The sequence below is a fragment of the Lygodium microphyllum genome, chromosome 16 (genome assembly GCF_053477565.2).
Source record: "Lygodium microphyllum isolate KBCC chromosome 16, Lygodium_microphyllum_v1.1.10, whole genome shotgun sequence".
NCBI lineage: Eukaryota > Viridiplantae > Streptophyta > Polypodiopsida > Schizaeales > Lygodiaceae > Lygodium > Lygodium microphyllum.
In genome coordinates, this window is record NC_141150.1 from 111,560,915 (window position 1) to 111,633,003 (window position 72,089).

Consider the following 72,089-nt stretch of genomic DNA (forward strand, 5'->3'; position numbering starts at 1 on the left):
CATTTGGCACTAAGTACATCTACTCTCTCCTAGGCTTCTTTGAGCTAGACTCCCCATGGTCAGAGCTATTATTAATCATAGGGAGCGCCACATTTTGCCCTAGTAGTTCCTGCCTAATGACATTGGGATCTTCAACACCAGCAACCATGCCATGGGCGACCATGAAAAAAAATGGCCCAAACCTAGTACTAGAGAATAAGTAGAGGAGCTTCGAACGTCGAAGCAACACTACTTTCTCCAAGCTAGAGTTTGTTGGGATGGTCTTAAAGGGCTCCGTTAGTGCCCTCAACTTCAAGAAGTTTTCAACAAAAGTCAAAGAGCATATCTTATGGAATACAATAATATCGCTTACAAGCTGGTCGATATACTTCTTTAATACCGAGTCTTGCACTCTTCCTTGGCTACTAGATCGGCCACCTTGTCTAGATGAAAATTCATCTATATAGACAATGTCATGCATCACAAGTTTAGTGTCAAACTCACTATGCATGGAGTATGCTAAAGATATATACATCGGATTCATGTAAAAATTTACCAGTAAGGCCTCTAAGGCATCAGGAGTGTGCACATAAAATTTTATCGAGATTGAGCCTTCAGAGCTGCCCTGGCCCGAGACTCACGTTTGGGGGTCTGAATTCCAGATCTACCTTGGCCGGAGGCTCGTGTCTGGAAGCTTGTACTGGTAAATTTTTACGCGAATCCGATAACATTACCTTCTTTGCATCATCTATCTCCTGCTATAATGGAGCACCTAGGTCTGTTCCTACAACTAGGCCACCCTCGTCTCTCTCTTGGAAAGGTAATGCATAGTCGGCGGGTCGAGGTCCAAAAATGTTTTTTTGCAACCGCTCGAACTCCTCATCTGAGATCTCATACTGTGGTGCCGCATTCTCAATCTGCTCTTGGATACTCACAATGGTAGAGATGTTATCGACACTCATACCATCATATTGAGCCATCTCATCAACATGTGTTAGTGCATCTTGTATATCAAAATCTATAAAATCATCAGGTGCATCACGCACCATGATACAAAATAGCTCTTCTTCCCATAGCTCCAAAACTTCTAGTACATCTTGCATAAGTAAATATTCCACCTCCTCAATGATGATAGCATGGAGAGAAGTGAGGAGTGGCTCATCGCTTGTTGGTGTCTCAATAGGGCAAGGAGGTGGACGCACAATGGCTAAGCTTTGTGATGCATCTACTCTTCGATCGAGTGTGATCTCCTTAGGCTCCCTCTCAAAATAATATGGCCTGATTCAGCACGTAAACTAAATAAGAAATCTAAGGAGACCCATCTGAGAGCAAAGTCCGAAATAGAGCAGGTGAGAAGGTTGGCCGCATCACAAAACGATGCTAATACACTAGAGCTAAGGTCTACGATGGAAAGCACCTCTCTAGACTTAAGGTCACGCAAAATCTAAGGTATATCTGGTCTCCTATGTGTGCGTAGCGTGTGGAGCTAATCCATGCAGCACATGCGAGAGTGATAGCCATGGCACACAAAGAGAGAAGAAAGAAGAGCACAAGTGTAGGAAAGTAGAGAATGAAAGTAAAAATGAGTTTGGAGTTATAGCTTTTATGTATCTAGGGTTTTAAATTTAAAAAAAATTTAAACCTTAAAGTTTCAAATTAAAACTCTTACCTTAGTTTTTTTATTTCAATACTTTAAAGTAACCGTTAAAATTACTCATACAGACAAATGCTTTTTTTTACATTATTATATCCTCGAATATACTTGGATCATTGAGTATATTCAAGTCCAACTATAGAAAATATAGACATTTTTTAAGAAAATAAATCTGAAAGACCTTCAAAATCCCTTAGATTCAATTTAATATTTAATGTTAAAAAATAAGTAGAAGAGATGAGCTACAATATATCATTATGCAAAGATAATATTACATAGATTATAGAACTCCAACCTGTAATTTAATTATGATTTTAACCAACATGATTGACTAATTACAGTATGTATTATCGCATGATTGGATCATAGTAAACTAAGATGATCTAAATTGAAAGTACTCAAAAGTTTTTAAAAAAATTATATTCATTTTTTATTTAAAAAATTTACAAGGATTCCACTATCTCAAGAATATGTGGAGAATCACATTGTTTACATGTCATGGATTGCTCACTACAAATCTTGACTTTTTTATTACCTAACTTGAAATAGAACTTGTAGAGGTGCTCATTGGGCATTAATTGGATTCCTTGTCTCAGAAAAGAAATGGGCCAATAGCTCTATGCGCTGACTACAAAAGGATTATGACCATTCCACAAGATAATCACATCTATGAGAGCTATGTCTCGTCTCGGGTATCTTGATCCAAGTTGATCCATTCCATTCGCAAAAGTCGTCATATTCTATATTGAAAGTGAATGCACAGAGTTTGTCTAGTGATGAAATACATATAATAAAAATAAAAATAATGATAAGTAAATGTGAATAATACAATAATTCATCTAAGCAAGACTTATGTCAATTAAATCAAGGCATTCAAAGTGGTAAAAAAGATTTACCTGAATGTGATATCAGATTGGTTGACCCTGCACTCAATCGTCTCATTAAAATGTGTTCTTTTGACTTGTCAAGACTCACCCAATAGTTGACTCATCCATTCCTCAGATGAATACTTACATTGATAAATAATCGTTGTTTTCTTCAGAATATCACATGAACCAAATAAATATACAAACAATAAGAATAAAATAATCCACCTAAGATGCACATCTTTGGCGTCTCTGGTGGATTTCATAGTATTATTGATGTCACATTTTATCTTGGACTAACATTCTCTTAACAACTCCAAGCTACCAATCAACGATTCACCACTAGATATTGGCGGCAATGGAACATGCTCCAATCTCTGACTTTCTACTACGTACAATGAATGATAAAAAAAGATATTTTGAGTTGCAAGTTGACTTGCAGAGTTCATATCATAGATCAAAGAAACTATGTCTTCATACTAAACACGTATCTTGCCGCTCAAACATTCCACATTCTGTCATTCGTATAAAGTTAATGGATATAGAGCTATCAGTAAAATAAGATTGAATTAGAACACTGTAAATATTTTTAAAATAACTATAATGCAAAAGAATAAACAATGATAAAATTTAAAAACTTACTATTTTGTTTATAATTTGCAATGTAGTTTTTGTCATGTACAAAGATTTGTTTGTGTGTATAAACATGTTGGATCAACACTTCTATTACTGTATTTGTTCCATTAAACACTTTTTTGAACTCTAAAATTCTACATTTTCAATGTTTGCTAGGATTTGCAATATCCTTACGCCTGACCTTGAAACTCCCTCGAGTACTTGGGTGCATCAAAATTCAATCCAACTTATAGTACTTATCACAAATCCAATTATCACCATTATCTTTCCTACTGAAGACCTCCACTGCAAGTATGCTGCTGATATTTTTTCTTCATGAAGACATCTATGATAACCAAATAGAAAAGTTACCTATCATCATGTGTATAATTTACAAATATTCTCTCTAAATGAAATGAAATTTAAATGAAGCAGTTTTAAAAAAACATTGTACATGTAATTCTTTTCACAAAGAAGCCCAAAGTTGTTGAACAAGAATTTGACTTATAACAAGACCGTTGTTCCTCTTTGACTAAAGGTTGAAGAAGGAAGCTTTCTTTTGGGATGCACTTGTTGATAGTATATTCAACCAATTAAAGGAATTACTTACCTTTGCTTCTATTCTAGTATGGCTGGATTTCTCCAGAGAGTTTCTCATGCAGTGTAGTACCAATGGTTGTGGCATAAGGGATGTTTTGTTACAAGAGCATGGAGTTTTTGCCTTTGAAATCCCGAAGCTTACAAATAAAGAGATGGCTATGAATTTTTATGACCAAGAGATGTTGGCTATTCTACACACGATAAAGAAATGGCACCATCATTTGTATGGCAGTTGATTTAGAGTTCAAAGTGATTATAGGGTCCTAAAGTACTTCATTGCTCAGTCAAATCTTACCCCTAATAAGCAGTATAGGTGGATAGCTACCTTGCAAAACTATGATTTTGATATCACTTATACAAGGGGCAAAGACAAAGTAGTAGCTAATTCTCTCTCTAAAATGTGGGCATGTTGGGTTTTAGCTATGACTGAGTTATATGGTGGATAGCTACCTTGCAAAACTATGATTTTGCAAAACTACTCAATCAAATCTTATCCCTTAGCAATATAGGTAGATAGCTACCTTACAAAAATATGATCTTGATATCACTTATACAAGGGGTAAAGACAAAGGAGAACCTAATTCTCTCTCTAGAATGTGGGCATGTTGGGTTTCAGCTATGACTAAGTTATATGGTGACTGGATTGATGAATTACAGTAAGCCAATCTTTTGGATGATGAGCTTAGCAATGCACTTTAGAAATTACGACAAGGTCTTATGGAGGAAAACTCACATTATCAGCTTAAAAATGGCCTCATTTGGTCGAATGACAAGATTGTTATTCCCTCTACTTCTTTCAAGTTGAAAATTATTAAGGAGTTACGTTTTTCCCCCGTAGTTGGACACTTTGGAGTGTTTAAGACCTATGATAAAATCAATAAGAGCTTTCACTAGAAAGGATTGTGGAAAGGTGTTAAGGATTATGTTATGAAATGCATGCCTTGTCAACAGAATAAGGATAGTACTTATAAGTCATGTGATTTGTTGAAGCCACTAGAAGGCAAGTGGACACACATTACCATGGATTTCATTATTGGTCTACCTATTACCAAAAAGGGTTGGAATAACATTTATGTGGTAGTGGACAGACTCACTAAGACAACCCATTTCATTCCTACTAAGACTCAATTCATTGCTTCACAAGTGGCTAGTCAATTCATGAAGTAGATCTTTAAATTACATGGATTATCATATGTGATTGTGCATGATAGAGATACCAAGTTCATAAGAGTCCATTTCATTCCTACTAATACTCAGTTCACTGCTTCATAAGTGGCTAGTCAGTTCATGGAGCATATCTTTAGATTACATGGATTACCATATATAATTGTGTATGATAGAGATACCAAGTTCATGAGTAACTTCTATTAGGCGACATTCAGCTCCATGGGACTTGAATTGGCTCCTTCTACAATCTATTATCCACAGACAGATGGTCAAACAGAGAGAGTAAATAAGTAGTTGCAGACTTACCTTTGCCATTTTTGTCATGATATATAGCATGGATGGGATTCGTGGCTACATTTGACTGAGTTTGCCTATAATAACTCCACTCATGCTAGCATTGGAGTTTCACCCTTTGAGGCTATGTATGGCTACAAGGTACCCTTACCCACATTTATTTTCAATGAGAAAATTAACCCTCATGGAAAGGGGGAATCGGAAAGAATGCATGGTATTCTTCAACAATGTAAGATAAATATTAGAAAAGCTCAGGATCAAATGAAGGTGTATACTGATGAGAAGAGGTGACCTTTGGAGTTTCACGAAGGAGAGTTGGTTATCTTGAAAGTACCCAAGTCTCGATATTCTACTTTAAAGGATGGCTCTAGCAACAAACTTGCTCACATGTTTTATGGGCCCCTACAAGATCTTGAAGCATATTGGAGACTTGGCATATTGATTGGAACTTCCCTCTTTCACTAAGATTTATAATGTATTCCATGTTAGTTAGCTCAAACCCTTTTATGGTACTCAAGTGGAAATAGTTAATGAGTTGCCTCTTATGGATGAAGAAGAACTTATTCAATACATTCTTAAGGAGGTCATCGATCAACATGAAAAGAAGCTTTGCTCACTCCATCATCGAGTATTTGATTAAGTGGAAGGGTTTACCACTTGAGGAAGCTTCTCGAAGGCCATATTCAATCTTAGATAAGTTTCCCTATCTATGGGATGAATTGGTGCGATGAGATATAGTCATATGGGAGCCAATTGCACTCTAAACAAGGTCTTAATAGCAATCTATTTTAGAAAAAAATTTACTCTGCTTAATTTTTAGAATTCAAGCACCTACATAAAATCAAAGTACTCTTCAATATCTACGCTTTCATATGTGGCACACCCTACTTGGATACTTCTATAAGAAGTTATGGAAGTTTTCTTCAAATACAAGCTGTCTACTCTTTACAATAGTTATTTTTGAAGATTTAAAGATTCCAATTCTTTTGGAAGAAATCCAAATTATATATATGGCAAAGGCTTTCCCTAATGTCTTTACTTCACCAACTGACTCTTCACTATTTGATTTCCATCACATCTTTTCTATGTTTAAAATCAAAGCAGTACTCTATTTCATCCGTCCTTTGCCATTCTACCTTTGTTTTTATGAGGAAAAACATTTAAGCAAGGATGGATTGTAAGAAATTGGGAATATATGTGTTAGTAAGAGAGAGTTATGAATAATACCCTCTCACACTTATATAGGGATAAAAGGTGTGACATGTAATTTTTTCCATCTTTTATCATATTATAATTATTGTCTCTCATCTTACCTACTTATTTCAATCTTTTGTGACATCTCTTTTCTTTTCTATCTTTCTAGTCTCTCTCTCTTCTTGTCACTCTTTCTCTCTCCTCTTTTCTCTCTCTTCAGCTCTTTTTTCTCACCTCTCACCCCTCTCCTTAACAATTGTATAGTCTGTGCTATGTTTTTTGTTATACTCTCTCTCTGTTTCTCTTCTTTCCCTTATCTTCTCATCCTATTCTCTCCCAATGGCATCTCCACACTACTTTATTGATGATAAACTTCATGGCCCTCATTATCTCACATGGAATTTTGTAATGAAAGCATGGTTTGTGCATAAGCAATTATGGTACATGGTTTCTGGAGCTTTTGAGCAGCCTTAGCCTTCCATTTATCTTCAAGATGGTTGTGACCCTATTAACCATGAGAAAGTTTTGCTTACTTAAGAAAATGATGATGCTCATGCATGTTCTACTCTTCTTTGATGTATCTCTAAAGAGATTCTACTAGTAATCACCTTCAAGCAAAGAGTTTCAGCTGTATGGACAAAGCTTCAGATATTGTATGAGACTCCATCAACTATGCATGTAGTGACACTCTATGGCTAGCTCTAGCAAATGAAGTTTGAGCCGAAGGATACTATCTAGGCTTTCTTACTTTATGTTACATATGTCAATGCTTTGCAAACCCAATCATCATCGATACCAGCAAGCTTTACACATATATTCTCAATGCTACTTGGGCATGAACCATCCTTGAAGTTGCAATGGAGACTTCCATCTCAGTATGGAGACCATGATGAGGCATTTGCAGCATGAGAGAGGTAATATGAAGAAGAGATCAATGAGCTAGCATTATCATTATGTTAGGAAGGGACATTTTCGCAAGGACTATAAGAAGTTAGCAGCTTGGAGGACAGGAAGAAGCTAATAGGAGCAAAAGCAAAAGCAGTAGCAACATCAGCAACAATAGCAGGAGCAGGAGCAGGAGCAGGAGCAGGAGCAAGAGCAGGAGCAGGAGCAGGAGCAGGAGTAGGAGGAGGAGGAGGAGGATACACACTCCTCTGATGAGTCATTCTCATCCTCTGACTCCAACTCCAATCCTCTGAACAAAGTAAGGCCAAGGTGCTATAGGGGTCATCTTCTTCAAAGAAGGGATAGGGCTAGCTGCCCTCCTACTAATTTCTAGCAATAGCTAAGCAATAGCAATACTAGGAGGAGGAGGAGAAGGACTCCTCCGATGAGTCATTCTCATCCTCCTCTGACTCCAACTTTGATCCTCCAAACAAGGTGAAGACCAAGGTGTTGAAGGGGTCATCTTCTTCAGAGAAGGGGAGAGGGCTAGTTGCCCTCCTACTACTTTCTAGTACAGGTGATGCACTCAATCCCTTAGAACTCTTTAGTACTAAAGGGAGTATGAGAGGGTTGTGAGAGGTGGAACAAGTGTGCCTCATCCATACAACTTGTATAGGATTGACAAAGAAACTTCCTTGATGCATCCAACTAAAGTTTGACAGTTTTGAAATCTTGCTAAGGTTGACATCAAGGTTCAAAATGATTGTTTTTTCAATAGAGCATGGGATTAGCTCCTAGTCCGAGCTCCCTAGCCAAAGTTTGAAAATCCATGCTCATGTATGTTACAAAACATGGTTGAGTAAGAATATAAAATGAGCTATGGGAGAAAAAAGAAAAACAAGTAGAGAAACACGATCTTACCAAATAGTCCGAATTGATTTTAGTTGAACCAAGTATATTCTTTTACTTGAATATAAGATGAGCTATGGGGGAAAGAAGAAAAACAAGTAGAGAAGCATGATGCCACCAAATAGTTTGAATTTATTTTAGTTGAACCACGTGTATTCTTTTATACCTTTTTCAACTTCAGATCCTTACTTCTCTTTGCTTATGGGATCCATTGCATTCATTGGTGTGTGACCTCTTTGGCTACTACCTCATCCATCCTTCTCCGTCCACTCTCATAAACATCATTCACACATGTACACATCAAATATGCTAACAAACCTCGGTTGGTCATTATCGATTACCACTGCCATCAAGGATATGATTACAAAATAAAATTACCCCTCTGCATCCCTTACCATACTCATGAGTATGTGGTATGACCAAAACGGGATGTAAGAAAATGACATTGGATTGAATAGGAGGTTTATCCCTTGGGCTATATCAAGCAATAGGGGCTGGAAAACAAAGTATTCTGTAGCAAATTGTTGTAACCCAAGTTGAAAATTTGTCACAGTAGACACAAATGATCATCCATAATAATTGGCAAACCTACAATAGCAAAAAATAGCACACAAAGACCTAACATGAACATATGTTACCATATCAAAAGTAGGTGCAATGATGAAGCGTAGATAACTACTATAATAGACTACACAACACAAGAGAAAAGAGCAAACCACCGGCCATGTGGGCATTGGCACTAGCTTCCTCTCTCCAAGAAAACCTACATTGGAAGTTTGCAAGTGAATGATGATGACTAAGGAGAAGAAAGCATAAATAAATAGGCATAAAATAATGCCAATAATGAATCAAGTTGGCTAACATAATGATGGCCTAGAAACATAATTATCCAACCAATAAATGCCAATAACCAAAATAACAAGCACAAGAAAAATGCCTAAAATAAACTGCTATGCCTAGCTCTCAAATGCACATGCGAAAATTTGCTCATGAGGTTTGCAAACATGTTCATTGTTCATTCAAGTAAGCCAATTCATTTGCATGCTATCTCATTCGTCATCAAATGTCTCTAAAACATGATTGCAATAAGATCATAATAAATTTTATCATGTTGTGTAACAAAGCATGTATTTATGAAAATTTATAATAACAAGTCTAAATGTGCATGTGATACTTGATACATATCAATGGCAACAATTTACATTTGCAATATATAGATAATAAATGGTTATTACCACAATGGATGGGAATATGGTATATGGATTTGCACATGGGATAGTGACCAATAGTGTTTGGACAAGTTTTCCAAGTTTGGTAACTCTATGCAAGAACTAGGATAGCTTATATGCAAGGCACAAATTGTGTGCCTATATTTTATGCAATCATTTTACAAAGCCTTTTTATGGTTGCCTAAAATTGGTCACACACACACTTTAATATATGTAGTAGCGTGATAAGATGTTGGGGTTAGTAAATGGCTAACACAACATCTACCATGACTTATAAGTTATTAACAATGAACTAATGTGGTAATAGTGTTTGATAGTGGTTGTAATAAAGGGGATGAGGCACAAACAATGAATTGCTATTTTAAAACTATTTAATGAGCTATTTACAAATTATGTAACAATATATTATCTTGTGTGTCCTTAATGATATGATGCAGTATACAAATTATGTGTAAATACATAATACAACTTACTCATGACATTTTGCATGCAAAGTACATGCAGTGTATGACATTAGTGCATGCAATTTGAAACTTATGCACTATGATAATTGGTTGGTTTGGAATTTATATACTATGTGGTTTGTTAGATACACAAACATGATGCATACAATGTACATGGATTAAGTAAACTTAGCTTTCTAATAATGTGTGTGATGGAAATTGTAAAATCAACACACATTTTGTTGTTGGCAAACTAAAATAGTTTAGTGACATAGTTTAACCGAGTTGCTAATTATGGACTATAATCAATAGAATACACACAGTTTAATTTATTTTTTAATTCTAGTTAAAAGTAGGTTGAAATGTCCATGTGCATATAAGTGTTCTAAATTTTTTTTCCCCACCATCAATTCAAGTATAGTGTGGCACTATACATGTAGGTAAAAACCTGATATGCTAGACAACCTTAATTTACCACACAATGAGTTGATTTGACCAGTTTTTTGTTTGAATTTAATGTTGAATTGAGCCTAAAGTCTATCACTATTTTTTATGGATGCGAACTTGACTTGTTCCCTTGTAACATGATTTGATTGGCTCCTCGAGGACCAAAGCTATCCAGCCAAAACCTTATTAGATTCACATTTTTTTTGGTTTCGTCTAGGACTGCAACATTCCATCTAGAAAGGATAACTATTGGGCCATGACAATAAATAAGAGAATCGAGGAGTATAAGTTTATCCATAACAACTTTGATAATGACATTTTCAACTTGATGGAGTTGTTTGGCCATGAAAGGATCGTCAATCCCGTGGCCTTTGTCTTGGGCACAAGCAATGGTATGTAAATGTATAGAATGATCCTTTTTATACATGTTACAAATTCTATTTATTGATGATATTTGGTGCATGTCTTGTTGCAAGATCTACAACCACCACCACTAGTCAGTAGAGCCACCAACTCTAGGGTGGAGAGGAGGCTTGCAAGTGCACCCACACATACTACATGGGGTTGAATGAAATGAAGAAGGATTTGATACAAGCCATGAAGCTTGCAAAGACATCATCGAAGGAGCACCACAATACCACAAGGAGATGATGGACTTGGAGCACAAGAAGTTAGATATCTCTCTAAGGTCTACTAATGGCATCTAGGATATGTTGTAGCATGGAAAATGAGAGCAAAGAGACTGTAGAAATCAAGCATTTATGTAATGATGCAAGAGGAGGATTGAAGGAAGTTCTAATTAGTAATGTGGTGACCATCCAATATGGCTCTAGGAAAGGTTCTCATCAACCATGGGAGAAGCAAGATTTCTCCATCACCCACTAAGTACTCTATAATGATAAGTTCCAAGTAGTCAATAGACTTCCCAAAGAGGCATTAATGCCCTTGATAGAGGCAACATAAATCATGGTTTTGAATGACACGCTCGTCATTCGTGGAGCCCAGTCATCTCATGGTGACATTCAAGAACTTCGTGCATAAATCACATATGACTTGGATGATCATATTGTAGTTTGAGTATTGATCAAAGCAAGGTATGCTATTCTAATTTGAGGGGGAAATCCTGCTGATATGGGTACAATCACTGGCTCCCCAATAATTAGGGAAGCCACGAAAGGACATGAATCCTTCTTTCACCTCAGCAAGCTTGTGCTCCATGGAATGCCAATGAATGAATTGGTAACTTGCTACATAATAGCATCCATAAACTGCTGCAAAAATTCTATGATTGCGAAGTGAGTGAAGAAATATCCTAATGCAGACACATAAATGAAAGCGTATGACAATGCACAAACTCAAAAGAATATAGTTAGGGCTAAGGTAACTTAAAGACAATGAGGATGGTGGATATCTGAATCAATGACTAAATGTTGAATACACAATGCTCACGCAGAAAACAACTTGTGCAAGAATGAAAATTGTACACTGACCTCTTATGTCTCATGGACCGAGGCAGAGGTGCTAAGTGGGAGAGTGTGTAATACTCCTAATGGATCCCGAAATGTAGCAAGGCAACCTCCATATGTCGAATAGTAACAAATGCAGCGATGTGTGGTGCTAACGAATAGGCAAAGGCGAGAGAGAACTACAAACTCATAAAGTTGATGATGATGTGGCAAGTTGATGATAGCAAAATGCAACTATGATGATATGGCAAGCTAACGACAGTAAAAACATAGGTATGATGATGTGGCAATCCATGCAATAGCCGCAAATCATGAGCATAACACTTCACCAATTGCAGATCGATGATCACCAAATGCTATAGAAATCAATACAGGCTATGCGATGGAGGCTGAAAACATATGCCAGATGGATGGAGACAATGTCATGCAGCCTCAACTAAGATGTCCTTTGCAAACAAGGTGTGGGCAATAAAGCTAGAGGGCCTAAAACCTACAAAAACGAGATTTGACTAAACGGAGAGCATCATGCCTATTTATAAAAAGTTTCTAGACCTCATACCATGCATCATTTTAAAACTCTATCGAATCATGTACCATTTTAGGATTTTCATTAATTAAGTACTTTTAGATATGTTTAAGTGGTCTATTTAGCATGTAATACTTATTTTAGCTCAATATTCCCCTCTCAAGCCCAAAAACTAAGCTAGAAATGAAGGCCAACCCAAAGTTTTGAGTCTTTGTTTTTGTAGATGTTTTTACCCTAAGGTGTTCCATCCCAAAGTAGCCAGGGCATCAAACAAAGGGACACACAATGTCTACTGAAAGGCCTACCAAGACTACAAAGGTAATGGTTATCTTACCAAGGGAGTCTAAGTGGTCACCTTAGAGAGGCTAGGGTATTGGACAAAGGGAGCACGTCAATCGCCCAATGGCCTACTAAGTCCTACAAAGACGGATGAAACCATAGTGAACTTTTTTTTTTTGGGAGAAGGGGGGGGAGGTATGGGGGGTTTGATCATTAATGTTTCAAATGGGGAGGTGGCAATTGATTAAGTAACTATGGACAGAAAACTAGTAGCCAAACCCAAAGACTTTCACAAAATAAACAAGCTATCCCTATCACTGCTAGGTGTTAATGATGAAGGAAGAGACTAGTTGTGTGTGAACAAATATGGTGGATATGTGGAGAGGCAAAAAAGATGTGTGGAAAGCAAGCTAGCAAAGCTAAGCAAGCAAGGGAGACTACCTTAGAGATTGTCATGTACAATGCCTCAAATATGGTGGATCTAGAGTCGACTACTCAGAAAGGATTGAAAATGGATAAATAGCAAAGATGCATGTTTATAGAATAGAATGTCAATGCACTAGAGTTATGCAAGAGAAAATGCAAGTGTAATTATGTACATACAAAATGCTGTGCAACGATGTCACTTGGATAGTGCCCTCATAGGGGAATTGTTTACTTGTCCAAGTACCCTTTTACAATCATGTCATGCTAATGATGCAGATGAAGTCATAAAGTACAATATACAGAATGTTTGAAAAAAAACTGTAAACAACATCATGTCACAACCAAGAGAAGAAAGCCACCCCCTGTCAAACTGGAAGGGAAAGCTAGAGGGAATCGCCCTCTTCCCGTCAATTTGAAGAAGGGAGGGTGTACCCAAGATGATCCTTAATAGAATATATTGCAACACCAACTGATTGACTGCCTTGGTCAATATGTCTACAAAATTATTGGATGAAGGCATAAACTCTAGGCATGTGGTGCCTAGCTCAACCTGCTTTTTGGGAAAGTGGAAGTGGATCCCCCACATGCTACATCCATGGTGTAATGATGGGATTGTCCGCAAGGACAATGCCACTCTAGTTGTCATAGTAAACAACGATGGGAGAGTCACATAGAAACTGAAGTACTACCAATAAGCTCCTCAAATAGAGAGCCTCTGTAGTACCATCAATAAGATCCCAATACTCAACCTCAACCATGGAAGCTACCATCATCTCCTACTTTCAGCTCGCCCAAGAGATGGATGTTGTGCTCAAGGAAAAGAGCTAGATGTTATGGAAATGCCAGGTGTTAGGATCATCTACCCAGTCTGAGTTAGTGTATCCCTACAAACATAAACTAGGTCCATAAGTTAGACCATAAGAATAGGTACACCACAAATATCTCAAAACACGAAGACAAGCAATTCAATGTGACATACTAGGTGTAATGAAATATTAACTAAGTAAACTAATTGGGTAAGTTAAATCTAGCCTAGTGTTAATCAATCAAAGAAACTTCTCTACCACACATGTATAGATGTGTGATCTAGGGCATACTTAGAAAGATTAATAGTGGGATCAAGAGGTGTGGCCATAGACTGTGTTTGATCCTTGCAATATTTGTCGACTAATTAAAGAGCATACTTCTGTTGTGAGATAAAAATATTACCCCTAGATTGAAATATCTCCATCCTTAAAAAATAAATCAAGAGATCAACTCGAGGAGTGATCTTGGCTATCTTATCATCAAGGGTGTGCGAGTAAGCACACCTCCCAACAACGACTCTAAAGTGAGAAACTATATACAAAGAGCGAAAGAATTTCTCATACTATAGAGTCCTGTGAGGGATAGCCGCAATTAGGACACCAATTGAGGATATACACTGAAGTGTTAACAACCTTGATCCAAAGGCTCAAGGAGCTTTGCTACGAATAGCATAGAGGATGTCATGTTCATGATAGTCCAATTTCTACACACACTGACTCCATTCTATGAAGGGGAGTTGGTAAAGGTAAGCTAGCATGAAATACCATGCTCTTGTAGAAACTCAAAAAACTCATGGGAGGTGAACTTTCCCTCACTGTCACTCCTCATGCATCCTACATGACAACCATTTTGGTTATGCATCAGTAGCACCCAAACAAAAGAATATGTGCAGGCATCAAACTTATGCTTGAGAAAGTATGCCCACATGTAACAAGAACGATCATGCACAATTTTTAAAAAAAAGTATAATGCATTATTCAAGGTAATGGTGGATGTTGGCCCACAAAGATCAACATGAATCAATCTAAGAGGCACCTCAGCTCTTTGTGTAGATTTTTTAGGGAATGGGATACCGTGTTGATTCTGAAGTTAACAAGCTTTACAAACATCCCTTGATAGCTTCAGGTGTGAAAGGCCATCAACTATCTCTCAATATGATAACTCATAAAGAGAGTCGTATCCAAGATTTCCTAAGAAAAAAAACCAAAGACACTTAGTGCTTGTAGCCTCCTGTGTAGTGGCTAAATCTTGAAAGTAGTGGAACTCAAAGCCCTCGACTGTTGACTCGGAAAGAAATGGTAATATGGTATATGAAGCCACTAGGCTATGCCTCATCCCTAGCTACTAATCGAATAATAAGTTCACCTCTAGTTGAAGGACATAGTGTATATCGTCCAGGGAAGTGTGATTTGAGCCCTGGGCAATGGCAAAACTGACACAAACATGAGCTTGAATCGTGACTAAGTTGTTCTCAACTTAGATGTGTCCGACTATAGGGGCTCAGATGATGGATAGCTCCATTGTTCACAATCCAGGGAGTAGCTAAAGTACTCGACTATTATGAGTGGGCCTTTATAGTCACCTTGTCAAGAGTCAACTCGTAGATGTGGACGAGACTTGCATCCTCAAATGTCTCTATGAAGACAATGTAGACCTTTGTAAACTAGTTAGACAAGCCCTTTCACGTTGAGAATTATGTTGATTGTGATGGTCGATTGGCACTAGCGTGGGTCTGGCCTCACCATTGCCCTTGCTGAGGGTTGCTACCACCCTACCTCCCCTGTTGAGGTTGCTTGATAGAGGGGCAAGCATCTGAGTTTTAGATTTTGATGTTATGTCTCTTGCTTGTGATAGACACTTGTTGTCAAAGTGGCCAGCCTTTTGACAATGTTGACAATACTAATTTTTATTCAATACATTCTGCTCCCCCACTTCAGTTTTAAAAATGGCTGTTGGGAGTTTTCTTGGGTCTTACTAGTTTAGTTTTGATTTTGATTTTAAGTTTATTTTTTATTTTGATTGAAATTTTGTTTTGTTTACCATTCCTTTGCTATCCCTTCTCGGAGAAGAAGCAACAAGAGCCCCCTATATAGAGGTCAAACTATGAAATTGATTGAATAGTCAAGCATAACACAATCACTAACAGTCAAATTCATAGAATGCGGATATGATGGATTGTTAGATCGCTTACGACAGAAAATGAAAGTATTTTCACAATATCTTGTTTAGAAACAATGTGACCTAATCGTCCACGAACTTAGGAGCCCTTATGATAGAGAATTGGATGAGAAGGTTGATACTTAACCAACTTTGACTTTCAAGTTATCTTAATCAATGCTTTTGAAGTTTTGAAGCTCGTGATCTAAATTAATGCAAGGGGTCTTATCCCAAGCCACAGTATTATCATCCCAAGCCACATAGTGGTCAATGAAGTGTATCCAACGTCCATATGCTAAGTCAAAATGCTAAAGTTGTGAATGAAATTTAAATAATGGACCTTTCATTGGCTCGACAATGGTGGGGACATTTCTAATCTTCCATGAGCAAACAACCTCATATGGAACAAGTGCGGGATTAGGTTAGCGTTCCAACCCCTGCACAATATCCCATAGGTTCTATGATTCAAAAACATGTCTCATCATATTTGACCATGTAGTGAAGTTTGATTAAATAAAACAAGTCTTATCATTAAAGAAATGTTTATTTGATGAGGAGAAAGAACCATGAGGTATCGAATAAGTAAAATAAGGCGATGGTGGAAAGAGATAAATAGAAGGAAGAGATGGGTAGGTAAAAATAGGCTAATAATATCCAATGGGTGTCAATTGATGCATAGACATTGGAAAATTAATGTTTTTGTAAAGTATTGTTGGAGATGGAGGCACCGGGATACGTAAGCCATGTCCAACAGTCAGTTGGGACATAGCATAATTACGAGAACGCCCACTAGGTAAAGCCATGGAGGCAGACTGTGGTACCAGCTAATCTACACTTGATCCTCGGACTAGGTGGCATTTTCAAGTCATGAAAATCCCAAAAGTGTGATGATGGGAGAATAAACCTCTGTCATGAAGACACCATCCAACTCAAGAAAAGACAAGGTCATAAAATGCATATCTAAGAGTGAAGGATCCCCCAATGTAAAGGACAATGTACTGAAACTAGTGGGTGGGAGATTATATAGATTTTTTATTTGTGTAGATGTGAGAAATGTATTAGATTCTTTTTGTCCATAAAATGCAAATGATGAAAAAGATAAATCACCAAAATCAAATTGACCATCAAATGTAAAAGCTGAAGAAAAAGATGGAGCATTGACCGTTAAAAAAGTATATCCTCTTTTGGATTAATGAACTAGTACTTGGTTTGAAGAGTTCATCATGAGCATCACCAATATCTTGCAAAAAAGAGAAAGTTAAATCAAAGGATTGAGAAGTAGTAGCATACATACCTAACATAGGAGTAAATAAAGGTGAAGTGTGTGGAAAAGATGAAAGAGGTAAAGATAAAGATAATGGTGGTAGAGCGAAAAATGATTTGTACTCCATGTCAAGTTGGCTAGTCCTTTATGGAGCTTTCACCCTTCTTGCAAGATCATTATACCAATGCACCAAATTTAAAGGAAAAATCCCAAATTTACCTTCAATCTATTGTTGAACTCAATACATAATGATGACATCGTATTCGACTCATGAGATCTCGTAAGGTTTGTGTACTCCATGATAGTTCGAAGACTCTCGCGCCATGTCGGATGGAGGAGCAAGCTGCTATGAAGTTCACTCTGTCATGTGTCTTGATGTGCTAGGCTCAAGAGCATCATCATGATGTGGTGAAGATGTGTTCGAAGTCATCTTGCTCTCATATTATTTCTACTTCTTGTGAAGGACTTTCAAATCAAAGGTTGATTCGTGAAAGAAAACCTTGCTTTAATACCATGTGAAAAAATACCCTAACTCAAAAACATAAATGAAAGCATATGACAAAGCATAAACTCAAAAGAACACAATTAGGGTTAGGGTAACTCCAAAACATTGAACACAATGGAAATCTGCATCAATGACTGAATGTTGCAATAAAGGACAATTCATATTTTGCAAGAAAAACTAATGTTTTATTCAACTTACAAGAGAAGATGCAAAACAATTAAAATTTTATTAATTCCTACTATAATAATAAATTGTGAAGATTGACTTCTTATATAATCAAAAGATAAGAAATCAAATTTAAAAACTATTGAGGTCTTGTCTCACCATGATGTCAAAAGAGGTTTTCAATGTGTTTCATATACATGAGGAAGTGGATGGTATGATTCAACAAACATACAATCAACCTAGAATGTTTTGAAGCATGTGTGTCTATTTATACAATATTTTCTATATTCAATGTTACTAAGAAGCTTTGTGTGTGTATGTATGTGTGTGTGTGTGTGTGTGTGTGTGCGCGCGCACGCGCGTGCGCGCGCAATTACAAGAATATGAAACGTGGCTTAAGTGGGCAATCAATGTTAATGAATTTAGTTTTTCACACAACCAAAGGGAACACAAACCACCAAACCAACATGCTATTGAGACACTCTGAATTATATGGTTCACAGCATAAATGCTTGTGTTATATTATGTGTGTGTGTGTGTTGGGGAGGGGGGGAAAGGGGGAGGGAAGGGGGGAGAGAGAGGGATAATCATCGTAGTTGCTATGACCACCTCACCTAACTAGGCCCTCTCATAGTTGCCGTAGCAATTAGTCATCAAATGGGGCTACCACCCTATTGACTCATACACTCAACACCCCTACAAGGAGGGAGCTAGTGTTTCTGAGATTGCAAGAGCTCGATAGGGTTTGGATTGTGCCACTTTCTTTGAACTCGCATGGAATGGCTATTGGCATCATCTTAGTTGCATGAAGGTGGCAAGGTAATGGATTATGCTAATCATCGCTACAAATGGTGCTGAGAGAGAGAGAGAGAGAGAGAGAGAGAGAGAGAGAGAGAGAGAGAGAGGTTTATGGGCTTGCAAATACAAGTCCACTTTAGGATAGCATACCCAAAGCCTGGAATGATCTTGCCTTTCTTCAATCTTCTCTTTACATGTTTTGTCTGACAGCACGTTATCCAACACCATGCAACGAACAATTTTCTCAACCATTTGAATGCCATCCTTGAGTCACTGACCCAAGTAGTGAACCACAACAAATTTTGTACTAGTTCCACAAATGCACTTTTGACAAGCATAAGAGTGTTTGAGAGCTTATGGCTCCCCTTCATGGTCATTGTGCACAATCAAACACATCCTCATCATGTCATGCATCTTGGGGTCATTAGATCCAAGCATTTGGCAAAAATTACTCATAGGTTGAGGTTGGGGTTGGAGGGTACGATGTGCCCAATTTAGAAGGACCTGTGGTAACTATACTTATAATACCTAAATCGATTGGGTGTATAATCCAATGTAGTATATATTGTATCTTGATTTGAAACAAATGTTTTGCCTTACTACTCTTTGTTAGCCTAGCTAAAGGGACACATCATTGGATGTTCCTTTGCAAGATAATGACCTAGTTCTATATCTCCAAAATCTAAATGCGCTACTCTCACACGAGAGAGAGAGAGAGAGAGAGAGAGAGAGAGAGAGAGAGAGAGAGAGAGAGAGAGAGAGAGAGAGAGAGAGAGAGCTTATAATAAAACCTAGACCCAATAACTTTGGCCTCATGTCAAAGAATGTCCTAATGCTCCATAACTCAAGGCTCAATACCATGTCTCTTGATCTATCCCAAAGCCCTAAACCTCTATCCACTAAAGCCCTAGTGTCATCCTTGGCCCCAGCTCAACAAACCCTATGACTATGGCCTAATTCTCAAATCCCATGTCCTTGAAGCCCTAGTTAAGCCCACACTTGTAAAACCACCCAACAAACCCTAACATGCATTCCCAAAACTCAAACCTCCCACTCTAAGGAAAAAAGAAAGTGATATTAACATTCTTTAAGATGCCTCAAAGGCATATAAGACAAATCGACAAACTCGAGATTCAAATACAATCCACTTTGGGGTGCCATTGGCATGAATGAACATGAACTACTAACTACAAGAGTTACTATATAAGTTAATAACCCTAAAGTAGCCTAATGCTTAGGCTTTTTTAATTCTCCTATGATGGCTTAACCAAATCAATAAACTGCCCATTTGTCCTCTTCTCTAACTACCTTCATTTTGGCAATCTCACCTAGTTGTTCTTGGATTTGTATTGATGTGAGCACATGAAACATTTTGAGTGCTTTAATGCTTTAATTTTATCTTGTACATCTCCAAACTCCAAGGTTGCTTGGTTATTCCCTTGTTTGGTGATGCACCACACTGTCACCCACTTGAAACCTTGATTTTCTAGTGGTATGTTAATTTTTTCACTTCCACTAAGGCTTTGAACCTAGTCTTTAGTTTTACCTTGGCAAGCCCTTGTGATTATATCACCTTGTTTTGTTCATTGTTTCTTTAAAATTTACAAGGCCTAAGAGAAATTAATGGAGATTGTGATGATTCTCAATCCTAAAATAACATACTAAATGATTTTATGTTTAATTAAGTTGCCATATAGAAATAGCTTATTATCACTAATACTACAATTGGATTGGGTATAGTTTGGTGTTTTGCTTTGCAGCTTGTCTTCACATTTGACAAGTTATAGGTTTTAATTGTCTCAAGAATTGGTAGTTCAAGTCTCATTGACAAACTAAAGATATTATAACCAATAATAGTTCTAAACATTATCCCTCTTTGAACAATAGTAACCTCAATTGGGGCATAACACAATGCACATCCTTTACAATAATATTAGAAGACAATACATATCCTTGCATATGTCAAGGTACAAGTCGAACCAATTGATAAGATATACAAAATAAATCAATAGAATATGACCAATTTACATATATCCAAATTTTTCATAAGACATTTGCTTGAGCCACATGGAAACCACTTATAAGAATCACAAACTACCTTAAGTACCTTTGTTTAAAGGATCTTCCATGGGATCCAAGATGTAAGGTATGAGTCATTATCATGTAGAGGAAACTTGGAGGTCTCCCCATAAACATGGCTTAAAGATTGCACTATCCCAAGCATGGTTAAGAGATTGCTAAATTATACCAAACAAGTCCAAAGGCTTAACATCCTGACTAGAGGCTCCCCATGGGCACTATAAGCATGCTTAGAGGCTTCCCTTGCAAAATTGACAAAGAATTAAAGGCAATGAGCCATATGATTTAGATTGAAAAAAGATGTTCTCTAGCTTGATTGGTATATCATAATGATTGTTGCCGCCCTCAATTGCACACTTGTGTTGAACTTCATCCTTTTGAGACATGGAATAAGAGACATCACGTCTATATCGATCTATTATTGGATCTAAGTGGTAAGCAACTTTTTTGTTAAGAAACTAGATAAATCTCAAGATAGCATGGGTAAAAAATCATGTTCTTGTATGTTCTTCCTAGTGTTGAATAAAGATTGCAAAACAAAAAGTGACCCATGCCAAACCAAATCCTCTTGTATAGTTTTTCACTTTTGAATAATGAAAAAAGAACAATATATTCCTTAGGAATCCATAGTAAGTGGTTGCTCACATAAAACCTTGTGCTTATAGCCTCTTGGGTACCCATCACTTCTTTGTGGATCTTTGTCTATGGTACCACCTCGATTTCGGTATCTTAGGTTGATGTCTCTTGGGGTATTCTTTCATAGATATGTTATCATGTTTCTCCCTTTCCCTTTGACTTGGGCTTGCTTCTTTTCCTCAAAGGCATCTAGTAAGAGCCTTAACAAGATCTCCAACCATCTTGCGAGTCAAAGTATTGGATTGAGCAATCAAAGGGGTTTTCTCTCCATTGTTTGCTTGGTCCCTATGACTAAACAATCACAACTCTCTTTACATCTAATAGCGTAAGACATGCTTGTCTTGCAAATTAATCCACATTTCAATGTTGTTTGGAATTTTAAGTGCTTGCTAAGCAAAATTTCCTCCCCAACATTCTCATGGTTAGGAAGTACATAGAATATAATAGGCACAATTTTTGTTTTAGAACATTTGAGTATGGTATCTCCCATATGGGTTAATTTTGGTCATTGTTGGCACTAATTCAAGTTAACTAATAAATGCCCAAGCACTATAAGTCAAGGTGTTATGGTTGACACCTTCAGTAATCAAAGGATTAATATGCAATCTCTTTTTGCAATTAATATAATCCTAAGATAGGCTAGAGGTATTATTTGTCCATCTTTGTGGTTCACTTTTGGGGGGTCTAGCTCCTTTAGTTGGATTGATCTTACATTGGTCCATTACTATGTTGTCCTTAATGTTAGCACGGGTATGCTCTTGACCTCATTGTAGCAGTTTGAGTATGTGCCTATAAAAGTGCTACATAAAGGTGCATGTGCTACGGGGACAATTGAGTTAAGTCAATTGTTGGCCATTTCAAAGTCATCCTTGTCCCTAAATGGAAAGTCTAGAGTTGTTAGAGCACGTATCACAAGAACTTTTGATATATCATCAAGATCTATAAAAGATGTTTTCCAAGTTTCCATATCAACATATAGTGCTTTTGTTTGTGCCATTAGTCTAATATTCTATGAGCCTAGAGTTTTGCATATAGGGTCTTCCTAGGAGTATGCCATAGTCTATGCTTTTTACCACTACTAGGGTCACCAAGAACTTCACTCCAATGATTTGCCTTAACCAATCCTATAAGTAGTCCTATAGGTTTTATGACTGCTAGGCCTCCTAGGATTAGATGGTCAAACTAACGTGCAAATTGTTGTCCTCTTCTTGCTCTTGTCATTTCTTTTGTGTCACCTCCAATTCATTCTTAGACAGCTCTTGAGATGGTTAAATTGAGCAACACTCCTAAGGGTACATTAAACTAAGGTTGAAGTTATCCCAAATAATGTAGGTTTACCTCAAATCTGGCATTTCTAAAGTGAGGTTGAGGCTATCCCATATAATGCTTTTATGTACGTCAAAACTAGTGTAGCCCAAATAATGATTGAGAGGCCTCTCTCTCATTCTTACTCTATCGTTTCATTATGTGCTCTTGTGATAGCATTGAGGGGCATCACACTAGGCTTTTTCACAATCATTCCCACTCCAAAAAAATTCAATAACAGCAAAGGCATGATAGCTTTAATCACAGATACCTTTTGCATGGGGCCTCTTAATAATCATTTTCACCAAAAAAAATCAATAATGGTGAAGGTGCAATAGCTTTGCTTGATGATGCCTTTCACACACGGCAATCAAGATACATGCATGTGATGCCACATGCATGACATCTCTAGTTTGGCTTATCATCTTTATTTCCGTCTTGCTTTTTTTATATTTAGAGCATATGTGGCGAGATTGGCTAAAACTCTAGCAAGAGATTCCTTGCAAGGCTATCCCATACCTTTCCCTCATCCTCTTTCTAATAACATAGTTAGGATGGGTCAATAGTACCTCATGACCATGTTTCCCTCTTTGACAAATGAGACACAAGGATGGGTGTAAAATTTGTCTTCTATTGGCTCTATTACACTATGGGCTATAATGTTGCTTGGTATTAACTAGAAGAATATGAATGCCACCACAATTAATCGTCATACCAAATTTCGTTAACTATTGTGGTCTTGTAAAATATTGACCTCAAACCTCAATGATCTTGTAAACTACTAATACAGCAATAACTAGATGAGAACCACCTTTAAGCAAGAGGAAAATTTTCTATTTTAAAAGATAAAAGCCCTACATTGTTGTCACCTTTTTGGTGCACCAAGCAATACAAGGTTTGGCTCCCTTGTTAAGTTCTTTATTACAACATTCTCTCATTATATCTCATTCACTTGGTTTATCCTTTAGGTCCATTTATAGAAAATGTGGAATGCAAAGTCAAAAGAAGGTCAAACTAAAGTCAAAGTCAAAGTGTTTAAATTCTTAATTTTACAACCTACACTAGGATCCCTTTTTTGGAGCCTATGAATCCAAGGTACTCAATTTGGTGTATAAAGAATACACACACCATCATTTTGACACACAACTTGTTTACTCTTAATTTCACGTTCAAGTTGGTGCTTAAAGAATGCACACTTGGTCTTTTTGACATATATCTTGTTTGCTCTTAGTGTACCATGTAGTCTTCTTTTTCTTTAGAATAGGTCAAGATGTCGTCAAAGAATACCAAGACAAACTCATTTAGATAAGATCTGAAGATAGATGGGACTAGCCTATTGATGTTAGTTGGAGAATTTATTAGTCTAAAGAACATGACCAAAGATTCGTCGTAGTATCCATACCTTATGTCGAAGGCTATCTTGGGAGCATCTTCTTTCTTGATTCAAATTTCAAAGTATTCAAATCAAAGATCGATATTTGAGAAGATTTGCACCTCAAAGGTGGTCCAAAAGCTCATTAATTTGGGGAATAGTATACTTGGTTGTGACTTGGTTTATGAAAGGTGAGAAGGATCGAAGCTTGCACGCGAGAGCAAGAGCAAGAAAGAGAGAGACAAGAAATGGGAACTCCAACAGTCACAATGTGTGACCGGGCCTTCCTTTATTCAAACTGTCACTAAAAGAATAAAGAATAAAGTGATGGTGACGGGCGCCCGCCACCTGCAGTGTGCAGTGGCAGTGACTGTCAGTGTAGTAATACACGAGTGGCTAGGCGAAGGTGCCTTTACCCCCAACAACCTCCCACTTAAAGGTGAATCTGCCCTAGTGATGAGTGAAAAGAAAAAAGAAAAAAGACAGTACAACATGTACACATGTACAACAGGATGAGGAAAGACGTCATCTCATCCCACGCCCATCAACCTCCTGAGGAAGGAAAAGCTCTCTATAGAGAGGCTTTTCGTGAGCAGATCTACAAGATTCTGGTCAGTCGAGATCTTGACAATGTCAACAGACTTGTCCTCAATGACCCCACATATGAAGTGATACCTCACCTCAATGTGTTTCATCTTCACATGGAAGACCGAATTCTTGGACAACTGAATAGCACTCATAGAATCCGAATGTAGTGTAGGGATAGCATCAATACCAAGGTCAGCAACCAAACGACCCAACCAAATGGCCTCATTGCAAGCCTCAGTGGCTGCAACATACTCGGCCTCTGTAGTAGAAAGGGCCGTGCATTTCTACACCCTGGACATCCAAGAAACAGCACCTCTAGCATAGGTGAATACATAGCCGGAAGTAGACTTCCTACTATCTGCATGTCCTGCATAATCAGAGTCAGTGTATCCCACAACTCCTGTATCCTGGCTGCCATAGCATATGCACATATCTGCAGTGCCCTTTAGGTACCTCATGATACCCTTCACGGCATCCCAATGCTTCTTGCCAGGTGTAGCCATATAGTGTGCCACAACACCAACTGCAAAGGCAATATCTGGACGAGTGGCTATCATAGTATACATAAGACTGCCCACTGCGGATGCATAGGGAATCTTGCCATCTCGGCCCTCTGCTCATCTGTCTGCAGACAATCAGCCTGTGATACCTTCACATAAGAAGGCAATGGACAGCCAATAGGCTTTACGTCCTGCATGCGGAAGCGCTTAAGGACTTTATGAATGTACTCCCTCTGTGACAAGTAGACGAGTCATTGATGCCTGTCAGGTCTAATGCGCATACCAAGTATGTGAGAGGCATGTCCTAGATCTTTCATCTCAAAGCTTTTCTTGAGCTGAGCCTTAAGAGCATCTAGCTCATCATGAGCTTTCCCTGCTATCAGCATATCATCCACATAGAGTATCAAAATCAATAAAGAACCATCATGGGCTTTCTTTCTGTAAAGACATGGATCCATAGCACTCCTGTTGTAGCCCTGTGACTGCATAAAGGCATCAAACTTATGATACCACTCCCTAGGTACCTGCTTCAAGCCATGAAGACTTTTCTTCAATTTGCACACTAGGTGCTCCCTGCCAGGTTCTACAAAGCCCTTAGGCTGGTCCATATAAATCTCATCATACAAGTCCCCATGTAAAAAAGTCGACTTGACATCCATCTGGTATAAATCCAAGTCAAGCTGAGCAACCAAAGCCAAGACTAAGCACAGGTGGGCATCTTAACCACAGGAGAAAAAACCTCATCAAAGTCTACACCATGCTCCTGCTTAAAACCCTTTGCTACCAATCTAGCCTTGTATGTCGGCTTGGGGTATCCAGGGATACTTTTCAGCTTGTACATCCACTTGCATGGCAAAGCCTTCTTGCCCTTAGGCAAGGAAACAAAATCCCATTCTTATGCAAGTCTATCTCAGACTGCATAGCCCTCTCCCAGGAGTGACTGTCACCCCTGCGCATAGCCTCATCATAAGTGAAAGACACTCATGCATCTGTAACCAAGACATAATGCATCGAGGGCTGAAATCTATCAGGTGGACATCTGTCTCTAGTAGACCATCTCATGGCATGCTCTGCTACCTGCCCAACTGCCTGTCCAACACCCTGACCATAAGCATCTACTGCAGCTGAAGGCTGTCCAACTGGCTGTGCGGGAGCTCTCGATTCCTCCTGAAATATGACCCTGCAGATCTCAACAACTCTCTCAGGCTGCCTATCCATGGAAGACTACATCATGACTGCGGATGACTTTCCGCGCCGCCTGAGAATCCCAGAGACGGTAACCCATCTCGCCTGCATCCCCATAACCAAGGAAAATGCATTTGACACTCTTAGGATCCAGCTTACTTCTCTTGTCCCTGGGCACATGGCAAAATGCCTCACATCCAAAGACACAGAGATGCGCATAAGAGGGAGGTTTTCCAGTCCATACCTCCTTTACAAACTGGAAATCAAAACCACTAGAAGGTGATCTGTTTATGATATGCACAGCTGTACTAACTGCCTCAGTCCAAAAGCTTTGTGGTAGGCCTGTATGGCTAAGCATACTGCGTACACGCTCCTGGATGGTTCTATTCATCCGCTCAACCAAACCATTCTGGGGGGGATGTAGGGGGTTTAGGGGACGATCAACTGACGCTTAATACCCCTCTCATCACATAACTACTCAAAAGCACGTGAGACATACTCACCCCCATTATCTGTCCTTAGACATTTTAGCCTATACCCAAACTGGTTCTCAACCAATACAAGCCATCTTTGAAACACAGCCAAGACATCGGATTTCAGCTTAGTGGGATAAGTCCAAACTTTCCGTGAAAAATCATCTATGAAAATAACAAAATACTTTGCACCACCCATAGACTGACAAGGCATGGGCCCACAGACATCCAAATGTACCAATGCCAAGGGCTCACTCATGCGTGGCCTACTAGACTTCTTATGCGTAGACCTAGTCTACCTACCATAACGACAATGCTCAAATGAATCAAAACATGCATAATCAAGGGGCGGTAAGTACTGCAAACTAAAAAGCATTTTCATTCCCTTCAAAGAAATGTGGCCCAAACGGGCATGCCAAAAAGATACATGTGGGATAGAACCCAAAGACAAAACATGATCAAGGGAAGAAGCGGATACAATCAAGGGATAGAGGCTACCAGCCTTGGCACCTCTCGCAATCACAAGACTGCCACGAGTGATCTTCCATGCAAAGTCTCCAAAAGATACATAATAACCTACGTCATCAAGCTGTCCAGCTGACATGAGACTACGTGTCAAAGCAGGTACATGACGTACATCCTGCATAGCAAAACTGCTGCCAGAAGGAAACTACAGTCTAACATCACCAATGCCCACAATATCAAGAGACCTGTTATCACCCAAGCACACAAAACCCGAAACAGTACGGTATGAATGAAACCACTCTCGACAAGGTGTCACATGAAAGGACGCACCTGAGTCCAAGAGCCAACACTATGCATACATAGAGTATATCTCTGTCATCTGCGAAGCACTAGAAAAAGCTGCAAGGATATAATCATCGTCAACATCCTCACGCTGCATAACATTGATCTCTTCAATGTTAACACTGGACTTTGCAGGCACTATGCTGCGATCAGAAGACTTATCCTGCACTTTGTCTTTCCTCTTATCTTTGCGCAGTTCATGGCATTGTGGCCTAATATGGCCCTTTTTCCCACAATGGTGACAAGTAACATCTGCATTCCTGCCACAAGATTTTCTATGTGACTTCCCACGAGACTTGGACCAAGATTTCTGAGAATCCCGTCCACGGCCACTGCCACTGCCATGCTTTCCATATCCATCATTCCTGCCTCTAACTGTCATAACATGCGACACACGAGAGGCATCCAAATTCTTATGGTTAACCTCTTCTTGCAGAAGAGCACTCTCAACATCAGATAATTTCAAGGTAGCAATAGAGGCACATAACGCAGTGCAGAATATATCCCATGATTCATTAATTAATGAGTACCAAGTAAGAAAAGAGTGACATCCTCTACAAAAGTGATGCCGTGCGAAGTCAAGTTCTTGAGTATAGCATGGAACTGGCTCAAGTGAGCAGACATGGTCACATTCTCCTTCATGCGCAGATCCATAAGCTGCTTCAGTCAATACATCTAACTCGCTGGACTTTTCTTGTCATAGAGATTCTTGATTTTATCCCACAACTGCCATGCACTCAGTTCTTCCTCAAATACATTGTAATGAACATGTTCTATGAGAGATAATACAATAGTGGACTTGCACAACTCATCAAGCTCAAGCCATTCCTCATCTAGCATAGTTGCAGACGGATGCTCGCTCAACCTCAATGGTTTGATCTGCAATTTTTGCACTAACAACTGTCAAATCTGGCTCTTCTAATAAGAGTAATTTGTACCATCAAGCTTAGTGATGTTGAAAATAGCATGATCAATGGACGAGCTCGCCATAATGCAAGCTGAAAGACTACAGATAATTCAAAACTACTTATTGTTTATTGCAGAAAATGGCCAAAAAATCACCAAAATCGAGAGAAGATGACGAGAAAATAGTAACCAAAGCTACTGCCCACCAAGTACTAGTGAAGTACATCATTTCAGAATATTTCAGCATGAAAAATCCATGTCAGTCCCAGAGTTATATGCTTGCTGTAATAAATGACAGCAAGGTACTATGAGAGTCAATTGCTGACCAAATCACTACACCAAGTCAATAAATGGTAGCCAAGACATGACCAGCCATAAACGGGCATAAATCAGCGTCAAACAGTTATCAAGACCTTGAGCAAACACCCAAACATGTCACCAAAGCATCCATCAGTGAGTAGGCATACCCCATGGACAGTAGGGCAAAGTATACATAACACTATCAAGACCTGACACCAGTAGGTGTATGCTCACAAGAGTGCAAAGCCCAAGCTCGGGCCAAAAGCAACTCCAAGATATCACTGCATGAACCATGAAACATTTAAGTGTAAGATCCCAAAGTCTCAAGTATTTGCAAAATGCTCAAATAGCATAAACCTTCTGCTCAATGTCGGTCAAGCATACAATATACTCCCACTGGCACAAAAGGCGGATAAACGAGCTCAACACCTCAATCAAACCAAGTCAAAGTACCAAAGACAGGTAACCAAGACAATGCCTCAATAGCATCCCAAGAGCATGACGGCTACAAAGCAACTGTAGGTAGCATCCATGAGCAAGACATACATTCCAATAAAGATCTCTAATAACCAAAATGACATCCAATACAAAATTCCGGAATAGCAAATGAGAATCCAAGCCAAGTCTTCAGAGAGCACTAAAGCTCAACAAGTACATGGTACACTGTGCCAAGACAAATGCATCAAGCTGTAGACATCGAGTAAGCATATACCCAAAGAGCATATAGCTGTCAAAGCACTAGCCATTGTCAAGCAGAGACCGATGTCAATAAGTGCGGGCTGAAATAAGCTTGAAAGCATCCGGATCCAATGACAAGCTCGAAGTCATCCCTCGATAATCAATACATCATAGCATAACCCAAGACATACACCCGGAACCAATAGGTATATGTCAAAGCGTAAAAGATAGCTTCAGCCCAAGAGTATTCAACATGAATTTACTGTTATAAACTGTGTATTTCTAGCCCCACAATCAAGCCAAAATCATAGCATGACATGTAGCTTCAATCCCCCAATCAATCGGGATGCAATAGGCATCAAACTAGTTATGTAGTCATGCCTAAACAAGCATAGGCATAAACTGTGAATGTAGCACTAGCATCAAATGTCTGTAGACTGTTTATAACAGTCCTGAAACACTGTTTTCAGCCACCAAACCAATGCCTAATCTCAAAGGATCAATACATGTACAAAAAGCTTGAAATGGAGCCCAAACAAGTGCTTAATGCCAAGTTGGAGCTGGAGCTAAAGTGGCCGAATGAAATCTGTCCAGAATCATGCGCAGATTTGCCTGATGATGTTGCTGCTCCTGTTGGTCCACGTGGCAGGTTTGGAGAGATTGGAGGGCTCAAACATGAGCCAAAGAGGCCTTGGAACAAGCCTCTAGCAACCCACAACTAGTGGCAAAGAGATATGAAGATTGAAAGCTTCAATGGTGGCTGCCCTATTTACCTAGACCTGTGGACCGAGATAAATCTCTGAAATAATGAAACAATACCTCAATGTCAATGCCCTGATGGTGCCTCAATAGGTCGGGAAGAAGCTTGGGAAGCCGGGGAGTGACGGGAGCTCAAGAGAATGAGTTATGGCTGCCGGGAAGGAGACCTAATGCGAGTGGGGAGTCGATGGGAAGCTGAGAATGTCACGAGCCAAGCTCAAGAGTCGAGAAGCCGAGCTTTGATACCAGTTGAAAGGTGACAAGGATCGAAGCTTGCATGCAAGAGCTATGGCGGCAGAGCAAGAGCAAGAAAGAGAGAGACAAGAAATGGGCACTCCAACAGTCACAATGTGTAACCGGGCCTTCCTTTATTCAAACTGTCACTAAAAGAATAAAGAATAAAGTGACGGTGACGGGTGCCCGCCAAACTTGCAGTGTGCAGTGGCGGTGACTGTCAGTATAGTAATACACAGGTGGCTAGGCAAAGGCGCATTTATCCCCAACAGTTTAGCCCTTGATAATCAACACACAATCTTAAAGCTCCATCTTTTTTTTTTTGAAACATGATTGATTATGCATCCTCAAGGACTAGAGCCTATGGTTAACATATAACTTGTTTGCTCTTGGTGTCTTTAGGACAATGCATGAGTGTACCATGTATTCTTCTTCTTTAGAATAGGTCAAGATGTCATCAAAGAGGACTAGGAGGAACTCATTTAGATAAGATCTAAAGCTAGATGGCACTAACTTGTTAATGGTAGTTGAAGCATTTATTAGTCTAAAAAACATGACCAAATGTTATTTTAGGAACATTTTCTTTTTTTATTTAAATTTCGAAGTATTCGAATAGAAGGTTGATATTTGAGACGATATTTGCAACTTCGAGGTGATCCAACAATTCATCAACTTAGAGAATTGTTTGCTTAATTGTGACTTGGTTTAGCCCTCAATAGTCAACACACAATCTTAGTGTTCCGTCTTTCTTTTTTTAAAACAGGATTGATTCTACATTCCCAAGGACTAGAGCCCAATAAAGAATATACTCTACGAAGCTCATTACTTTATGTTGTAGGACACCCAAGATATGCCAAAACCCTAAACACTCTAAGATTCTACAACATGTTGACATTTTGTAGATGAGATGGGAGTTCATCAACGTGGACTTTATGCTAGGATTTCAATAGTTTAAAGATACTATAACTCCATTCTAATCATTTTGCACATGCTTACTAAAGCAGCAAAAGCCCATATATTTTTCCAAATGAAATCTTTTGGCTTCACAACCTATCTAAGAGGAAAGGTAGTGGTAAAGATACTCTCTTCAACAAGTCTATTCCAAGCCAAGCTCAATACATAACTATTGTTGTAGCATGGCTTATCATTCATAAATTGGCAAACCGATTGAGATGGTGAACCAAGTGATTGAAGATATATTGAGACCATACTAGAGTAACAAATCTCAAAGGTGGATCGAATGCCTATCCTTGGTAGCCTAATGGGACTTCTCTTGTGCTCCATGATGTATTACATGTTTCTCTTTAGGATAGGTCATGGAAGATATGTCGTAGTTGTTTGGTTTTAGCCAAAGGTTCTAGAGTTGGTTCTCATTACCCAGTGCATGTCTCTCATATAAGAGATTCTATGGTTGCAGTTATCCAGATACCACATGCATTGTTATGGAATTATCGCCTAGGCCATATGCACCATAGAGAGACGGAGATCTTGTCTCGTTCAAACTCATTGATGCCTCCTATGCAGATCTTGATGCTTGCCCTAATTGTACTTAAGGTCCTTGCAAAACCTCTTTAGCTCATGGCGATCATGAGAGGCATGATCCTCTAGATCTTGTCCATTGTGTAGTCTATGGACCTATGCCTTCCCAGTCACTTGGTGGAGCATCGTACTTTATCACCTTCGTGAATTATGCTACCCACCGTGTTTGGGATTTTCCCTTGGTACGAATTAAGGATATCGCAATTATGCTTGACAGGTTTATGGATTATATTAGTTGCAAGCCTAGGTGCTTACAGATGGATTATGAGAGTCATGTTATCTCTCCCAGTTTTCATTTCTATTGTCAACAATTTGGTATTGATTTCCTATGCCCATGGTATTACGGGATTGCTCATGGCATGTGCTTGATTCTACAGGCAAAGGTTACTTCTATGCTTACCACAGTTAGGTTATCTTATGGCTTTTGGGATGAGGCCCTTATGACAGCAGTCTACTTGCTTAATAGGACATTGTGTCTGACTTTGGATGGTATTACACCACACGAGGCATGGAGTGGCATGAGACCCTCCTATGATTACTTGAGGATGTTTGGCTGCCATGCATTTGTATATATACCAGACATGCCTATGTCACACAGATGTATCCTCCTTGGTTATGGAGATGGTGACTTTCAAGCTTACAGGCTATGGGATTTGGATGCCCAGTAGGTTATAAGCAACTGTCATGCTGTCTTTTATGAGATGCAGATATCTCTCAAGCCTCTTGATGCGCATTCAGTGCGCTTTATGGTTGATGCTACAGTCATGTGTCAGTCTTCCACTTCGTTGAGGCTACGTACTATCTTGAGACCCCGTCTCGAGATGCTAGCCCTTCTTCTGTGATTGACTTTGGAGAGTCTATGTGCTCTCAGCTATCTCCTATGCGCCACATTGATGCTATGCGCTACTCTAATGCTTATGCATTACAGCCTTACACTCATGAGTTGTGCTTGCTTCATGAGAAGCATTCTTGGATTGCTCCATTGTATGGAGCTATATGATCTCTTATCTCCTAGATGTCATGGACTCAGGGATGCTTGACTCTTCTTTCACAGAGGTTCCCGCTTATTGTATAGCTCGCTTTCCGATTGGGTATTAGGTGAGATGTCATGATTCCTCACCTTATCTCTTTTCCTTTTTTCTTTGTTTTTTCACTCCCTGGCCCATTGGCCTTTTAGTGGGAGGTTGTTGGGGTAAAAGGCCCTTGGGCCTGCCCCTGTACACTGACCACCCATATTCTTTATTCATATATATGAGATAGTGCAATAATGTTGTCATATCATTCTTGACAGCACTTACATTGTGTGTGCTCTTCTCTCCTGCATCTTCCTCTTTTCCTTCTCCACTGCCATTGCATCCCCTTCACTAATCAATCAAATCAAGATCTCTCCTGCTTAGCAACATAAGATAAATGCACTCAATACTACTGGGCATATCCCCACTATTTGTGTCAAGCTCAAAATACTGACAAATTTAGTTTTTTCTTGGATACTCTCATTGATACAAGATCAAGCCTAACCATTGCACCATTTGAACTTTTTTTCCCTAATTGTATATAACCAAGTAGTCCGATTGTGGTTGAGTTTTCTAGTAACAAGAGTATCACATTGACCCATATCACACAAGCATACTTGTATCTTGGTCAAATAAAGGTTCTCATTGAGATTCAATTTATGAAACAAATGGATATGACCAACTGATTGGTACTAATGTATTGCAACATCTTCCCTTATACCTTTCAATCTAAATATTTCACTGTTTCTTATCTGGGTCGGAAGGCTGATATTTCTCTGCTTGAAAATATTGGTAGAAGTATTTATTCTTTGTCTAAATTATCCCCTAAGCAGAAAATACATGAAACAGAGCAATGGTTGCAACAGGAAATGTCGCTTCATACTAACAAGATAGAACAAGTAAAGGCAAGACTCCAACAATACATGCATGAAGATCCTCTAATGTTCAAAGAGAAAAGGCATCACTTTGCCATTAGTCTCCCTCTAAAAGAAGATGCAACCCCCACAAGGGTTGTTCATAAAGGTATGAAAGAAGAAGATTTGGAATTATACAGATAGGAAATACAAACATTGATGCAAAAGGGATTAACAAAACCCACGACCTCTCAATGGTCTTGTCACGCGTTCTATATCAACAAACATTCAAAGCAAAAGAGAGGAAAAAAGAGTCTTGTAATCAATTATATGCCTCTCAACAAATATCTCCTTAGGCATGGACACCCTATTCCTTTAAGGAATGTATTGATTAAGCGAATAAAAAAGGCAAAGGTTTTCAATAAATTTAATCTCATATCAGGTTTTTGGCAACTCTCCCTTAAGTAAGAAGGCAGGTATCAACAGCCCCAACATACGTCCACGGATGGACTAATTCAATATCTTCAAAATTTTCTTTTTGCTTAATTTGTATAGATGGCATTTTAGTCTTTTCAAAGACTATTTCAGAACATTTGAAGCATTTAATTCGGTTTACAGAGACAATGGAAACACTTGGGATAGTCTTATCACCTACCAAATCTATACTTTTCAATGCTAAAGTGAAATTTTCAGGTTTGAAACTCCACCGTGGACTAATTGAGCTCCATGATCATGTTTTAAAAAAGATTTTAGAGTTTCTCTCAATACTCACTTTTGTCAAAATGTTGAAACAACTTCTAGGCTACTTAAATTGGATAAATCTTTCCACTCTAAATTTGGCATTGTATACACAAGATCTTTATCCTCTTCTTCAGAAAGATCAATTTCATTGGAAGCCTATACACACTTTGGTGTTGCAACAAATTAAGCAGCTGATTCAAAATTTGCCACCTTTACATCTTCCAACAGGATGATGCATCATACACTGGTTGGGGTGCACTTTTGTGTGAAGAAAATAAAGAAAAAGAAAGAGGAAACACTCTTCAAATTTGTAGATATGCCTCCAGTATTTTCACTACTACTCAACAAAATTAGACATGCTATCATAGAGAGATTTCAGCCATCATCAAAGCAATAAAGGCATTCCAAAACTTTGTGGAATTTGTCCCCTTCACCATCCAAATAGATCTCCAGCATGTGAAAGGTTACCTTACCAAAAAGGCTCCTATTTAGATTGGCAACAAAAGGCTACTACAATGGTCTCTCTTTATCGATGAGTTGGACATCACATTCAAAAATGTCCCTAGAAAGAAAAATGTTCTCGTTGACCTACTATCTCATCAGCCTCCTTGAGCTTTGTAGCCTACAATAGTTGTACATATTGTACACTATGGCCATATTCTATATTGTAGCCACTTTGCACGATGAGATGCGCACTCAATGGCATTGTATCAAATGTGCACTAGCGCACTTCCCAAAGTTATTCCTTTCCCACTTACTTCTACCATTGTCGAAGGCCACCACCAAAACCATCTGTCATAGCATTAAGAACATCCACATGATTGGATGTTGATTTTAGCAAAAGCTTATGTCCCACATATGCATACATCATGTAGATTAGTAGCTTGATCTCTTCGCGGGACTTTCCATCAATTGACCATATTGGGAAACTCCCAACCTTTTCACCACCAAACCTATTGTAGAACTTTGAATGAGATTATTCCTTGCTAGAGTGAGAATTCAAAAATTTTTCTTGAGTAGCATTCCTTTGAGGATTTATGGTAACAAAAGTGTAATCTACAATGCTATCACCATCTTCATCAAAAGATGAGATACTATAGATGAGTTATTTATGTGTGTTAATGTCCATAATATACCAAACATGGATATAATCATTTGCATGTTATTCTAGGGTTTCACCCATTACCCTAGAATTGTATTTATTTTGAACATACCTGCCTATATAATCTTTCTGACCATCTTAAAGGGCAATACATAAGGGCATGTGTTGTAAAACAATATTTGCCTCTGTCTGCCTTTAAACCATTTGAAAAGCTAATCTATCTTAAACCATTTGAAGAGCTAATATATCTTAAACCATTTGAAAAGCTAATCTATCTATTTCATTAAATACATGTTGATATTCTTGCTCATTCCAATCAAGGAAAAGTAAATCAATGTATTCCATCAATTTAGGGAAAAGTTGTATGCTTTTCTTACTAGTTTTCATGGCTTCAAAAAGTTGTAGTTGCTTTGGAGCTTATGGAGCCTACGAGGGGCCAGCTTCATGATCATATGATTCATTAGCAACAGAGGATGCCAAATAATCTTCTCTTCATCATTTTTTGCAAGTATCTAGGGAACATAGATTTGTTGTATCTCATGCAATAGAGTATCCATCTCTTGTTATTCCATTGTCTCCTTTCCTTTCACTTGATTTTAAATGACAGTGTACATTTAATGTTCCTTGTGTCGAAGCAAAAAACAAAGGTGACCAACCCTTTTTTAACCTTTCCTCAGAGAAGACTTTCCAATCAACTTCAACAAATGCACTAAGACTAGTCAGAGAAGAAGAGACACTAGGCATAACAGTATTAGAGCCAACTGTAGTAAATCAAGATGACTTGGATACTGAGGCTTCAAATCTTTGAACCAATTGTTAAAAACTATCACACAATTCATATATTTTCTTGATTTTCTCAATTAATTAATGCAAGATGCATCCAATTCATTGTTTGGATTTCTACAGTCCAAGTTGCAAAACCTTGGGGCCGAAGATAGGGTGCATCCTTATATATATATATGTCCTTCATATTCAAACTCCTATACCACATTGACTATCCTTGAAGTAGAAGCAGAAAATATATTTTCAATAAGTTTTTTACAATGTGCATAGATTCCTTCTGTGATTAGAGGATGAGTACAAGCTTGAGACAAAGACTTCAAGATATTGGCTCTCTGCAAAGGAGAGACCTTCAACTATGGTTGGCTGGTAGAGAGTACTTTGGACGTAGACTCCAGATTTGCCTTGGAATCTTGTTCTTGTAGTAACACTAAGGTTTTTCCTTTAATGTGAGAACTGGCAACACTTGGGGAGGTAAAAGGTCATTCTTTTGAAGGGACTGGATATCTAATTGCCACTCTTGGGGCAATTGGATGTTCGACCAATTTACACAATCAAGGCAAAATCTTTACATGCTCTCATCAACTTTCATGATAATTGTTTGTCCTTTATTCTTGTTAGAGTTAGTAACTTCCAAAACTCTAGAAATAGCCATTGGCATGCATCGAAAGACCATGTGATATTGAATGGCTAAGTGAGCAGAATAAGTTTTCATTTGTAAACCAGAAGAACAAATGTCCAAAAGTAGTAATTCAAGAAGATATGAGTCATCGACAGAAAATACATAATTAGGTCTTAATTCAAAAAAGATATGGCCATTAGAAAGTGAAGACACAACCACTTCTACCATCATATCCATAAGCTCCAAGTGTCTAGTGTCAAGAACAACAGCCATGCAAGATACATTTGAATCTCTACAGAACAAAGGGAATATGCCTATAGCAAGGTATCTTAAATGTAAATAAGGATAATTCTTTTGTTTAATTTGCTTTTGTATTTTGTGCATAATAAGGAATAAAATATTGACAAGTTGGCAAACTATCTCTTACTGGCAAAATTCCTTGATCTTTATATACATAATAGAGGAATAAAACAGAATAAAACGCACACATGTCATTTTCACCACATATGTGAGCAATACCAATTGCAAGAAGAATCCATTTTGCACTAGGATTCTCTTTGTCAATGGTGATCGTCGAATTGCCGAGGGAGTTGTAGCGTTTTGATAGAGCCTTGAAAGCCACATTGAAGTTTCCAAGCGATGTCATTAGGATTCACTAGCAAGGATTTAACTCTCTTTCAAACACCTTAACTACCTCAAACCTTCACACACTCATGAGACACAACAAAAACACAATCCACTAGACCATGACCTCTTTATCACTCACAACCTAGGCATTAGTTCGCAAGACTAACTCAATTGCTTTAATAGGACTTATATATTTTTTCTATTAGGTGCATGGGAAAACAAGCTCGTCCCAAAATTTTTTTAAACTTTGCAAATCAATCATTTTAGTAATTTTTTTTTTAATTGATCCGTTAATCGTTATCTGTTCTATTGTCTATTGATTATATACATTGCACAAAAGCATCTTTGTCAAAATTCCTACCATTTGTGTCAATTGCAAGTTGAGGAGGAATGTTTTTATGTTGCACCAATGATTTGTTGACTATCTTTGTATCTACAAAATGTTTGACTCTATACCTTTGTATCTATTATTCGTGTGGTTGTGTGTAAACCCAAAGCAATAGCATGGTGGCATAATTAGTAGCTAGGTATGGATAAGGGGACATAGCAAAACACACAAAATGGCAACACACATATAAACTTTCAAAATGAAAGCTTGAAAGTTTGAAGTAGCAAAAGCTAGATTGCTTGAGAATATAGAGTTATAAATGTATGGTGCTTGTTGAGATTACACACATATGGCTTCAATATTTTGTCGTTCTTGTTTGGCTCTCAAATGGAGTATTTATAAACTTACAAACCCAAAGGGATTGTGTGGATTGAATAAGTGAAGTAAGTGGGCAAGGAATAACTTTAGGAAGTGCACTAGTACGCATTTGATACAGTACTATTGAGTGCGCACCTCACTATGCAAAGTGGCTATAGTACGAATTATGGCTACATTGTACTATTGTAGGCAATAGTGCTCAAGGAGACTGGCAGAAAAGTAGGTCAACAAGAATATTCTCCTTTCCAAGGACATGTTTAAATGTGATATCCAACTCATCAAAAAAGAGATTACTAATTGGTGGATTTTCATAGAGCCTTTGATATAGTTTCATGAGATAAATTGCTATGAAGGTTGCACACACTAGGGATCTTATCGGACATGATTTTGGTCATTTATACACTATACAAGAAGGTGATATACCGAGTAAAATGCTCGTGAGGACTTTCAAACATGGTTTCTAGCACCATTGGAGTGAAGCAAGGATTCAATGTGGATATAGCAAGTACATTGGTCTCTATTATGCTTTGTGCTAACGATGTTATATTCTTTGAGTCACAAAAGGTGGATTGACAATTAATCTTGGGAAAACCAATATCTTGACTTTCCATACAGCTACCCCAATGAGAAGGAGATCATTATTCACTCTAAGAGCTAGATAAGTGGAACTTATGGATTCATATGTCTATTTAGGGGACACATTCACTAGGTCTACTAGGAGATTTACAATGTCACAAGTAGCCAGAGATTGACTTGCATGAGGATACGCAATATTAGCCATGCTAGAGAGAATGCCACCAAGCACACTTCTAAGAGCCTAACACATGGAAGTGGCTATTTGACATACTAGTGTAAACGCCCCGAACAACGTAGTATGCTTAACAATTATGAAATTCGCTTCTTTTCGAGATTTAATATAACAGAGAATGAACACTTAAAGCTGAAAATGAAAATTACTCACAAAATCAGTCATGAAAATGTAAAAGTAATGGAGACAATATTGAGGGTTGAAGATGGGCAACCCCTCTCCCCCCCCCCCCCCCCCTCTGAAGGAATGTATTTCTGCTCAACCCAAGTCCCTTAGGGAAGAGCTCAGTTACAATCAACCTGAGAGTGAGGAGAAGTAATTCTCACTCTCACAAGATCATGCAAAGATGTACAAATACACATGCATTATCTATTATGCAATGATAAGAACTGATTTCTTTACAGTATGAGAGAAGAAAGAGGAGAAAATCGGTCTTTCTTCATCGTTGATTAGCAATACATGGATAGGGCTTGCTTCTTGTTGCTAAAATGGAAGAAAGAGCTCGAGAAGGAGGTGTTGTAATGAATTTACAGGCTTGCTGTCATGTAAAACAGCAGTGATAGAAGAGGGAATATGGAGGAATTTGATAATGGAGAAGTGGGGGATGATGATGGGGATGGATGGGGCCAGTTTTTGGCTATCTGTGGGTGCTATACATGAGTTTACGGCAAAGAAAAATGATGCTGAATGAAGAAAAACGAGCTCTTATTTATAGGAGAGGGAAGAGCTAGTACAAAAGGGGAAAGTGGAATAGCATAAGACAAGTGTCCAGCCATGACAAGTGGTGGGACACTTGAAAACTTGTGTGATAAGTGTCTTGACACTTGTCTCTTCTCTATTGCCTTCCTTTTTGGGCTGAATACTGTCAAGAATAAAAACAACCAAATTTAGTAAGCATAGTCAGAGTACAGAATTTACTATTTTTAGAATGACATCCCTATTTTTTAGGACTAGCATTTTTAGGCTAATTCAAGGCTCCTAAAATTTAGGGGCCTCCTAAAATTTAGGGACCTCCTAATATGGGTGTCATATAAAAGCTTTTTCCGTGTACATCGCAAAAACGGTATCAAAATCTTCATGTGACTTTCCTACGCAAAGAAATGTGCATTTCAAGCTTTGAGCCCACACATGCACATTGTACAAGCATTTCATGATCATGCCATCTTGTTGATTGTAATTGTCTGTTCTGGCGGATCTAGAACACACTTCAAGGCATCAATCCTTTCTGTATGCGAGTCTAACCCTGATATACGTGAGTTCTGGTCACAAGCGCCCAATCGGGCTATATAGGTGAAAGTGTGAACTATCTTTTCTCTAACCCACCGCGTGGGTCCACCATAACCTGTGACCACTCATCAGTGGCCAGCTTCAATGCACTTTTCTTTATATCTAATTAGTGCAAAGGAAACAAATTTAATAAATCATTATATAGAAAAATTAATGAAAAGGATACAAATTCTGTTTCTATAGAGTTGTGACACCCTCTGGCTTTTATTCAGCTGTCCTCAACTGAAAAGCTTCTTGATATGGCTGAAGAATGTCTGGGTAATCCTTCATGAATTTTTCATCTACCCACTGTGCATCTGTTGTGGGTAGATTCTTGAATTTCAGTAAGAATTTTCGTGTCACAAGGCCACTTCTCGTGGTTCGATCCTTGTGAAACAAAATCTATTCAGGTTCCAAGAGTTGCTCTATTTCTTCAACTTCTGGGGGATCTTCAGTAATGGGTTCCTTTGGTTCTGGTCTTATGTAAGGTTTTAGCAAACTTACATGAAAAGCATTGTGTATTTTCCAATGAGCAGAAAACTCAAGTCGATAAGAAACTTCATTTATTTTCTCAATCACTTTGAAGGGTCCAAAGTATCTACTGGAGAGCTTTGGAAAAGATGAATTTTAACCGGAACCTTGTTTGAGCCTGCTTTTATCAAACTTTAGCAAGACATATTGACATTTTTCAAAAGCCAAAGGTCTTATTCGTTTATCTGCTTGCTTCTTTTGTCGCTCTTGGGCAACTTTGATAGTGGCTCGAACTTGATCCATTACTGTTTTTAAATCTGAAGCAAACTCATCCAACAGCAAAAATCTTATCTTTAGTGCGAATAATTGGAGGAGAAATCACTTTACCCTGTACTATTTCATTTGGAGCTTTCCCTATGGATGAGTGCACTGTATTGTTGTAAGCAAACTCCAATAATGGAAGATATTTCTCCCATTGTGACTCATGTTCACTAACATAAGCTTTCAGCATATCCAAAAGAGTGAGATTCATCACCTCTGTTTGGCCGTCAGTTTGAGGATGAAAAGCTGAGAAGAACTTTAAAGTGGTTCCCAAATTCTCAAATAAAGCACACCAAAAGTTACTTGTGAATTTGGAGTCTCTATCTGAAATGATCTCAGAAGGCATACCATGTAATCTGAAGATATGTTGAATAAAAAGTCTTGCAGCTTGTGCAGATTTCAATGTTTTATGACATGGAATAAAATGTGATTGCTTGTTGAATCGATCAATTATGACCCAAATCATATCATGACCTTGAGGTGTTCTTGGAATACCTAAGATGAAATCCATTGTGATAGATTCCCATGGATCTTTGGGCACTAGAAGAGGTTGCAACAATCATGGAGTCTTATGCCTATCATACTTGGATTTTTGGCATACTAGACAAGCCTCAATGAAGTTATGTGTATCTCTTCGTAATGTTGGCCAATAAAAGTAGCGCTCAATTGCACTTAGAGTGGCTACCCTCCCTCTGTGCCCTGTATAAGGGGATTCATGACTTTCTTTAAGCACCTTTTGTCAAACAGGAAGAGTGACACAAAGGCGATTGTTCATGAAAAGATAACCGTCTTTGATGGAATAATCTGGATGATAACCTTCTTGCTATAAATTTGACCAAATTGCTGCAAAATCAATATCTTCATCATAAGTATTCTTCATCGTTTGAAAATCTTCATGATGAGCCACTGTAATAGTTGCAATGCGAGGCACTCTAGAAAGTGCATCAGCAACTACATTTTGTTTACCTGGAGTGTACATAATTTGAAAATGAAACATAGACAAGAAATTTTCCCATCTTGCATGTTTCTCCTGCAAATACTTTTGAGTCTTGAAATACTTCAAGCTCTGATGATCAGTTTTAATAAGGAATTCATTGCCTAAAAGATAATGTTTCCATATCTTCAAAGCATGAACCACTGCTAAGAGCTTCTTTTCATAAATGTCATACCTTTTCTCCACATCATTTAGACGGTGGCTTTCAAAGGCTATAGCATGGCCTTCTTGATTTAGCACTGCACCAATACAATCACCGCAAGCATCTACTTCCATCACAAATGGTTTTACCAAATCTGGAATGATAAGAACAGGTCCAAAAGTAAGAGCTGTTTTCAGCCTTGTGAAGGCTGCCTTCTCTTTTTCCTTCCATTGGAAAGAGGTCTTCTTCTTTGTAAGGTCATGAAGTAGAGAAGCCATATGTGCAAAATGCTTGATGAAGCCGCGGTAATAAGAGCATAAGCCAAGAAACGATCGCACCTCATGTACATCATGAAGATGAGGCCATTCTTGGATTATCTTGATCTTTTCAGGATCCATCTGAATCCCTTCAAAAGAGATGACATAGCCAAGGTAATTTATTTTATGCATGAAAAATTCACTCTTTTTACCATTTACCAAGAGTTGATTTTGTTGAAGTAATTGTAGAACAATCTCCAAGTGCTGATGATGCTCCTCTTCATTCTTGCTAAAGACAAGAATATCATCAAAGAAAGTACCGAAATATTGTCGATGCTCTCTAAAGATGCGCTCCATCATTCGATTAAAGGTGGCTGGTGCATTGGTTAATCTGAAAGGAACCACCAAGAATTCATAAAGACTGTATGAAGTGCGAAAAGCAGTTTTGTGTACATCTTGTGGTATTACCCTAATTTGATGATAACCACTCTTTAGATCAATGCGGCTGAAAACCTTTGAGCCTCCTAGACGATCCAAAATGTCGTCAATTCTCGGAATAGGAAACCGATTCTTCACAGTGATTTTGTTGAGGGCTCGATAATCAATGCACATCCTGAATGTACCATCTTTCTTTTGAACAAGAAGAACCGGTGAACAAAATGGTGAGCTACTTGGCCTAATTAGCCCACGTTTGAGTAGGTCTTCGACTTGCTTTCTGATTTCTTTTTATTGAGGACGGCTCACACGGTATGGTGCTATATTAGGAGGAGAACTACCCGGAATAATATCAATATGATGGTCTTCTTGCCTTTTTGGGGGAAGCTGGTAAGGAAGATCTTCCGAAAAACAATCTTTATACTTTTCCAAGAGCTGAAGTCGCTCTTGGTTTTCAGCATTCATATTATCTTTTACATCAGTGACATAAAGCAAACAACATTGAACACAATCCTTAATTACTCTAGAGACTTGCATATGGCTTACCATAGGTATGGTGTCTCCAGAAACTCCAGCTTGGATCTCGTACTTCTTGCCTTTGTTGGTGAGTTCTACCTTCTTTTTCTGAGAGAAGATGGTTGAATCTACTCTATGATTCCAGGGCATGCCAAGAATCACATCGCAACCATCAAGGTCTCCGATACAGAAGGTATCTTCGTCACTGTAGCCTTGAATTTGAAACTTGAGCTTGCCAATGTAGGGTGTCACAGTCTTCACTATGTCACCTTCATCGACATTTAAAGCTTGGAGAACTTCTATCGGAGTGTCCATCTCTTCATTCTTTAATCCAAGCTCTTTAGCTAATTGCAAGGAAATGACATTTTCATTCGCCCCAAGATCTATCAAGAATAGTGCTTGCTTACCTTGCAATTGTCCCCAAGCTTTTAATAATTTGCGCATCTCCGGAGTGTGAGTTGTGTTTGCAACTACATCATTGATAGCATTGATTTTCACTGGCGACTTAGGCTTGTTGTCAGAAACCTTACTTTGTCCTTTGTTTGGACATTGCTTCGCTATGTGGCCTGTCTGTCCACATTTAAAGCACTTCCCTTCTTTCATGAAGCGCTGCTTTTCTTCTTCGAAAAGTTGCTTTGCTTGTGGGTACAGATTGGAGCGAAATTGAGGAGCATTAGGAGGTGCATAGGGCTTCATCTTCTTTTGATTTGATGGTTGCCTTTGCCATTGTTTTTGTCCTTCATTTGGGGTTGAATACTCCTCATCATCAACTGCTCTCTTCTTATCATTTTTTTGGAATGATTTGTTGCCATTGTGCTCCATTTCGCATGTCTCAGTATGGTCAATGAGTTCCCTGAGACTAGAACAATAATAATGATTAAGAGTAGTACGAAGTTTAAAATGTAAACCTCCTTGAAACTTCCTAAGCTTTTCCGAACTGCTGATCTTCTTGAAATGTTGAACCTTCAAAAGTAGCTCCCAAAATCTCTTGGTATAGTCACCAAGTGACTCATTTTTCCTTTGCCAAAGCCGATCCCATTCCATTTTTACATCTCTTTTGAAATGAACAGGAAGAAATTGGCTTTGTATCATGCGAACAAAGGACTGCCATGATTTTGGGGCAGCATGATCATATTCCAACCCCGTCCACCAAGTATGGGCTAAGTCGGTCAAATGTAAAGCTGCAAACTTAATCTTTTTTTTTTCTTTATACTTATCACGACCATACAAAATTTGAAATCAACAGATAAACTTCAGAAGAAGATCAAGATTTCGGGAACCATCATACATACTGAACTTGATCTTCTTTTCAAGTTGAGATAGTGACTTAGTCTTCTTCTTCTTCTTATGCCTTCGTCCATGCCCGGATCTTGAGGTTGAAGATGATGAAGTGCTTGATGGGGATGAAGATGGAGACGAGGGTTAAGAATGTCGACGCCTTTGACGATAATGAGGTCTTCCACGAGAAGAGTGTGACTCTTCGTCACTAGAAGAGGGTCCATCAGAGTAGGCGCCATATGACTTTGAAGAAGAGGATGAGCTTCGACGCGATCTCTTTCTTTGTCTTGAAGTAGAATGGGACTGCCTCTTAGAAGTAATTAGACTTCTTGATTGGCTCCTTTCATTAGTATCGCTTTGTCTTCTTGAAGCAAATGGACTTCTTTCCTTGAATTCTTTGGGATTCTCAACTTTTTCTAGTTTGAGAAGTTGCTCACAAATTTGTTGATTCTCCTCTCTAAGACTTTGAATGGCTTGAAGGATAGCACTCGATTGATCCATTGAGACTCTAAGAAAAATATGCTCAAGCACTCAATGCAAGGGCTGAAAACAAACAAACTTAAAATTGTGAGCACTACGAGTGTTGGGGTGAGGACCGAGCCAAAGCTCTAATACCACTGTAAACGCCTCGAACAACGTAGTATGCTTAACAATTATGAAATTCACTTGTTTTCGAGATTTAATATAACAGAGAATGAACACTTAAAGTTGAAAATGAAAATTACTCACAAAATTACAGCCATGAAAATGTAAAAGTAATGGAAACAAGATTGAGGGTTGAAGATGGGCAACCCCTCTCCCCCCCCCCCCCCCCGAAGGAATGTATTTCTGCTCAACCCAAGTCCCTTAGGGAAGAGCTCAGTTATAATCAACCTGAGAGTGAGGAGAAGTAATTCTCACTCTCACAAGATCATGCAAAGATGTACAAACACACATGCATTATCTATTATGCAATGATAAGAACTGATTTCTTTACAGTATGAGAGAAGAAAGAGGGAAAAATCAGCCTTTCTTCATTGTTGATCAGTAGTATATGGATAGGGCTTGCTTCTTGTTGCTTAAATGGAAGAAAGAGCTCGAGAAGGAGGTGTTGTAATGAATTTACAGGCTTGCTGTCCTGTAAAACAGCAGTGATAGAAGAGGGAATATGGAGGAATTTGATAATGGAGAAGTGGGGGATGATGATGGGGATGGATGGGGCCCGTTTCTCGCTATCTGTGGGTGCAGTACATGAGTTTACAGCAAAGAAAAATTATGCTGAATGAAAAAAAAACGAGCTCTTATTTATAGAAGAGGGAAGAGCTAGTACAAAAGGGAAAAGTGGAGTAGCACAAGACAAGTGTCCAGCCATGACAAGTGGTGGGACACTTGAAAACTTGTGTGACAAGTGTCTTGACACTTGTCTCTTCTCTATGACCTTCCTTTTTGGGCTGAATACTGTCAAGAATAGAAACAACCAAATTTAGTAAGCACAGTCAGAGTACAAAATTTACTATTTTTAGAATGACATCCCTATTTTTTAGAACTAGCATTTTTAGGCTAATTCGAGGCTCCTAAAATTTAGGGACCTCCTACAATTTAGGGACCTCCCAATATGGGTGTCATATGAAAGCTTTTTCCGTGTACATCGCAAAAATGGTATCAAAATCTTCATGTGGCTTTCCTATGCAAAGAAATGTGCATTTCAAGCTTTCAGCCCACACATGCACATTGTACAAGCATTTCATGATCATGCCATCTTGTTGATTGTAACTATTTGTTCTGGCGGATCTAGCCCACACTTCAACGCATCAATCCTTTCTGTGTGCGAGTCTAACCATGATATACGTGAGTTCTGGTCACAGACGCCCAATCGGACCATATAGGTGGAAGTGTGAACTATCTTTTCTCTAACCCACCGCGTGGGTCCACCATAACCTGTGACCACTCATCAGTGGCCAGCTCCAATGCACTTTTTTTTATATCTAATTAGTGCAAAGAAAACAAATTTAATAAATCATTATATAGACAAATTAATGAAAAGGATACGAATTCTGTTTCTATAGAGTTGTGACAGCTAGTCACACTAACCATAATGGATACTGCACCTTTTTGGACGCCTAACTTGGCTCTCTGTGTGTGTGTGTGTGTGTATATGTGTGTGTGTACAAGTTGAGAGACCACAAAAATCATGTTCTCCTAGATGATCCACTTCTAACTATCATGAGATCATTAAAGCAAAGTTTTATGCTCCCACCATGATGTTGGAGAGCCGTTTTTAGAGCATTAACTTCATACGCACACTACGTGGCATGCACTCATAGAGACTACCTAAGAGGGTCTTCATGACACCTAGGTAACTACCTAACTCAAGCAAGACATGAGACTTCATGGTATGTATAGGTCAAGTGATGGCTCACGGAATACATGATCAATATGGACCATCTCCCCCTCATCCCCCTCCCCTTTTCAATATGACTCTGACTCCCCCTTCATACCCCTCTCCCACACTAATAAGAACTTGGCCATGCAACATGCTCTTTACCAACTGCTCCTATAGCATATATGGATATCACCTCAACAACCCCTCTCCCCGAAGATGTCATGCTAAATTGATCATTTTATGAGAACTGCAACAAACAAATTCATTGAGCGTCCTAGATACCTAGATATATACATGCCACGAGATGTGGGTAACCATTGGCCAGCTCAATCTCTCTCCTCATCAACTCAAATCGAGACTAGGAAAACAACCCACATCTCTAGAGCTAAGCAAATTTGTAGACTATGCCAAGAGGTGGAGAGTAAGGAAAACTACATTTGTAGATGTAAAGTTGCAATACAATCCAAGCTAGGTACTTCATACTATTTAGAGGGGATGCCTCCCTTGGATCAATCATGGAGTCCCTAGACCAATGATACTTGCAAAAATTCCTAGTTGAAATTTAGAGGCTCCACACATCATTACTACAATAAGGCACTCTACAAAAGAGAAAGACAATCACAACCACTGATTTCTTCCAGACAATGACCATGCATGCAGCACCTACAAAGAGAAAAGTGATAGTCTAGAGAGCTCAAAAAATTAGAGCAACATGCTAACTAGGGATGCAAGGATACCATATATAGACTACACCAAAGAGAGATTAGGGAGATTAGTTTCAGTGACATGAACAATACTTAACAAAGCTGAGGGATCGATCCAAATGCTCTATCTCATCAAGGATGCATGACATACTCTATCCACCACCAATCATGATTGGGTGGAGCTAGTTATCAATGTACCATATATTAAAAGATGACGTACCAACAAGATAGTAGGGTTTGCAGGGAGGAACACGGAGTGAACTCGGCAAACATGGAGAAGAGAAGAGAAGAGAGAAGAAACTCTGATGAATGGAATGATGAAGTTCTGAATCATGGAGTGAATGTAATATAAGGAAACAAGGGTGCCGTGGCACAAGGAAGATGAAGACAGCCACGAACCACCAACCGCAATGTCCTCCTGAAGGGGTGTGAGAATAGTGGAGAGACTGGAGAGAAGAGGTGACAGACTGAATGAATCAGCCGTAAAGAATGAATGAGAGTGGCCTATAAATAGGCACAATCAATCTAGGATGGCGCCCCTTTTTGGGGCTGCAAACCCTAAACGCAAAACGCAAAACGCAGAAATGCAAAAACACAAACTGCGAGTGAAGGGTGAAGGGTTTCTCAACACCCCCTCAGGCCCAAAAAGGGAAAACAAGAGAAGAGTAAGGTGGAGATGCAATGCTACATGCTGAAGAATGCTCATGCAACAGGTGTCACTTCGACAGTGTCCCTCGTGGAAAAATTGTTCACTTACCCAAGCACCCTAGTACATAGATGACGAAATCATTTAATGAATAGGAGAAATTTTGGACTTTGTGTGGTGCCGAGAACCATAAGGATATACCCGTACTCGATCTCAAGAGGTGGTTCCATGCTAACCAAGTGACCAAGGCAAGAAAAGAAGAGGAGGAAGAAGATGTAGAGGATCCCGAAGATCCAAGATTTCCACATGAAAGGTAACCTGCAGTAAAGAACAGTAGACAAAGTGAACTGGAGAACCCGAAACTCAACCTCGGGAGAGAACCCACTAGCTCCGTACATCCATGCTGGAAGGAATACGAAGGCCTCATTACCAAGTCGCGGCTGAACCTCCGAGGTACCGATCTAGGTAGTACCTAAAGATCCTGGGTATCAGTAAAAGAGATGACTGGTCGAAGACAACCACCCCATGAAAGTAGAGGATGGGTGAAGAGCTTCATGTGGAGTAGGTTCCCCTTCTGAGGTGGGAGGTGAAGGGGCCCCCGCTGAAGTTGAAGAAGAAGTACATGCCCCCTCTAAGGGCAAAGAAATAACATCCCCCTCTGAATCCCCCTCTGAAGTAGATAGGGAATCCAAAAACTCATGGATCACGGACTCCGAAATATCTAATGACGAAGGAAGTGCCGCCAATCATGCCGAAGAAGGTATCTAGGGTGTCGAAGAGCTCCCAAAGGTAGCCTCTCGAACCTGAGTAGTCAAGGGTGGGGAAGGGTGGGGCTCAAGATGAGTAAGAGGTGGACCACATTTGTTGTCTCTCAGTGGAGCAGCTTGGATAGCTGAAAAAGAGGAAGGAGTCGAGCAGCCCATTGTCTATCAAAGGAGCAAATTGACGAGGAGACGGTATCACAAACAATCACTGTCTCTCGATGGAGCGGACTGCAAATCCGTAGGTCGTGGAAGCCACTGTACCAGAAAATAAGTGGGAGAAGACTGCCACTGGCATTGCGACGATCTCCAGGAGGTCGTAGCGCCAATCGATCCTCCATGTGCTCAAAAGGATATAGTGCGCATCGAATGTGTCTTATGGCCTTGAGCATAGTACTCTAATAGCCGCTGCAGAACGATCTCTGTGGCCCACAAAGGAGAGGTGGCACAAGGAGTGCCTGGTGGAAGACACATATACTCTTTGGGGGGGGGGGGGGAGGGGGGGAAACAAAGGTCGAAGTCGGCAAGCATTGGTGGTATGTCTGGTGATGCCACAGTAGGAGAACCCAGTAGTCTGGACATTTGTTTGTAAAGAAGCCATGGATACCAGTGTGCCTTGCTAAAGAAGGAAGAGATCAACCACCATGAACCACAAACCGCAATGTCCGCCTCAAGGGGTGTGAGAGCAATGTGAAGCACAAACCGCAATGTTCGCCTCAAGGGGTGGGAGGGTAGTGGAAGGGCTGGAAGTGAGCTGCCAGTGGGAGGATGTGACCAACAGTAAGAGACTGAATCAGTAGAAAAACTTAGCTGAGGGGAGAGAAATACTAAAAACGCACGCAACAGGTGAGAGAAAGACTAAAAACGCAGGCAAGACAGCCTGCAGAAGAGAGAAAGACTAAAAACGTAGGAAAACAACAACAGCAGCAATCAATATACTAAAATCAACTCCGAACAGTGTGTGATAGGCTGGAAACAGGTGCTAGATTGTTGTAGACAACAATGGCCAGCTTGGACCGCGATATCCTCCACGTTTGGGGTGTAGGCAGCAAGCTAAAATATCTGAAATCTGCAAAAACGAGATTGTTTTCTGAATGGAGAGTGATCAGCAATAGTCGTTCCGTTGTAAAAAGCTGCAAACTGTAGGTGAAAGGCTAGAAACAAGCGCCATACTGTAGATAACAGCAAGGGACAGCTGAGACTGTGATGTTCTCCGCAAAAAGGGTTTGGGCAGCAAGCTGAAACACCTGAAACCTGCAAAAATGAGATTTTGATACAGCAAAAGAAGAGAAGTGGATGCCAAGCCCGCCACCAATCTTTGCATTTACTAGAGTGGAGGATCTTTGCTGCTAGGTGAGCATATCCAGCTCTGATACCATGTTAAAAGATGACATACAAACGAGACGGTAGGGTTTGCGGGGAGGAACACGGAGTAAACTCCGCAAACATGGAGAAGAGAAGATAAAAGATAAGAAATTCTGATGAATGGAATGATGAAGTTCTGAGTCATGGAGTGAATGCAATACAAGGGAACAAGGGTGTCATAGCACAAGGAAGACGATGAAGACAACCACGAACCGCAATGTCCTCTTGAAGGGGTGTGAGGGTAGTGGAGAGACTGGAGAGAAGAGGTGACGGACTGAATGAATCAACCACGAGGAATGAATGAGAGAGTGGCCTATAAATAGGCATAGTCAGTCTAGGATGGCATCCCTTTTTGGGGCTGCAAACCGTAAACGCAAAATGCAGAAACTCAACCTGCGGGTGACGGGTGAAGGGTTTCTCATCATCATATTCATATTTAACCACATAGCTAGACATGTATTACTTCATATATCGACCTCATCATATCTCTATTGTATCCCTACATAGTTATTGTCTTATCTTGTACATCACCTTAGCTTCTTTGAACAATATGTCACGAGTTGACTTTTAACATGTCACATTTCAATGCCTAGTGGCGATTATCTTTGTATATGGTTTGGTCTCACAGGCTGATTTTGGCCTTATCTTTGTATATGGTTTGGTCTCACTCAAACCTGTTATCTTTGAACATATGCCTTCTTACCACCCTCACTGGGAATGCAAATCTGGTTTATATCCTCAACACTATGGTAGAATAATTCTGCATTAGACCCAAAAGTCTGGCATTCAGTTTGTAATAATTTGATACTGCGAAAACCAATCCAGAGCTGAGTTTAAAAGTCTATGAATCCCGTCAAAGATTGAAGTCACTCTAATGATTTCCTCGTTAATGACTACTAATGCAGCCTATAAAATTATCTGAATCCCAGCAGTCTAGTCCCAATATACATGGAACTGAATGCATGTTACATGCATGCACTGGAGTATCACTTGTTGGAACAGTCTCAGGCTCAGGAATCTCTTAGCTTGGCTCAAAGGCATCAGCTTGCCCATTTAAAAACAGAGCCAGACTACCATTCAGGTAGACCATATGGATTAGGCCTCCTTTCGCCCGTGACAGGTAAAGCCAACCATGGAGATTTTGTCTAGAGTATGGAATAAGAGAGTCACATGCAAACGACTGCAAACATTGGTGTATATGATGAACATATGATGCCAGTGAAGGGCTATGTCCTGGATGTGCTAAAGCATCTTGATCATCACAATGGCTCTGGATAGGGAAAGTGCAAAAGCTCCTCATGGTGAGTCAGAGACAACTATCACTACTATCACCATGGCCCTGGATAGAGGAACGTCAGGGTGAATCACAGAGAACTAGCATTTCCAAAATACGAGAGTCAGGAATGTGTGCAGTCACTCAGATACGAGGGCAGCTCCTGAAAAATATAAGTTTAAAATTGGAGCCTGGATGAGCTCACAGGAGGGCAGTCTGTGCGATATCTTTGAGTAAAATTGATAGAGAACATTAATTTTTCACACTGAATCGATTGCAAGACAGCCCCTTGAAGTTTAGTTCTGCGCAGTGAATTAATCATGCATGCAGCATGGAATCACTGTGCTGACAGATCTTCACTGCCATCAGCAACATTGATAGAAAAGGGCCCAATTTCTTTAGAGAGCATATACAATATGAATCGGATCACAAGGCAACCCTATATAACCCCCCCCCCCCCCCCCCCCCAGACAGTGCTCTATATCAGGTCGCAAGACAGCCCCTGAGAAATCTGCCCTTGACAGTGAAAACACAGTCCCTGAGAAATTTGCCCTAGACAGTGAATAGAGAGAGAATGGGCGGCGACAAGGGGGCAAGGGACGCAAACCTGATCAGAGGAGATCGCCGAGCGCAGCTGCAACCTCACGAACTGCGGATTGTTCCTCCTCAGAGAAAGGGTTAAGCTGGTCACTATCAATGTCGATCTGCCCTATGACAACCCCCGTCTTCCTGATGAGCACGACGAGCTCACTCTGCGTGAAAAGGTTGCAGGCGATGTAGTTGTCCCTCCCCTTCACGTCGCCAACGTTCTGGTCCTCGCCACAGGCCACCGCGGTGCCGCAGACGCCATGGCCGACGCTGATGGTGGTGTGATCTGTGGGGCGCCCCGAGTGGGCTTCCAGCACAAGGTCTCGATCCCCGTTGTGGAGCATGTAGAGGTACACAGAGGAGTAGGGCTCCCCTGCCTTCCTTATTCCATCGGCAGCTGCTTGCAGAAGATGGGCTCTCCCTGACGATGCTGCTGCAGTCAGTGATTCTATGACCGTGTGAGCTTGCAGAATAGCCATCTCTCTTTTTAGAACTCAGACAACGCAAAGATGATTATGGCATTCCATGAAGGGGTTGTCTGAAACCATGAAGGAATGGCATTCCAGCCAGGGAGTGTGTAAGACCATAGGGTAAGGGGGGCCATTGTAGAACACCTTAAGAAAAAGATGCACTTGGGATGGGGGCCTAGGTGGGAGGAGGGGTTTCACATTTTCCAGTTTTTTTTAAGATTTGAATATATGAGTATGTAGGGGATATTAAGAGGGATTGAACAAGTTTCATACTGAATTTTTTGGTTTAAATTTTTTAACATAATTTTTAAAATACAATTTTAGGAGGAAAGGGTACACCTAAAAGCCAATAATATAACGCTTTTTGGCAAATCAATGAGTGACACCTAAGCAAGATTCTCAACATAGTTTCTTTTTCTTGTAACATCACTAACCCCAAGGTATTTGGTTTTTAGCACCCATTTTGCAATTGGCCCCCTAACCCTATCATGTGCACGTGAATGGCAAACCCTTGCCATCCAAACAAAACATCGAGGCAAGAGCACAAGTCCAATGTGAGGGTATCTAATAAACTGCCAAAAATGGCATCGCATTAAAAAAGAAGTCTGATATGGCAATGATTTAGTTGGCATTCGACTTGTCTTCACTTCAAGATTTCTTGCTAGCATTTCACAAACCCCACTCCCCCCCCCCCCCCCCCCAAAAAAAAAACGTTGGAAAGTTGGTATTTAGACACAAATAAGGATTATTTATTAGTAAAATACACTTCCGTTACAAAACTAGGCCTTAGAAATGGCCCTATGGAATTACCTCTAGATCATGTTCCCCTAGATGACCGAGCTTACTGATAAAGCCCAAAACCATGAGGCCTTTGATACAATTTCAATCCAAGAAACTAATAGCTTGAAAGATGAGTTGCTATTAAACTCAAAGCATGCAAAGATCTCATATTGCTTGGCATTTTTATGTGTTGTGACACTTGCTCCCATGCTTGTGAGGCCATAAACCCATTCTAGAACAAATGGATCAAAGACTCCTCCTCCCCACATGAGCATTTCCCATTCGTGGCACCCTTGCTTTTTAGCTTGCTCCCTAAGAGGATGGCTCTAGTCATAACCCTCCATAGGAACACTCTATTCTTGAACGGGATTTGAGTTGCCCACGCCTTCTTGTAATGTATTTATGGGGATATGAACATTCCAATCCTTAAAGACTAATGACTTGTCCCCCCTTGAGGGCCCATGAAGAAAAATGGTATTTGAAGTTCTCCCTATTCAACCAATAGACTATGTTGAAAGGCACATTGCTAAAGATAGATGCTATGATGAGGGGAAGCTCGTCCAAAATTGGATGCACTTGAGCCTTCCATAAGTTCATCAAAGTATAAACTATGGAGTCCATTCACCATAGTACCATAAGAAGTCATCAATGTTCTCCCTTTAACAAGAGTATTTGTGGTTGTGTGTGGGTGTGACCAAAAAGTAAAACATAACAAACTATAGAATGTGAGAAACTAATATGTTGCAATGAGTGAAATTTTTTGAGTCTACACCTTTACATTTTTAAGGTCACAACAAAATCATGAATGACATCAAGGAACTAAAGGAATTAAATAGCATTATGTATTATAAGTTTGAGCAATTTACAAAGTATGTGATCCAAAAAAATATGTTGCAATAGTAGGAAAGGAGAAACCTATTATTTGCAAACCAAACAAGTTCCATGTTAGTGAAAAATCTTATAAAAATGCCTATATTGTAGGTGTCGATGCCCTACCCTAGTTGCCATTGATTGATGTATTTTCAATAAGCACATTTAGATGGAAGGCAGTGCTTTGTGCCATATTACAAGCAAATCCTAAACAAAAGGGAGTCCTTCCATTACCATAGCACCAATAAATAATAATAATTTTGAAATAATCTAGAATCAACTAAATGCTCAACCCAAAACATGGACATATCCATCACCTGTCTCTACACATTGATCAAGTCTAACAATAAATTGAGTTATACATCACCTACCTCTACACATCAACCGAGTCAAAGAACAATTGTGAGAATGATTGTAAATAAATTATTTTTAATAATAATTAAAATATAAATTATTAATATCCATTATCACCAAAAATAAATACTCAAAGTAGACTCCAAGGGCACTCGATCAAGAAAAAAAAGTCTCACTAGAACTCTTTCCATATGTAAACACTAATACTAGCTTATATGTATATTATGGAATTACGTGCTTGTGGAAACCACCCATGTATACAAGAGCAAGTTTCATGCTTAGAAAAGGTAAAGATCTCATTGTCAACTACTTGCTTAAGGGAGAACCATCTAAGGCTATCACCCCCTTGAGAAGACATGTTACAAAAGTGAGAATCACTATTAAAAATGATAACTTTAGGCAAACCATGATGGACAAAAATAGTTTTAAGAAAGAGATGTGTGGCTTGAGAAGCACTCAAAGTTTTCCTGCAAGGTATAAATGTGTTTACTAAAACGATCCATAATAGTCCAAATGATATTGATTTGAGAATAAAAACCCAATAATAAAATCCATTGAGATTTATTCCCAAGATAGAGTAGGATTCAAAAGAGGTATAGGCAACCCATATTATTTTACATGGTGTCCTTTAACTCATTGGCAAGTTTTGGCATTCGAAAACGAAGGTGGCAACATCCTTATCCTTATGAGGTTTGAAAAAATCATATTGTAGGTTACTAAGAGGAGAAAATGCTTGATGACCCATATAAGAAGGATTGTGTACTTCTTGAGGCACAAAAGTGCAAAATAAATGGGTTACATAACTACATTTGTTAAAGAAAAGAAAACCATTGGAAAAATAGGAATCTAATTGTTATTTGAAATGGAAAGCCAAAGATCGTGAAAATCGAGATCATACAAGTATGTATCATTCATAACACAATTCCCTTCTTTAATAGCATAGTTAAAGGCAAAGTAATCAAAGAAAAGTTGTGGATAAACTTGTGATGATAACTAGCCAATCCTAAAAAAATATAGAACTTCATGCACAATTTTAGGTTTAGGGAGGCTAATTAGGAATTGCTTTTACTTTCTTAGGATCAATTGCTATTCATTTGCTTGAGACTATGCAGCCTAGATACTAAACTTCAATTTGAAAGAAGTTACTTTTCTCAAGGTTTATATACAATTGATTTTGTCTCAAAATATTTAATTTTAAAAACAAATGTCATTTGTGTTCCTCTTCACTCTTATTGAAAACTAAATGTCATCAAATAAATGTCATTTCTGTTCCTCTTCACTCTTATTGAAAACTAAATGTCATCAAATAAAACAATCATGCAATGTTGAAATTTCAAGAAGATGTGATTCATTATATGGTGAAAGGTAGCTAGAGCATTAGTCAAATATCAAAATGCATAACTGAAAACTTGTAGTGACTAGACTAAGTTTGGAAAGTAGTCTTATAGATATCTAGAACAACCTTGCAGGATTGGTGATAGCCAGACTTAAGGGCAATTTTCCTAAATACACTTGCACCTTGAAGTTCATCTAAAAGGTCAACTCTAGGGATAGGATAACGGTTATTGACTGTGATCTTGTCAAGGACCAGTAGATTTGATTATTTTTTTGAACTAACAAAATAGAAGCTCCAAAGCGTGCGCTATTGGGTTAGATTAGTCCTTAGTTAATTGCTTATTGTATATTGTTTTGGCTTACTTTATGCTCTATAAATTTTGATGATAAGGAGCTTTGCAACTTTCTAGAATTAAGTTTATCTTGTGATCCTTGCATCTAGACAATGATAAAATATGTAATAGGTCATCGACAAAACAATTAGAGAATCTATTAAATACTTTTTGTTTTGCTGAGGTGATATGTGATGCCTTAGCTCAAATTTCATTAATTAGAACCAACTAACTTTTAGATCCCTTCCTTGTTACATGTCTTGCTTGTGTATGACTAAGTAAAGGATAAATTTCTTATTCAAAGTGCCATGCAATGTAATGCTTTGATTATTATACTTAATGTATATGGTATGTGTATTGAAATTTACCTATGGATTGAATTGGTGATGCTATCATATCTAAAATAAAGCCACTTGACTATAATGGTGCAACAAGATTTGAGGTACATTTTCAAGCTTTAGCTTCTTTATAGCCTTTTTTGAAATGAAATCATAAGCACTACTATCCTCATGCACAAAAGTCATTTTATGAACTTGAACCATGCAATCCATAAGAGAATGTACCTATATTTTGACCTGATGAACCACATAGCTTGGATTCAAAAGCTTCTTCATTGAAATTGAGCATGTAATCAGTATCATTGTCATGGTCATGAATTCCCAAAAAATTCAATTGTGCATGTTGCTTTCTCGATGAGTTGGAAAATTTACAATTTTGAGTAGTGTGACCTCACTTATTACATCAATAGCAAATGATTCTGAAAACTCTAGTAAAAGGACTAGATGATATTGTTGGCCCAGTCTTTACATCGATGGATTTAATCTATTTTACATTATCATTGTCACTGCCTTGAAAAGGATTTTCATTCTTTTTCCAAGGCCTTCGATTAAATTTTCCTTAAGGGTGAAATCTAGAATTTGCAAATCGATTGAAAGTATTATTAATACTATAAAATGTTGGAAGAGAAGTTACATTGAATTTGTTGCTGTCACTCAAGTAGCTCTCTGCAAGTAGCACTATCTGAACCAATTTGGATGTACAAACTTAGTTGGTTGGGTAGTCTTTGCATCTACCTCATAGAAAAATGTCAAGGCCTCAACCAAAAAAATTGCCCCAAGGGTCCCTTAACTAGGAAGATCTCCTAAACATCAATCTAATGCTCACCTAAGAAAGGTCACATTATAACCAATCAAAGGTAAGAGTGGACTAAAACTACACTTGGTTCAAAGAGAATAGAGCTATCTTTTAAACTTCCACAACTATTAGGGCATGTACTCAATTGCATTCTAGTCTTCTAAAATGATAATAAGCTAGTTAACTATCTTGTGGAATTGGGGGGTCACATTTTAATAGCACCATTTAGTGTTTAGGAAAGTTGCATGGACTGATCATGTCTACTTAACCATAGACTCGACTATTGGAACCAAGGCCTCCTAGTTTCCTCACGGGCTTGTTTTAGTTATTTAATTAGCAAAAATACTACCACAGTGCAAGAACATATAAAGTATCTTCCTCATTACACAAGTTCATTACACATAATTTAGGTACAAGTCATAAACAATCAATAATGAAACATTAGGGGAGATTGGAGGTCATTTTTTGCCCCATTTTTGCCCTGTAAGAAATTGAGAATAGGGAAAATGTGGTGCAAATTTTTTTTAAACATCTTTAAAAATATAAATCATAATTTGGTGGAATGTTTTTCCTTGTGTACTTGGTACTTTTGCTATTAATCATTGATAGAGAACCAATGGTTACATCAAGAAAGAGATACAATGAGGAAATAATTGCAGGAGAGTCAATGAAAAAGAAGGGGTCGCCAAACCCAGTTGCATATAGCTAGATGGAAGGAAACCATGCTCATGTTGTGTGAAAGGCTGAGAATTGTGAAGAATATTGAGACTCTCAATGGAAGTAGAGTTTGTAGCAAAAGAATAAGAGCAATACAATAACAGTTGGACACTCACTCAAAATTAGTTTTGTGTTCTTCTATTGTGTTTTGGAAGCGTCAAATCCCAAGTAAGTGCTCACTATGTGATTGCATTGTGAACCCATGCTCATGGGTATATTATTGTCATGACTAATAAGGCCCTTCTCCATCTAGACAAAGAAAAGAGGAATGTGGAGAGAGCATTGCAAACCTATAGTAACCTTATGCCTCCTAAAGCTCAAAAAACATGTTGGCCAAGAAGAGATTCAAGAAGGCCAAGGAACAACGTATTGAAAAGTTTCTACAAAGGTCTTGCACTTGGACAAAGTGGGGATCCAAAGCACCCTGGACAAAGTAGGGATCCAAAGCACCATGGACAAAGTGGGGATTATTAGACAAAGCTACACTCAATTCTTCAAATTCATACAAGAGATACTGAATAAGAAAAGGGTGAAGGGATCTTTGCTTCCAAGGCCAACAAACATAACACAACATTAACCAAAGACTTGTGGAAGTCTTTGGTGAGCCCTTTCACATTGTTGGCAACTATCTTGGAAAGAAGAGAGTGCTAAAGTATGACAATTGGAACAACATATTCTTTGACCTAAGGACTTTGCAAAGAACTATGATCATGCTTTATAGGCTACAGCATACCATGGCAAATGAAGTTGTCATTTTTGTTATTAAGATAGATGAAACTGAGATTATGAAGGGTAAGAAAATGGAGGGAGTTTCTATCACCTTGATGAATAGGTTTCTTCATCTAAATAGTGAGGGGGATGAAGGCATGGAGGGCTTAATGCACTTCAACATGCAATTAGAGCAAGGCATTTGGTGGTAGGAGTATTTCAGGTTGACTCTGAAGATTTTAATGTGTTGCATTGAGTGTTTCAACTAACTTCTATATGCGAGGGATAAGGTGGAGTCAACAAACAAGGGAGGAACTATGTGTTGAAGGGTTTGGAAAATACAAAGTGTGGTAGCACATGGCTTTCGATTTGAAGACACTAAAGCACACTTATAAAATGTCAAAATGTCTAATACTAAGAGACCTTGCATTTACTACATGGCCACAGCCAAGGAGTATAATGCTGCTAGTTGGAATATTAAGTCTAATAGACATATCAAACATCCAAACTTTCAAGCAATTTTAGGTATCCCTTTATCATATGTTCCAATATGCACATTTGCATGCCTTGTGTAGAATGGTTAAGAAAATTGTGTATCTCTACATTCGATTTGCATGGAAACTGCAACCCTAGATAACTAAGGATGATGTTATCAAGGCTTTTGAAAAAGTCTTTTTTAGACATTGCTCTCCATGGGGACAACGTTGTGATCCAGGAAGATCCTCAAAGATCCAAGAATGGGAATAGTGTTGCTAGGAAACCCTCAATATGTGGAATCAAGGCCATAAGGTTTTTGGGTTTCCATGGCAAGCTCCGAAAAAGGAAATCCAAGGAAAGTTGTTCTTGGATCTAGTACAACCAATGGAAAGTGCTACACAATTCAGTCAAATAGCATGAGGATGATGGAACAACAAGAACCAGGAAGGCTAAATCTTGGAAGGCATTGGATACAATGTTCTCGTATTGTGATAAATGATAAGGTTTTTGGGTTTCCATTGCAAGCTCCAAAAAAAGAACTCCAAGGAAGACTGTTCTTGGATCTATTACAACCAATGGAAAGTGCTACAAAATTTAGTCAAAGACCACGAGAATGATGGAACAACAAGAACCAAGAAGGCTGAAGTTTGGAAGGCATTGGATACCATGTTCTCCTATTGTGATAAAGGATAAAATATCTTGATTCAAAGAGGATATCCTAACCTTCAAGAAGGCACGTGAAAATTTTCAAAACTTTGTGAAGGACACCTAGGGAGCTAACAATTTTACATGCTATATAATAAAGAGCTTCATATTTGGTTTCTAGAACTTACCATTTAGCTCTTAATTAACTCCGTCTCTTTTCTTATGCATAATATTTTTATAATCATAATCAATTGTTTGTGAGACATTATGGAAGTTTGCTAATCTGGTTCATCCAAAGGATGGAGAAGTCTCATTACCGAGTGAGGACTGTATACTTTAGACATACAAGACAAGGTGGTGGTGCACAAAAGGCAAACAACCTATTAGTTTTTCAATGATTTTATAAATTAACTTAGCACATAACAAGGTTAGAAGACATGAGAGGATGTGGCAAAGCTTGGACAGAGCTTTTGTATTACAAAGATCAAACAAAAGAGACAAGAAACATACAATAACTCATGTGCAAAAGATAAAATTTTATAGTGGTTGGCCTCTAAGGAGAGGCAAGGCTAGAAATGGGGCTCAAAGAATGGATAGTAAATGTTTCATTCTTCGCTATGTGGGCTCAAAGAGGATAGCTTCATTGTCTTTGTTAACATTTCATCATCTTCATCACCCTCATCCATCAAGATTGGCAGCTCTATAAGTGGTGTTAGCACTATTTGAGGTAGAGACTTTATAGGAATCCTATGTTTTCTTTGCTTCAAAAAGCATATTTTTCCAAGGTCACCACCAAGCCACATGAGGGCTTTTAGAAAACTACCACATGTTTTTAGTGAAGACACATTAGAAAACAATGCAACCTACCCTTTTGGGGTTTACACCACACTAGGGTCACCATTGAGCCACGTAAGGGCCTACCCTCAACTACTATTGACTCAATTATTCCTTTAGGAAACTATGTAGATTCCTTTAAAGAGCTTTTAGATGATTGAAGTTGCAGTTCACTTGGTTTATTAGAAAACAAAACATTTCCCCTTGTTTTTTCATCGTTGTGCCAATGGTGCATGAATTTAGAAATAGCCCACACATGTTGCATCATCAGATTGCATCGTGTGAAGAATAGACAATGTCCGTGGCTAGGTGGGCTTCTTGATCTACCATGTCAAGGGAGCAAGGGTGAAGTGAGAGAGCTAGACAAGAGTGGATGTAGCAGAGAGTAAGAGCACAAGAGTGATCAATGGAGAATAATATAATAGACCTTCGACCCTAAACTCTTTTTGAGCGATCATCGATTCCCAAGGTGCAAGATACACGTTTCTTAGTTTAGTTTAGGAGGTACCCTAGGTAAATGCAAGGTACTATCTAGGTTCCTCTATAGAACAATGTGTATGCTCCAACCACTCTAGCAGCTCCACGGTGGCACTAGACAACTTAGAACACCTAATTAAAATGATGTATATGGAAAATGCAGTTTGCAAAGATTGAAGAAGAAGGAGAAAACTAGAGTCTGTAAAGTTTCTCGTCACAAACCTTCTCCCTCCCCATTACATGAAACATCCAATCTACCCTCCCCCTATCACTATCAAGCATAGTATACAAACGATAGTGGAAACTTTTTTGCATGAAGAGCAAGGAACAATTAAGTCTCTAAGGACTTCTTTTAACCTCCTCTTTAGCATAATTCTTTACCACAACACCAACTCTCTGAATCAAAGAATATCATAATATCATGCTCTCTAGAATGGTGGCAACATCAACTAGATACACAACAAAGAAAAATGTCTACCCCAAGAAATTTTATTATCAAGATAAGCTCATCCTTTTGGATTGCTTATTTCAAGCCATGACCATGACAAAAGAGCCCAATAGGAGGCTACATGTGGAGCTCCAACAATTTGAGGCCAAAGAGTAGCAAATTTGAGCCAAGAAGGTAATTGTACCAACTAACAATGTGAGGTTATGGAACGATAAATATGAAAAGAAAGCAAATGCTAGTCTTTGTCATGGTCCTTGAGCCCCAACAAGGATGAAGCATGGACATCAAGATGAAATGCATGGTTTTAATGCTAAATTTTTGTTTTGCAGGTTATGAGCATGGCCATGAAGATGGACCATGACCACCATCTAAAACAAGAATAATAAAATGCATAAAGGCTTTGATGAAGAAATGGGTTTGAAATTAATGAAGTTTTCATGATTCATGAAGAAAGAAGATTGCATTTGGATATTAGAGAGGCTATGTTCTAGAATCCCTTTGAGGCCAAGATGGCAAAGGTCCTAGAAACCATGCGTCGATGGGCATTACATTTGAAGAGCACCTACGCTTAGGTCCTATGGGAGCAGATGATCTCTCAATGTGGTTTCCCCCTCGCGATTGTGAGCAACCAAGGCATGCGCTTCATTAATGAGGTAATTTGTCCACATTCATGATCATTCACTAAAAATCTTCCCATACTGCCTACAAACAACTAAGCTGAAGCTACCAATAAAACCTTGATCAATGTGCTGACAAATACTATTGGCTTCCTAAAGTGGCTAGGATAATAACCTCATGGCAACATTGTGGCATATCATATAGCCTACAAAACTGCAACTGGGCAAACTCCATTTAAGTTGACATATGGCATTGAAACTATCATGGTAGTTGAATTCTTTGTCTCAAGCTTAAGAGTGGCTACACATGGAAGATGGGAAGCTCAAGAATCTTGGACCAATCACTTAGTAGAGCTCAAATGATTATCCAAAACTACATTATTGGCAACACACTCTCTAATCTATGAAAATGCTCAATGGATAGCTTGGTTTGACAAGTGCATCAAACAAAGAGATTTTTAAAAATGTGACAGTGTTGCATTATTCCATTATAGACCATAAACAAAAGCTTAAGTTTAGGGTCCTGGGCCCTTTTAGTGTTTAATCAATTAGTAGAACCAACAATCTAGACCTTGAGATGCTTGATGATGATGGCATAGGTTTTTTCAATGGTATTTAAACCAAAAGAAACTACCCATCGGCACATCTACTATACGAGTCCCCAATGGCAGTGCTATCTATTGCCATAAGGGTTGTTAAAATCACCGAGCTTAATCTCGAAGATGACGATCCAATACCCATCACTTATCCTAGGGTCAAATTAATGGTAAAGAAACAATGAATGCCTTGATCGATGAGGGCCATAATTGTAATGTCATGACATATAATGATTGGACATAACACCCACTAACTCCAAAAACTACCAATGTAAATCCATACTTAAGAACTCCTTATGCATAATTAGAAAAATGCCAAATCATGTTGATTGTCAAGATTGAAAGTCTACCAACTATCTTCTACGTGCTACTTAACACCAAAGGAGTTAGAAATGAGGTATTATTAGGCCACCCATTTAAATGACAAACCAAGTGTGTGGTCCATTTCAAAATGCAAATGCATTTACTTGGAGTTTTCCAATGTTAAGATTTTTACAACTTTTAGCAAGGGTGCTTGAACTTCAACACGAAAGTGCTGCCATCAATGCCTTCAACACCTTTTAGTACATCACTTATGAAGGATGGTGATATTCTCCTCAAATAACTCCTCAAAGCTGAAGTAGCCCATAGCAAGCTAGTCAACCCCATATACCTAAACCTAATGTGAATCACTAAAAGTGGATTCCAAAGATGCCACACCAAAAGAGATAGGTCTACTCACATATCGGCTACTCAGGAAAATCAACCCCCAACCAAGCAAGGTGGCAACATCAACACTGTAGCCACAACCTAGCTAGATGAGTCTGTAAGGCCTTGTTCAAGGCACAAGGTTACTATAGTGGCAACAAATGGATATGGCTACCAATTTTTTCATATACTGCTCCCATGATTTTCCAACCATCTAAGGACAATAACCCAACTTCCATAGTCACAAAAACAAGCACCACAACCACCAACACCTTGTGTTGTGCCTCAACTAGTCTAGAAAAGAAAAGAAATGCACTTATCAAGATTGACCCCATAAAGTGTCCACACTCTAAACTCTATTAACCACACTACAAGGAGTCGTAGACTATTCTTCCATCTAGTTCAAGTTACCCCATCATTGCACTAGCCACCCCTAACACTGAGGCAAAGCCAACAACTACTAGCATTGTAAAACAAACAAGAAGAGAAAGAGATGAAGCAACCAAGATCACACACAGAATTAAGACTTGAGCACAAATAGAAATAGGGCTGAAATCTTCATCATCTTCTTCTTCTTTGACACAAAAGAACTCAGTCTATAACATGATAAAAGACTAATAAGAAAGTACTAGAGTATTTGTACACGTGGTCATTAAGTGTGAACCCACTAAGGATAGATGAGGTGGCACAATGAATGTGCCATAACCAAGAGTGGACCATTGATATAGTCTAGTCATAGAATTACTGGCATATCCTCCATGTTGATCATCTAATATGGCATTGAGTAAAGTCATGCCACATTACCAAGGCATATAGTGGAAGCCAACTCACATGGAGCTTGACATCTCAATGCCCCCCCTTGAGCTTAGCATGAGCTCATATACTCTAATCATAGTCTTGAAGCAATGGAGCTTCTCAACTCCTAAGGCCTTGGTGAAAATACCTACTGTATGATCATGTGTACTAACATAAACCAAGTCAATATCACCTACTAAAACCCACTCTCGAATGAAATGGTAATGGACATCTATGTGCTTGATTTGCACATGATACACTAGGTTCTTGGTAAGCTGAATGCTAATAGAGTTATCACATTAGATGATAACCTTCTTGTCCACGTGCAACTTCAAATCACCAAGTAGCTTGCATAGCCAAGCTATCTCACATGTTATAACCATAGCACCCTGTACTTTGCCTCAATACAACACATGCTATTTCTTGCTACTCCAAGTAATAGCACCATTCCCAAAGGAAAACATAAACTCATATGTAGAAATCCTATTTGCAATAGTATTAGCTCAATCTACATTTATATAGCCATGCAAGTCCAAGGGTACACTTGCTACATATAAGATGGTATAATCAAGTATAGACATGATATAGAACAATGTGCATTGCACTACATCCAAATGTGGCTTCCATGGAAGTTGCATGAATTGACTCTCTAAATGAACTATGTAGTTTGGATCAAGCCTAGTCTCTTAGAGAGATCGCGTGTAATGCACATCCTAAGAATATGGGAGGCCTATCCCATGTCCTTCATCTCAAAGCTCTTCTTGAGCTAACCTTTCAAGGTATCTAGCTCATCATGAGCACTTCCAGCAACAATCAACATATCATCCACATAGAGGATCAAAATTATAAGGCTTCCATCATGAGCCTTCTTCATGTATAAACATGGATCCATATTACTACGGGAATATCCCTATGAATGCATAAAAGCATCAAACTTGTGGTACCATTCCCTAGGCACTTGCTTAAGGCCATAAAGGCTCTTTCTTGATCTACACATAGGGTGATTCCTCCCATATTCTGCAAAGCCCTTCGGTTGCTCCATGTAAATCTCATCATGCAAGTCTACATGAACATCTTGACATCCATCTGATAAAGATCCAAGTTAAGCTAGGCAATGAAATCCAATATCAAATGTAGGGTAGTCATTTTCATGACAGGAGAAAAGACTTCATCAAAGTCCACACCATGCTCTTGCTTAAAATCCTTAGCAACCAATCTGGCCTTGTATGTTGGCTTGGGACATCTAGGGATACTTTTTAACTTGTACACCCACTTACATGGCAAAGCACGATTTCCACTGGGGAAAGGAACCAAATCCCACACATGATTTTTTGCAGTGAGTCATATTCTGACTACATGGCCCTCTCCCAATAGTAACTATCACCCCTGCACATGGCCTCACCATAAGTAAGAGGCTCACTAGCATCTATCATCGTAATATAATCTATAGAGGGCTCAAAGTGCACAGACTTACATTTATCTCTAGTAGACCACCTCAAAGCTGGCTGTGGGGCCTATACATCCTATGGAGGGCTCAAAGCGCACAGACTTATATCTATCTCTAGTAGACCACCTCAAAGCTGACTGTGGGGCCTATACATCCTATGGAGCATCAAGGACCTAGGCCACTAGAGAATTAGCCACCTACTGTTGCAGACTGTCTAGCATGCTATATAATAGCAAGAGGCTCCTCCTAAAATATCACCCTATATACCTCAACGATATGCTCGGGATGTTGCTTATACATTTTCTCCTCATGGAAAACAACATCATGGTTGGCAGATAACCTTTCGAGCCTATGGATCCCATAAGTGATAGCCATCTCACATGTATTCCCATAACCAATAAAGATGTACTTCCTAGACTTAGGATCTAGCTTATTGCGCTTGTTCTTGGGTACATAGCAGAAAGCCTCACAACCAAAGATATGCAAATGAGCATATGAAGGAGGTTTTCTAGACCATACCTCCTCTACAACCTAATAGTCAAGAACAGTACATGGGAATCAAATTATTAAGTGTATAGCAGTAATAATTGCCTTAGTCCAAAAATGTTGTGGTAAGTTTATCTGGCTAAGCCTACTACAAACTCATTTATGAATTGTCCTATTCATGTGCTCAGCTATACTATTCTTAATATACGGGGTGATAAACTGACACTTAACATCCCTCTCGTCACAAAACTACTCAAAGACTTTAGAGACATACTCACCCCCATTATTTGACCTTAGGCATTTCAGCCCATACCCAGACTAGTTCTCTACCAAAGTAAGCCAATGTTGAAATGTAGCCAAGACTTTCGATTTCTGCTTAATAGGATATACCCATACCTTATGTGTATAATAATTAATGAAAGTAATGAAATACTTCACACTACCTAATGACTTGTAGGGTATGGGACCACATACATCTGAATGGAAAGAGCCAATGGTTCACCCATGCACGTCATACCAGACTTTTTATGTGTATTACATTTCTGCTTGTCATATAAATAATGAACACAAAACTCAAAGCACTTATAGTCAAGGGGTGGTGGAACATAGTGCAAACGAGTAAGCATTTTCATTCCTTTCAAGGACATATGCCCAAGGCAACGATGCCAAAGAGACATGTGGAATTGGATCCACTGCCAAAATATGGTCCAACTAACCTAGATACAAATAAGGGATAGAAAGTACTGGACTTAGCACTACATACAATGATAAGATTTCCACATATAATCTTCCATGAGGAATCACCAAAAGAAACTACATAACTAGCATCATCCAAAGTGCCAGTAGAGATAAGGCTCTTCGTGAGAGCCAGTACATAACATACATCATGAAAAGTAAACATGTAGCCTAAACCAAATTGCACTTGGACATCACCAATACTAACTATCTCCAATGCTAGGTCATTATCCAAACAGACAGATCCAATCAAACTGCGATACGAGTGAAACCACTCTCTATGAGGGGTCACATGAAAGGAAGCCCTTGAATCTATCAACCAACAGTGAGTATACCCTAACAAATCATTAATTAGATGTGAAGTATCAAGAGAAGAAGCTACAAGTTTGAAATCATCATCAAAATCAATCTATACAATATTAATCTCTTTAATGTTAACATTGGACTTGCTAGGAACAATGCTACGATCATCATTTTTTTCCTGTACTTTACCATTGCCCTTTTCTTTGCACTTGTCCTCGCACATCTTATGACACTTTGGTTGAATAGGCCCTACTTTCCCATAGTAACGACAAGTCAATGAGAGCTTATGGCCATGAGCCTTACTCTGAGACTCTTTACATGACTGAGAGTAAGATTGTTGAGAGTCTCTCCCCCAGTGGTCATTACTGCTCCTACCATTATGGCCTCTAACTGTCAAAGCATGAGAGGTGCGCGAAGCATCGACATTCTTTTTTCCTTTACATCTTGCAACTATAACCCATACAATCCAACCCAAGTAACTTGCAAAGCTCTTATTGGAGCATCAAATAACCATACATAATAGTGAATGACAACCAATGTCAAGATTTAAAGCTCCAATCTTAGCTCAAAAGTAATTTGGGAGCATAACCAAGCATGTAACATGAACCATAAGCATCAGTATGTCACCGCACATAATTGGTAAGCACAGTGGACTTTGAAATGGTAAATTTCTTCACAAGTACCACTTGTTCTTTCTCAATCATAGAGATTTTGAGATCAACCAAAGTAGTAGCATGCCATTGAGAGAGCTACAAGTACAGCTCCATCATCTACACCTTTTTATTATGGGTACTAAGTGAGAGATACAACCCCGTGAAAGGTATTGGATGACTATAAGCATCTTCCTCTTATGGGCACTAAGTGAGAGATACAATCTCATGAAAGGTCTTGGATGAACATAGGAGGATTATGGGGACACTCAAAGTGGCCGTGATCACCCGCGAGCTAAGAAAGATGAAGAAAAGATAAAAGAGAGTGAGACATGGCAAGGAATGCCCTTATTATAGGGTCTTGTATCATGCATGTGTTATGGCCATCAAGTGAAATTTACAACCCCTTTAAAGGCATTGGCCACCAAGTGAAAGCTGCAACCCCTTGAAAGGCATTGGATGACTATAGGAAGAATATTGCAAACACTTGAAGTGGAAAAAACCAGCCACTAGCTAAGTGATGCAAAAAGAATAAAGGAGGAAGAAACACGTTAAGGGATACGCGAAAACTCCTATTTTCCAAGAAATTATGCTTTAGGGCTATGGGGGAAAAACCTCATGAATTGTGCTAAGCGTCCTCTCACTATTAAATGCCCTCCGAGTTGATGCCCAAGGCACTAAATACTTCATCCACCAAATCTATAACCACTAATTGTTAAATGTCCTAGCAACTTATTTTTTTCATTACAAAAGCATAGTTACTAACAAACCTATTTATAAAGTATATTGACTAAGGATATGCATGGTCATTAGGTATCAATATTAAACATAACTCCACCCTTCATGTGTTCCAAAGAACCCAAATCAATTGCAATTGGCATACATTCAATCTCATTGGGATGCTTAAAAGGAACATGGACTTTCTTACTCTAATTGACCTATTTGGACCTGTATCACTACCAAGAGCCTTAGCATCCTCTTGTGCCTTCTTCACACTAGGTCTTTTAATAGATGGAATCCCAAAATTTTCATCCAAGCTTTGCTTAGAACCATCTGAATCCACATCAGAATGAGAGAAACCTGACCATACAATAGTCATCTCCTTGCCTTTCCTTGAAACTTGTGATGTACTTGGTGGAGTGACTTGTGATCATAATCTACCACTTCGAGGTCTATTAATAGATGCATGACTAGGAGACTCATGTGGCCCATTCATGTCTATGACTCTTAATTTGTTTTGTACATAGCCACACTCTCATGTACATTAGCCCCAACTATTGTTGTAGAGTGTATATATATGTGAAATGCCTCTAAACACTAAAAATTAGAAAACTCAATGGAGAAGTATTCTTGCCCTCTTTCTGACCTTAGCCATTTAATATGCAACCATGTCTTCTTCTCAACCAAAGGTTTAAAGCTTTTAAAGTGAGTGAACACCTCACTTTTCTCATACATAAAATAAACCCATACTTTTCGAGTATGATCATTAATGAAAGAGACATAATACGTGCAACCACTCATTGTTCTAATCTTTGTAGAAGCCTACACATCAGAATGTATAAACTCAAGTGGCTACTTTCATACATGCTTTTCATGTGGAAATGCATGCCTTGACTACTTTCCAAATTTATGCGCACTCGTAATAAATTAAGGTTAGGATTTATTTCTAACCAGTTGATTTATTTATGTAGCTGAAGACTACTAGGTATTCACTTTTGTCGGTTTAATTGTGTTATTTTACTAACGATTGTGAATGCTTCAGTTGATGTGTAGAGATAGCAGCAGTGGCGGAGGAAAGCATTGGAGTCTAGCGGGTTTTCGACCTTTGGACTATATTTTGATAGGCGCCACGCCTATATTTTGTTATGTTTATAGAGACATTGATTATTTATTATTATTTTGTATGCGCTTATGCGTCTGGATATGTTATTTTTATTTGGACATTGAGATTGGGCGTGCCAGACTCTTTGGGCACCGCCCATTAGCTTTATTTTCTTATTTTTGGTAGAAAGCAAACTCAAAAGCTAAAAGCTTGTCATATTTTTGTAATTGGGCTATTTTTGAGCATAAAGATTGGAAATATACATTAAATACATGCTTTGTGAAGCGCTCACACAAGGCATGGGGGAGATTCAACCCAATTTGTCTCTTGTCTCATGTCGTGCTTGCTTTTACATTGGTTTTTGTGCTAAAAAGTAGAGTACTTTGTTCTTGGGGACCTTTGGGAATTCACTACGTGAGCTACCTGTGTCCGATCTGCGCACCAAGACTGCTCTTCCTGTTCTCTTTCCTCTTCATCCTCACTCATCGTCCTTTCATTGGATTGTGCCTCTTGTTCATGGTGAGGTGGCGACCTGCTCGATGTTTCATCAACTCCTTCTTCTCCCTGCCCTTCCCCCAAGGCTTCTCTAATGATGGTGCTAAGGACCCCACTGAATCCAATGGTTGAGGAGGATGAAGATTTTCTTTTAGCCTTGGTGACAGGGGACTCCCCTCCTGCAAGCCGTCCTCCTACTGCCAGATCCTTTGTCGAGGTCTTGATGGTCTTTTTCACGAAGCCATTGAGGTTCACCTCATCTAGTGATCATGCTGCAATGCTCTCTAGCAAGGGGACATTAATGTAGCTCATTATTGTGTTATACCTCTGACTAGAGAACAATGCGTGCACCATCTTGGCCTGGAGTTGGATTTTGGGATTTGGAATATTAGCCAAGCTGATACCATCGTTGGTGTTGACCTTCACCTTGTCCATCCCCAGCATGGCGTATACATCTCTCTTCGACTTTCTCTCCACTTTGTTTGCTAGGCCCAATGCTCTTTCTACCAACTATGAGGTCAATTCAATCTTCACCACCTGATGAGTTTCTTCTCCCTCCTACACAGTCACAGTGCCGTGGTTCCTGTTAAAAGTTCATAATAACTCCACGCAACGGTTGTAATCTATCCCTTGGCCCACAATGTCCATGTATTTCTACAGATTGCACTGCCCAACAATCTGTCTCACATCCCATTCTTTGATGGCCACATCTTCTAGGTTGAAATTTAAACTGGTTGAAGGTCCTCATCTCCACCAAGAGGCCATATTTCGCCTATTCTTCTTCTTAGAAAGGCAACTTGCCAATCTTTTCTTGGCTTGCCATGATGGGTGCCTGTCGTGAAGCCATATTCACCATTAGTGCTTCTCAAAAGAATTACTCACAGAAGGAAAGACTGCATACTTGCTGACTTGAAATGTTTAAGCACAGTAGTAGACTTTTCCTTCAAGCAGTCCATTCATTCCAAAATTTTATGACATTTTTCCTCAATTCAAAATTTAATTTTTCATCTATTTTGGATGTTGATTGAGGCTTTTTAGTTCTCCTTGCGCGTTTTATTCACATTACTTGTTTGATTTCACCTTACCCCCTCCCCCTTGAGAATGAGAAGGATCCTTCCTAGGATTAGAGGTTAAAGGGTGAAGGGCATTCAACGCATGTGCGCGGTGCTTCACGTCCACATGAGCCAAGCATAGAGTTTGGATTGTA

The 72,089-nt window shown here is 38.9% G+C and overlaps 1 protein-coding gene across 16 annotated transcripts; it reads right to left on the bottom strand.

Moving 5' to 3' along the window:
* Positions 1 to 2,177: 2,177 nt before the first annotated feature.
* Positions 2,178 to 53,290, bottom strand: LOC148023246 (uncharacterized). Of its 16 annotated transcripts, none has more exons than XM_087696276.1 (3): positions 52,688 to 53,290; positions 8,883 to 8,926; positions 2,494 to 3,046 (listed from the first exon to the last, which is right to left on the bottom strand). In XM_087696276.1, the coding sequence occupies exon 1, from the start codon at positions 53,145 to 53,147 to the stop codon at positions 52,692 to 52,694; it is 456 nt and encodes a 151-aa protein (XP_087552402.1). In that variant the 5' UTR covers positions 53,148 to 53,290; the 3' UTR covers positions 2,494 to 3,046; positions 8,883 to 8,926; positions 52,688 to 52,691. The 16 variants fall into 16 exon arrangements, with proteins under 16 accessions (XP_087552415.1, XP_087552402.1, XP_087552411.1 ...); XM_087696275.1 differs by lacking the exon at positions 2,494 to 3,046 and adding an exon at positions 3,152 to 3,460; XM_087696274.1 differs by lacking the exon at positions 2,494 to 3,046 and adding an exon at positions 3,469 to 8,751.
* Between the last annotated feature and the right edge of the window lie 18,799 nt (positions 53,291 to 72,089).

What these genes read in the sequence shown, in the direction of transcription:
- LOC148023246 (XM_087696289.1), bottom strand. Translation starts at nt 53,147, where the DNA reads ATGGCTATTCTGCAAGCTCACACGGTCATAGAATCACTGACTGCAGCA.